The sequence below is a fragment of the Helianthus annuus genome, chromosome 8 (genome assembly GCF_002127325.2).
Source record: "Helianthus annuus cultivar XRQ/B chromosome 8, HanXRQr2.0-SUNRISE, whole genome shotgun sequence".
NCBI classification, from domain to species: domain Eukaryota; kingdom Viridiplantae; phylum Streptophyta; class Magnoliopsida; order Asterales; family Asteraceae; genus Helianthus; species Helianthus annuus.
The window spans coordinates 46,571,862-46,643,950 of record NC_035440.2 but is presented as its reverse complement, the minus strand read 5'-3'; the positions used below and the strand labels follow the sequence as shown (position 1 = coordinate 46,643,950).

Sequence of the window (72,089 nt, the reverse complement as noted above, 5' to 3'; positions counted from 1 at the left end):
AGTTTTCTAAACTGCGGGGGTGAAATACATGTTACAATGTTTATGAATACTTTATACATGGTATGGTTAGCGTAAGGAGGTTTGTTACTTAGATCATGTGAATGGGTAGGCGGAAACTTGAGGTCATTAATCCTCAGGGTAGGACCGAGGGGCAGGAGCGATAGATCTATTTGGGTGTAGCGAGCCCAGTCCCAGGCCCAGCATAACGGACCTCGGGATGACTTTGTACCCGACGCATAAATCTGCTAGGTTTGAGCCTTCCTACTTGCATTTCACACATATCAATGGCCTTGCAAACCATTGGTGATCTCTTTTTCCTTATTTGCTACATACCAGGATATTTACACAAACAAAGGTTTATTTACTCACTTACACATGAACTCGCTCAACATTATTGTTGATTTTTCAACTTACATGTATTTCAGGGAATTAAAGGATCTGGCACGGTGTGGCACGTTATCCCGCTGCACTGTTTTCAAGGTCATCCGGGTTTATGGAATGTGACTCTTTCCTGGACAAGTCACAGTCCTTAAACCATGTTTATGTTAAGTTTGTGGTTGTTAAGTTATTGTTTGTTGAACAATGTTATGGTCGTTAGGGTGTATTCCCGTTAAAACAATGTTGTTGTAATTTGGTTTTAAAACTTAAATGAATGGATGATCTTGCATGGTTTTTATTCATATAGCTTGTTATGGTTAAGCTATGGTATTAAGAAGTCACACCAAATTAACCACGCTTCCGCAAAGCCAGGGTGTGACAGCTTGGTATCAGAGCTCTGATCATAGCGAACTAGGATTCCTTCTTGAGTCTAGACTATGATCACTAGGGCTCTCACGAAAACATTTTTACTGCATACCACTTAAGTCCAGATCCAAAACGTTTTTACAAACAAATGTTGAGCACATTTTATTTATTTATTTTTAGGCTCAGTCTTGGAGGCTGAGGCTCGGTCTTGGAGGCCGAGGCTCGATCTAGGAGATCGAGGTAGATGGCTAGTAAGACTAGGAAGAGTAGGCTCAGTCTTGGAGGCTGAGGTTCGGTCTTGGAGGCCGAGGCTCGATCTAAGAGATCGAGGTAGAAGGCTAGTGAGACTAGGGAGAATAGGCTCAGTCTTGGAGGCTGAGGCTCGGTCTTGGAGGCCGAGGCTCGATCTAAGAGGTCGAGGTGGATGATAGAGCAGTCTTAGAGACTGGGAGGAATTTGGCTAGTGGGACTAGGAGTATCAGTCTAAGAGACTGGAAGGCTAGTGGGATTAGGAGAATTATTTGATTGTTTATTGTTAACTAACATGTTTATATGATTATATGATCGATTGTTATACGTATATGTGTTTGTGTTACAAACGTCATGCTTTCATCATGTACTAGAAAGATGGACACTACGAATCCCATGGCCATAGTATCAGACGACATAGTTTCATCGGAGCACGAGGTGTACATTTCCGATACTACCGACACAGACGATGACGACTTTCAGCCCTTTTGCGCTGCCTGAAGTCGTAGCAGAGCCTGCTGATGGCCACCTTGTTGGGAATTTGCCACTCGCGATGATCCCTGCTCCTGTGCCCCTTGCCGCTTATCCCATTGTTGATATGCCCCCCCGACGTGGTCCCTGACGATGATAGCGATCTATTAGAGGAGGACCCATTTAAGGGCGAGGCCCTATTGCTGCTGGTATTAGCCTACTGCTTGCGGACGCTCCTGCAGGGGAAACTCATGCCCATTCCCCTGTCCCAGACTCATTTGAGTTCTGACATCCGCATTTTCGCATATACAGGGAGTGCAGCACCATTTACACAACGCCGACCCTGATACGGCATCATCGGCTGCACCGATTCCCGCACACAGCTTTGAGTTTGAACACAGTGTTGAGGGTGATCCTGTTCTTCCATCTGGTTTTGATCCAGACCATGACCTTGAGTTCACACACTTAGACCAGCCCTGGGAGGATCCTGTAACCCCCTGTGACGGTTGATCCAGCTGATTTTGAGATGGAGTTTGTTGATCCGGAGCCAGCCGTGGCCCCTGAGCCAGGCGTTGCTCCTAACACCGCATTGGAGCATGACCCTGTTCATGCCGATGCACCTGCTGTTGCTCCTTGATTGATCATCTGCTCGGACGAGAGAAAATTTGGGGTAACTGTGCAAGACAATTTATTACTACGGGGGCCCACGTAATAACGACTTGTAGTGCACAGAAATCCTGGTGGACTCTGCGGGTCAAGCTAATGAAAACCAATGTAGCAGGAAATAACTCGAGCACGAATGACCAAGGCGATGAAGCCTCGAGTTCATCCTATTTCAAGCAACAAGCCAAATTGGCAAGCCTATGTGAAGGCTCAGAAAATTTATTTCCCCACCCATACATTGAGTATATTTACGTGTAAAATTGGGTGATTACATGATGGCTTATGGTGCTATGTATCTCATAGACAATTGGAATGTTGTCTAACCCACTTCATGCCATTTCGGTAGAAGAGAATGCCACCCAGGCGTGACACAAACACCGGTACGTTGCCAAGAATAGGAGCCGAGCTGCGAAAACGCATCCCACAGGCAACTACACGACCTGAAGCTCTCCGCTTTAAGCACAGTGATGGCACTACTGGAAATAACCCCCCCAACTGACCGCACCTATAAGCAGTTCCTAAACTGCAAGCCTTTGAACTTCGACGAAATAAGAAGCGCCATTGCATTTGTTCGTTGGTCCGAAAAGATTGACTCCATTCTAAGAATGACTAACTGTTCGCCCCAACAGAGTGTTACCTTTACCTCGGGGTCATTTCTAGATGGCACACTCTCATGATAGGATCTTCGGATTCAGACCCTTGGTACAGATGCTGCCTATGCACTGAGCTGGGAGGAGCTCAAGGAAATGATTGAGGAGAAATATGGTTCTAAGACTGGAATACAAAAGCTTGAGATGGAGTCCTGGAATTTGAAAATGGACGAACCAGAGATTCCTGAACATGCCCAGCGATCGCACGACTTGCCTAGGGTCGTCCCCTACTAAGTCATTGATGTTGTATGATACAGTTAGGTACCTGTAAACCTTACATTCTGGTCTTGATTTGTGGCAATGCAATCGCAGTGATCTAGTGTTTATGTTCTATGACATGGGATGTTATGTGGCTGATTTATTTATAACATGAGATGTTATGTGCTGATATTGTTGAATACATACGTACGTTTCACCTGCTATGACCTAATCTGCGTGGAACATCTTTTAGAAGATGCCACCAAGACGCGAAATGCACATGCCCACCTCAGAGGCGGAACTTCGAAAGATAATTGCTGCAGCTATTGCACAGCACGAGGCCCTACGCTCCGAACCTAGTAGAGGCACCCCAGAAAATAACGGTTGTTCCTACTGGCACTTCCTCAATTACAAGCCTCCGAAGTTCGACGGCACTGGGGGTGCCATAGCTTTTGCGAAATGGATTGAAAGTATGGAATCCATCTTCCGAATGAGTGGTTGTACGCCAGAACAACAAGTCCCATACGTTACTGAGTTGTTTCAAGATGGAGCTCGATTATGGTGGAATCTTCAGGTTCGAATAATGGGCCTAACTACAGCATACGCATTAACTTGGGATGAGTTGAAAGGAATAATGCGTAAGAAGTATTGCACCCAAACAGAAACATAGAGGTTGGAAGGTGAATTCCAGAGCCTGATAATGGAAGGCCCGAGAATGTTGGAATTCATGCAAAGACTTCATGGTTTGGCACGAGTCGTTCCGTACTTGGTAGAACGAGAATTGAGGAAATTAGGACATTTCATTTGGGAACTGGCACCTCAAGTCCTGAGCTTAATGACAGCATCCACACCACCAACATCTATGGCTGCAAGTAAGAGGGGCTTGGCACTTGTTACGGAAGTCATTAGACTAGAAAAACTTGCAAACCCTGGCAAGGAGACTCACATCGAGTCATTCGGAGGTAACAAACGGAAGTTCTCGAACTTCAAAGCAAGGCACCCATGTGGTGGTTAAGAAAGGAGAAGCAAGCATGCCAGCTCAGGTTACAGCTGGTAGTGGGAAGAAAGGAAAAGGATACATGGGCACCCAGCCCAAGTGTAATACCTGCCAGCGCCACCATTCTGGCCGTTGTGGTTTGAAAGTTTATGAAGCTTGTGGAAAGACTGGTCACTTGAAGGATTCTTGTTGGGCCATAGCTGGCCAAAGAGGCCAGGGAGGATTCGGAAACAGAAACACCAACCGGGGCGGAAATGGAAATCGCCCACAAGGGAATAATGGAGGTGATGGAAATCGAGTTAACAATGCGAATCAAGCGGGCGCTGTAAATCGTAACCAGAGGAACAATCAAGTTGGAAATGGTGGTGGAAATGGGCAAAGGCCCGGATGCTTCAACGGTGGTGATCTTGGGCATTACAAGAGGAATTGCCCAAAGTTGAACCAAGCCCGCGGAAGGGTTTTCAACATGGAAGCAAGGGAAGCACGCCAGGACCCCAATGTCGTTACTGGTACGTTCCCTGTAAACCAACGCTATGCATCCGTTTTATTTGATACTGGAGCCGATTATAGCTTCGTGTCATTAGAATTTAAGAATATGCTTGGTTTAGCCGCTAGTAAATTAGATATTCCGTACTCAATCGAATTGGCTAATGGAAAGTTGGTAGAAGCCAATGAAGTTATCAGAGGTTGTGTGATCGAATTGGGAGAGCGTGAGTTTGCTCTGGATCTATTACCAGTCCAGTTGGGAAGCTTCGACGTGGTGGTAGGAATGGATTGGTTATCAGGCAATAAGGCAGAAATAGTTTGCCACGAAAAGGTCGTTCGTATCCCAACCGAAGATGGTGAGACCATTGTGGTTCACAGAGAGAAGCGTGATACGCCGTTAAGAATTAGCAGCTGCCTCAAAGCGCGAAAATGTTTACAGAAGGGATGTGCTGCCTTTCTGGCACACACTGTGGATAAGAAAGCCGAGGAACCGAAGATCGAAGACATCCCTGTCGTGAGGGAATATCCAGAAGTCTTCCCAGAGGACTTACCTGGACTGCCGCTGTGACACCTGTGTCACTTCAACCATCAAGCAAATACCAAACCAATGAAATATTGTATTTCATACTTGGGATTTTGTGTAAACATGTGTATCATTCGCACATATCAATTCTTGTTCGATTTCGGGCTTTAAATCGCTTTCTGGAAGGTTATACGCGATTTGATTCGTAAATATAACCAGTTTAACGCAACAAACACTCCGGAATAGTGACATAGGCTTAACATATCTTAAATAACCCTTACATAACTTAGAAATAAGTTTTGGATGGTTTGGTATGCCGAAATCAAGTTTATTCGCTTATAGGGACTAAATTCGACAAACTGCGAAAGTATGTCAATTTGTACTGTAACAGACCTTCGGGAACTTGATCATAAGTTAAATATGCCTTAAATATCCTTTACATAGCTTAGAAATATGCTTTGAGGTGTTTGGTGCGCAAAAATAAACTTTATGCTCATTCAGGGACTAAAAGCGTCAAAAAGTGCATAAGTTTGCATTTTCGCGCATAACTTACGTTCTGAATACATCCGGAGATCCAAAAATTTATGTAAGCATTAAAATATTTTATTTTGGTGTTTGGCATGATAAAAATCCATTCGTCGCTAAATTTGGATCGTTTTTGCGTCCGTTACGACTTCCGTCGTAATTACCCGAACAACGCAATCGTACGGCCAAACGAACCGACATCCGGCATATTTTTGAGCACATTTCAAGTTCCCTATACTTTAACTTCATTTTAGAGCTTTAAAATGAGGTTAACGGGGCTTAAACGTGCCAAAATGCATCAAAAACCAAGTTTGGAGGTGCAGGGGCCTGTTCTGCCAATTGCTGAAACTTGCTGCCAGCACACAAGGTCCTTACGGACCGTATGGAGGTGCTTAATGTCCGTAAGCCCTCTCCAGCACAGCAGACTTCATTTTTAATAACCCAGCTGTTCCCCATTGTTTTGCACATGGTTTTGGCCATTCTATGGGCTGGTTTGAAGGCTCCCATGGTATTCAAATCAGTGGGTATGATGTGTAGGGCTTGGATCGAAGCATGGGTTTCAAGAAACGATCCTAACGGTTCTAGAAATCCTATAAATACCCCCCACCCTTCACTTGCAAAACCCACACTTGATTTTCTGAGATTTCTCTAAGTTGATGTGCTAGCCACTTCATACCTGAGAATACTTGGGAAATCAAAGCTTGCGGGGACCTTTTGTAAGTATTCTTTCGTTCTTTTCATTCGTTTCTATCGCTAAAGTCAAACTGCGTTTGACTTTCTGCTTTGACCAGTTTATGGTCAACGCGAAGTTCGTTTGAACTTCATAACGTGAGCGTAATCACGATGGTTATAGTTCCTAGTAACTATACCTACTGATTACCACGTTACCTAGGCTCAGTGACGAGTCGTAGCTTCGGTCAAAATGCGTTTCTCGCGTATTTTGTAACCAAGCTACCTTTAGGTATCAAAACCGTTTGTTTTGATACCAAACCTGTTTTCTAACTTTGTTAAACGTGTTTCGACATGTTTAGCTCATCACTTTTAGTTTAGTGCTTGTGTAAAGTCGTAAGTCAAGCGGACTAAACACCCGCTTAGACTTTCGAACCCGACCCATTTGGTCGATCTTTAGGATCCGACCAAACATTTTAGGTGACCATAGTTGTATAGGGAATAACCTTCCGAGGTTATACCTTATGGTCACGACGTTTAAGTAGTTGTATGATAAGTAGTTCTTATGCCTTAGGTAAATTACCAAAATGCCCTTTTTGCGCCAAAATTCATTTTAAGCCTATGTAACGTAATTTTTGACATCTAAACTGATTTAACAACAATATTAAACATGTTAAGGCATATCTTGCTTGTCATAGGACTAGTTAGGCGTTCCGAATGCGTTTTACGTAAACGACGCGTTAAAGTGGCACAAGCTACCTAAGCGGGTCGTAATGGGTCAAAAGCACTTAGGATAGGTTTCGTTTTAGTACGTAGGCTTTGATTAACCATATTACATAAGTTCCCATACTTATTTGGTTTACGAACCCTCGTACTACCCGATCCTCCGATAGGTCCGTTTATTAATGTAGATACCTATATAGGTGCCGTTTGATTCCGTGATCTTCTAGCATTGCTTGGTGGTTATCCTAAGACTTCTAAGCAATCTCAAGTGAGTACATAGACCCCTCTTTTACTGTTTTTCAAATATTTTGGGGTGAAACACATGTGCCTACTTGTTACTTTCAGGATTTCATGCTTTTATATCATATACTTGCTATGTTCATTAGTACACTATTAGTACATGATTTCATTATGTTTTTGCTATGTATACCCATTGTGTGCATACTTAGTACATCGTTTTACATAACATTTCATGCTATGTATGTTCATCATACTTAGTACATTTTACATCACATGCTATGTATGCCCATTGTGTGCATACTTAGTACATCGTTTTACATAACATTTCATGCTATGTATGTTCATCATACTTAGTACATCGTTTTACAAGACATCTTTTACTTGGTATCATGCTATGTATGTCCATCCGTCGCATACTTGGTACATTGTTTGTGTGTTCTTACCTATGGTTTGGTTGTTACATATTTCACTTGCCATACATGACATTTTGTTTACACAATACTTGATTGACATTTGACAACGGTTTAGACATGGGCAATTTACATTGGTGGTTTATGTGGGTAAGTGATTTGAGTAACGAGACGTGTGTAATGTGATACAAGCATGGTGGATACGCCGCTGGTACTTCCTATATATAAGTGCTTGTATTATATTACATGGCGTAGCGTTATTTAAATCATTCATTTGGATTTATACATTTTTACACAAATAACATATTTTTCACAAGACATTGTTTTACAAAACAGTTTGTTTTATACAAACTCATTTTTACTTGGTTATTCATTTAACCTTACATCATTCTTTTAACTATACATATCTATCATCGATTTTCAAACGTTTTATAAAAGCGAACACTTAAACTGGATTCATGACAAGTTTTTGGTTAAACATTTTCTTAAACCTAAGTCATAGATCCTATTTTTCATAAAACCTATGTACTCGCTGGCATTTTTATGCTGACGTATTTTCACATGTGTTTCAGGTACAATAGTTGATGATATTTGATGATGATATTGATGCATGCTCACATAGGATTGGACGAGACCTTAGTGACATTAAAAGATGCAAGACTAGTTAATTTTTGTTATGTTTCTTTATTGTTAAGACATTGTAACTCATTTAATTCAATAAAACGAAATTTGTTTAATCCATGGTTGGGAAACAATGATTCTGTTACAACACTCCCCGACGTTTCCGCCACGTTTTGTTGTTTTACGTGGTCGGGGTGTGACAGAAAAGTTGGTATCAGAGCCAATGGTTATAGAGAATTAGGCTATTAGTAACGCTTTGACCTAGACTATAACCTTCCTAGGACCCTAACGCGAGTTTACTTGCGTTTAGTCATAAAACAATACCGTCACTTATCCTTAGGTGACAACCACAACAAGAACATAAATTTGATCTGCCTTGAAAACTAATCATCTGTTCTAGGATGATTCATTATAAGGTTTTGAACCCTTCCAGTTTGACTCATATTTGGCTGAAGTGCCTTTTGAGTTTTCAAACTCGTCAAAGTTTGGGTCTAAATAATGTGAACACGTGCAAACTGGAAGAGTGGGTGCCTGTACCCTGAGTTTTCTGTCTAAGGCTAGAGTGTTCGTACAAATCCGCAGTATCGGACCAGTCACTCTTACCTGGGAACTCTTGGGGTGAGTGTCCACTTATAGGCGAGCATGTCTTCGCGATACATTATGGGGACCTATTTACTTTGATTCAGCCTTTGTGTGTCGTTTGTTTGCTTCGTGGATCAAACAAATGACCATCACCCATGCTTTTGGTCGGTAATTTCCTATTCTTACCCAATGCCATTTCACTTGTTTCTCTCTCTTATTTCCCTTTTAGAATGCCTCCACGACGCGAGAATCAAATACCTATTGAAGATCTGGCAGCTGTCATTATGCAGCAAATGACTGCTGCAATCCCGAACATCGTTGCTCAATGCAACCAAGCTCTCAACAACAATAATGCCCCTTGCAACTTCAAGACGTTCAACTCAGCTAAGCCATCAAAGTTTTCTGGGTCTCAAGGAGCGACTGCACTTCTGCAATGGTTCGAGAGTCTGGAGAGCACCTTCAGACATGTTCAATGCCCGAACGAGCGAAAGGTAGATTTCGCGTCTAGTGTCTTCGAAAAGCGGGCTCTAACATGGTGGAATGGTGTAATGAGAGATAGGGGTGCCGATGTGGCACTAGCTCAAACATGGGAAGAGCTTCGAGCTCTGATGATGAAGGAATTCTATCCTCGTCACGAGATCAGGGCCTTAGAAAGGGAATTCGACGATCTTAAGCAAGACAGCGGTGAACATCGAGCCTACACCGATCGATATGAGGAGCTGAGTCTGTTGTGTCCTTCCATAGTTACGCCTTTGGATAAGGCGATCGAAAAATACATTGATGGCCTCCCTGACTCAGTTCAGGACATTGTTACTGGTAGTAACCCCACTACGGTTAGGCAGGCCATTGAGCTATCTACAACTTTGACTGAATCTCAGATCAGGAAACGTAAGCTTTTCCGAAAGGGTGACAAGAAACCGGTCGAGGAATCGAAACCAATTGAGGAATCAAAGACCATGGATGAACAGACTGGATCCCCTAAGAAGTCAAGGAAGCGAAAGGCTTCTCAGAACTTCGCCATGGTTACTCACAATGATCAAACCGTCCTCAACCAACCAGCTCAACCCCCTGCTAGGAAGCCCTACAACGGAACTGCACCCTTGTGCAACCAATGTAGCTTACATCATCATGCTGGTGTGAAGTGCCGCACATGCCAAGTTTGTGGACTCATAGGCCATACAGCAAGGGTTTGCCCAGTTGCAGGTGCACCAAATCAAGCTAACAACAATCCTGCTCAAGCTCGCTTTCCACCAGGTTCTTGCTACAATTGTGGCGAGATGGGTCATTTCCGAAGAAATTGCCCAAAGCTTGCTAATGCGAATCCAGCGCAAGGATGAGCATCTGACCGATTGGAAGACAACACTGTTTAGAAATAATCAAGCGTTATGTATTATCTTCTTTTGTTGTCAAAGATCTATGAAACAGTTGTTATCATTGTTATAAATAAATCTTTTTATTTTACATTGCAATGTGCATATGTGATGGCATGTATAAACAATGTATCCCCTTCAATACCGACAATCAAGGAGCCGTATTCCTTGAAAAACAGACTACCCCCAAAATCCTTCCATTTTATGATCTATTGCGTTTTCTTAAAAACGAAATCGAATCTTTGGTAGATCATTCTATCTTTATAGATAGATTCTTGAAAGTGATTAAAGTGCCAAATGAAATCCGCGGATTGGATTCCTGGTGTGCTTTAAGTATCCGCGTCCAAAGATAACAAATTAAAAGTCAAACTAAACAACTATGTGATTATGTGTTACTTTTGATGCTTTTGTGATCCAATTTTGTTATCCAAATCCTCATAGAATCTTCCATATCTCACATGAGGGATTCATAGTAGGATATCCAAAGGTACTACCTTAAATCCTTAACGGGCTTCTACGTAATAGTTAAGACCCATGGATTATACAATACTATTCCATAATGAGACCCCCTGAGTGGTCTAGTTAAACAGATTGATCCAAAAATCTGATTAGGAATATCATGTAATGATATAGCTGAAAAGACTCCTTGGTGGTCAAATTAAAGTGATCATTTGTCGATCTAATTAAAAAGGACCCTATGGTAGTCTAGCCACACTCATTACAGGTTTGATTTTCTTCCCCTACACATTATGATATGTACTGTGCAGACTGTGCAAGGAATTACGTAATTATGGACGCGTACATAATTATGGAATTTAGTGCACAGAAACCACAGCGAGTTTTGTCATAAGTCTAGAGTGAACCATGTTCATTTCCAATTCTGACGAAGCACCCGTTGAAGAAAAATGAACTAGCTATTCATTTTTCACTTCTGAAAGAATATCCGTTGATGGAAATGAATATCCGTTTGATTATCCTTCATTTCCATTTCTGAAGAAGCAACCGTTGGAAATGACTCCGTTTGTTCATTTTCGTTTCTGAAGAATATCCGTTGAAGGAAATGAATATCCGTTTGATTATCCTTCATTTCCATTTCTGAAGAAGCAACCATTGGAAATGACTCCGTTTGTTCATTTTCGTTTCTGAAGAATATCCGTTGAAGGAAATGAATATCCGTTTGATTATCCCTTCATTTCCGTTTCTGAAGAAGCAACCGTTGGAAATGACTCCGTTTGTTCTTTTTCGTTTCTGAAGAATATCCGTTGAAGGAAATGAATATCCGTTTAATTATCCTTTCATTTCTGTTTCTGAGGAAGCATCTGTTAAAAATGACTCCATCCATTCATTTTCGTTTCTGAAGAATGTCCGTTAAGGAAATGATAGGATTATCCCTTGCATATCTCTGGTGGTTATTTGACACAAAGTCACGGACAGACTCCTACGAATAAATTTCGGGACGAAATTTCCTAAAGTAGGGGAGACTGTGACACCTGTGTCACTTCAACCATCAAGCAAATACCAAACCAATGAAATATTGTATTTCATACTTGGGATTTTGTGTAAACATGTGTATCATTCGCACATATCAATTCTTGTTCGATTTCGGGCTTTAAATCGCTTTCTGAAAGGTTATACGCGATCTGATTCGTAAATATAACCAGTTTAACGCAACAAACACTCTGGAATAGTGACATAGGCTTAACATATCTTAAATAACCCTTACATGACTTAGAAATAAGAAATAAGTTTTGGATGGTTTGGTATGCCGAAATCAAGTTTATTCGCTTATAGGGACTAAATTCGACAAACTGCGAAAGTATGTCAATTTGTACTGTAACAGACTTTCCGGAACTTGATCATAAGTTAAATATGCCCTAAATATCCTTTACATAGCTTAGAAATAGGCTTTGAGGTGTTTGGTGCGCAAAAATAAACTTTATGCTCATTCAGGGACTAAAAGCGTCAAAAAGTGCATAAGTTTGCATTTTCGCGCATAACTTACGTTCTGAATACATCCGGACATCCAAAAATTTATGTAAGCATTAAAATATTTTATTTTGGTGTTTGGCATGAGAAAAATCCATTCGTCGCTAAATTTGGATCGTTTTTGCGTCCGTTACGACTTCCGTCGTAATTACCCGAACAACGCAATCGTACGGCCAAACGAACCGACATCCGGCATATTTTTGAGCACATTTCAAGTTCCCTATACTTTAACTTCATTTTAGAGCTTTAAAATGGGGTTAACGGGGCTTAAACGTGCCAAAATGCATCAAAAACCAAGTTTGGAGGTGCAGGGGCCTGTTCTGCCAATTGCTGAAACTTGCTGCCAGCACACAAGGTCCTTACGGACCGTATGGAGGTGCTTACGGTCCGTAAGCCCTCTCCAGCATAGCAGACTTCATTTTTAATAACCCAGCTGTTCCCCATTGTTTTGCACATGGTTTTGGCCATTCTATGGGCTGGTTTGAAGGCTCCCATGGTATTCAAATCAGTGGGTATGATGTGTAGGGCTTGGATCGAAGCACGGGTTTCAAGAAACGATCCTAACGGTTCTAGAAATCCTATAAATACCCCCCACCCTTCACTTGCAAAACCAACACTTGATTTTCTGAGAATTCTCTAAGTTGATGTGCTAGCCACTTCATACCTGAGAATACTTGGGAAATCAAAGCTTGCGGGGACCTTTTGTAAGTATTCTTTCGTTCTTTTCATTCGTTTCTATCGTTAAAGTCAAACTGCGTTTGACTTTCTGCTTTGACCAGTTTATGGTCAACGCGAAGTTCGTATGAACTTCATAACGTGAGCGTAATCACGATGGTTATAGTTCCTAGTAACTATACCTACTGATTACCACGTTACCTAGGCTCAGTGACGAGTCGTAGCTTCGGTCAAAATGCGTTTCTCGCGTATTTTGTAACCAAGCTACCTTTAGGTATCAAAACCGTTTGTTTTGATACCAAACCTGTTTTCTAACTTTGTTAAACGTGTTTCGACATGTTTAGCTCGTCACTTTTAGTTTAGTGCTTGTGTAAAGTCGTAAGTGAAGCGGACTAAACACCCGCTTAGACTTTCGAACCCGACCCATTTGGTCGATCTTTAGGATCCGACCAAACATTTTAGGTGACCATAGTTGTATAGGGAATAACCTTCCGAGGTTATACCTTATGGTCACGACGTTTAAGTAGTTGTATGATAAGTAGTTCTTATGCCTTAGGTAAATTACCAAAATGCCCTTTTTGCGCCAAAATTCATTTTAAGCCTATGTAACGTAATTTTTGACATCTAAACTGATTTAACAACAATATTAAACATGTTAAGGCATATCTTGCTTGTCATAGGACTAGTTAGGCGTTCCGAATGCGTTTTACGCAAACGACGCGTTAAAGTGGCATAAGCTACCTAAGCGGGTCGTAATGGGTCAAAAACACTTAGGATAGGTTTCGTTTTAGTACGTAGGCTTTGATTAACCATATTACATAAGTTCCCATACTTATTTGGTTTACGAACCCTCGTACTACCCGATCCTCCGATAGGTCCGTTTATTAATGTAGATACCTATATAGGTGCCGTTTGATTCCGTGATCTTCTAGCATTGCTTGGTGGTTATCCTACGACTTCTAAGCAATCTCAAGTGAGTACATAGACCCCTCTTTTACTGTTTTTCAAATATTTTGGGGTGAAACACATGTGCCTACTTGTTACTTTCATGATTTCATGCTTTTATATCATATACTTGCTATGTTCATTAGTACACTATTAGTACATGATTTCATTATGTTTTTGCTATGTATGCCCATTGTGTGCATACTTAGTACATCGTTTTACATAACATTTCATGCTATGTATGTTCATCATACTTAGTACATTTTACATCACATGCTATGTATGCCCATTGTGTGCATACTTAGTACATCGTTTTACATAACATTTCATGCTATGTATGTTCATCATACTTAGTACATCGCTTTACAAGACATCTTTTACTTGGTATCATGCTATGTATGTCCATCCGTCGCATACTTAGTACATTGTTTGTGCATTCTTACCTATGGTTTGGTTGTTACATATTTCACTTGCCATACATGACATTTTGTTTACACAATACTTGATTGACATTTGACAACGGTTTAGACATGGGCAATTTACATTGGTGGTTTATGTGGGTAAGTGATTTGAGTAACGAGACGTGTGTAATGTGATACAAGCATGGTGGATACGCCGCTGGTACTTCCTATATATAAGTGCTTGTATTATATTACATGGCGTAGCGTTATTTAAATCATTCATTTGGATTTATACATTTTTACACAAATAACATATTTTTTCACAAGACATTGTTTTACAAAACAGTTTGTTTTATACAAACTCATTTTTACTTGGTTATTCATTTAACCTTACATCATTCTTTTAACTATACATATCTATCATTGATTTTCAAACGTTTTATAAAAGCAAACACTTAAACTGGATTCATGACAAGTTTTTGGTTAAACATTTTCTTAAACCTAAGTCATGGATCCTATTTTTCATAAAACCTATGTACTCGCCGGCATTTTTATGCTGACATATTTTCACATGTGTTTCAGGTACAATAGTTGATGATATTTGATGATGATATTGATGCATGCTCACATAGGATTGGACGAGACCTTAGTGACATTAAAAGATGCAAGACTAGTTAATTTTTGTTATGTTTCTTTATTGTTAAGACATTGTAACTCATTTAATTCAATAAAACGAAATTTGTTTAATCCATGGTTGGGAAACAATGATTCTGTTACAACACTCCCCGACGTTTCCGCCACGTTTTGTTGTTTTACGTGGTCGGGGTGTGACAGCCGCCTCAGAGGCAAGTAGAATTTCGCATCGATCTAGTTCCAGGCGCCGCGCCTGTGGCTAAGGCACCTTATAGACTTGCTCCGTCTGAGATGCAAGAACTGTCGACACAACTTCAGGAGTTGTTAGACAAGGGATTTATCCGACCAAGCTTCTCGCCTTGGGGAGCTCCGGTCCTGTTTGTCAAAAAGAAGGACGGTAGTTTTCGTATGTGTATCGACTACCGGGAGTTGAACAAGCTGACGGTCAAGAATAGATACCCCCTGCCAAGGATTGATGATCTGTTTGACCAACTGTAAGGCTCAAGCTTTTACTCTAAGATTGATCTTCGATCTGGATACCATTAGTTAAGGATACAAGAGGAGAGTATCCCGAAGACAGCCTTCAGAACTCGATATGGACACTACGAGTTCCTGGTTATGCCGTTTGGGTTGACAAACGCACCTGCAGTGTTCATGGATTTGATGAATAGAGTTTGCAAGCCGTATTTGGATAAGTTCGTGATAGTGTTCATCGATGATATTTTGATTTATTCAAAGACGAAGGCCGAGCACGAACAGCATTTAAGAGCCATTCTGGAATTGCTAAAGAAGGAACAGCTATATGCCAAGTTCTCTAAGTGCGAGTTTTGGCTACGAGAAGTCCAGTTCCTTGGACACGTGGTGAATGGAGATGGAATCCATGTTGATCCCACAAAGATCGAAGCGATCAAGAATTGGGAAACGCCAAAGACGCCAACCGAGATTCGGCAATTCTTGGGTTTGGCTGGCTATTATCGAAGGTTCATTGAGAACTTTTCCAAGATCGCTCAACCATTGACGCTCCTCACGCAGAAAAATAAGAAGTTTGATTGGGGAATCAAACAGGAAGAAGCGTTCCAGATATTGAAGGATAAGCTCTGCAATGCGCCAATCTTAGCCCTACCGGAAGGCACGGAAGATTTTGTGGTATACTGTGACGCCTCACGTCAAGGATTGGGTTGCGTGTTGATGCAACGCCAAAAGGTTATTGCTTACGCGTCACGCCAGCTAGAAGTAGATGAAAAGAACTATACCACACATGACTTGGAGCTTGGCGCAGTAATTTTTGCTTTAAAGATCTGGAGACACTACCTTTATGGTACGAAGTGTACAATATTTACAGATCACAAGAGCCTCCAGCACATATTCAACCAAAAGGAGTTGAATATGAGACAAAGACGATGGGTTGAGCTGTTAAATGACTACGACTGCGAGATAAAGTATCATCCAGGGGAGGGCGAATGTGGTCGCCGATGCCCTAAGTCGAAAGGAGAGGATCAAGCCCATAAGGGTTAGGGCTTTAGAGATGATTATTCAGACCGATCTTTCCTTGCGCATTCGTGCCGCGCAGAAAGAAGCTCTCAAGGAAAGAAACCTTGAAGAAGAATATCTCCGTGGGATGGAGAAGTTATTGGTACCAAACAGGGAAGGAACGTTATGTTTCGAGAAAAGGATTTGGGTTCCTTTGTTTGGAGGTTTAAGAAAGGTTATTTTCGATGAAGCTCACAAGTCGCGGTACTCTATCCACCCAGGAGCGGATAAGATGTACCAAGATCTTAAGGATTATTATTGGTGGCCTAGGATGAAGGGCGATGTGGCCGTCTATGTGAGCAAATGTTTAACTTGCGCTAAGGTCAAAGCGGAATACCAGAAGCCTTCAGGACTTCTGCAACAACCAGAAATTCCCAAGTGGAAGTGGGAACAAATCTCCATTGATTTTATTACGAAGTTGCCAAGAACGCCAAAAGGCCATGACACTATTTGGGTAATAGTGGATCGATTAACGAAGTCAGCGCACTTCTTACCTATCAGAGAGAAAGATAATACGAGCAAGTTGGCCGAAATTTACGTGAGAGAGATTGTTACACGCCATGGAGTACCTCTCTCCATCATCTCTGATAGAGACGGAAGGTTCGTGTCAAGGATCTGGCAATCCTTCCAAGAAGCTTTTGGTTCGCAATTGAATATGAGCACCGCGTTTCACCCGCAGACCGACGGTCAAAGTGAGCGGACGATACAGACTTTGGAAGACATGCTGAGAGCATGTGTGAAGGATTTGGGCGGTAGCTGGGATAAGCATTTGCCTTTGGTTGAATTTTCATACAACAACAGCTACCACGCCAGTATTGGTGCCGCGCCATTCGAAGCTCTTTATGGCCGCAAGTGCAGATCACCGCTTTGTTGGTCTGACGCAGGTGATAGACAGTTGGTTGGTCCTGATGTGGTCCAGGAAACCACTGATAAGATTGCACAGATCCGAGATCGCATCAGTGCGGCTCGTGACCGTCAGAAAGCCTACGCGGATCGAAAAAGGAAGCCTCTGGAATTTGAGGTAGGAGATATGGTTTTGTTGAAGGTATCACCCTGGAAGGGTGTGGCACGCTTCGGGAAGCGTGGGAAGTTGAATCCGCGGTATATTGGTCCGTTCAGAATTCTGGAAAGAATTGGGTCCATAGCATACAAGTTGGATCTACCTGCCGAACTGAATGGAGTTCACGATACGTTCCACGTATCAAATTTGAGGAAGAGTCCAACGCAAGATACCGTTGTCATTCCTACCGACGAAATTCATGTTGACGACACGCTCCACTTCGTTGAAGAACCCGTTGAGGTTACGGATTGGAAAGTGAACAAGACCTGCCGGAGCAGTGTCAAGCTCGTCAAGGTTCGTTGGAATGCCAGACATGGTCCTGAATACACCTGGGAACGTGAGGACCGGATGAAAGAGAAATACCCCCACTTATTTCCCAAGAACCCTGCAACTAGAAGCAGAACTTAAAATTTCGGGACGAAATTTTTCTAACCGGGGGGGGGGGGGGGGAATGTGACAACCCTCACTAAACCAGGTATCCGTACGGTTTAATTTATAATTAATTGCTGCGTAATTACTGTGCTTACTTGAAATAACTGATGAACTGCTACTTGATTTCTGATACTTTTATATTCCTGCATCATACTTTACATACCGTCACTACATTATTTACATGCTGAACTCTAGTGACAAACATGATGCACAAAAGCACAGTAGCACTATGAACGGATAACCTATTGAACATGCTAATAAAGCCAGCATCAGGCAGATATTGCCTCTAAGGCCTGTATGAGCCAGAAATATTTCACTACACCCATAGTGTGTGTAGGGATACAAGGGTTGTAGAACTGCGTCTCTAGGGATAAGTTACAATGACTGGATGTGCCTAGGACATACACTAAGCACAAAACTCAGCACTTTAATAAACAATTCAGCTTCTAGCTAACTAATAAAGTGCCAAAACATGAGAAAAATATTACTAGACACTTTCCAAAGTGTCGGGAATAAGTTGTGTCACTAAAAAGGGTATTAACGACACTTAAAAGCTTTGTTAAGCGCTTTAACGGATTACTATCCAACCGAACAACCGGACTATACCCGGAACATGAAAATATTGTCATTAACATTATTTGTCTTTTTCTGAGCCAGTTAGGGTCCCCGAATACCCTAACACCCGCTTTAAAACACAACGCGCAACTAACCGAGTTAATCCCTAAACTTAACTAAGTTAACCTAACTAATAACCTAACTAATAGTTAGAAATGGACTAGAACCCCCCCCCCCCCCCCTCTCTAACCGTCCCTAACTAAGGGGGGACACACTTGGTACAAAGTTGATTATTTTAATATAATGTGTTTAATATCTTTAAGACATGGGAACCATTGGTTTATAATCCAACTTTTGTCTATAAATAACTTGTGATCACACAAGAGATCATTTGTCACAACAACACAAGAACACACACCTCTCTCTCCCTCTACAAACTTTCGGCCGAGCACCCCCTTGCCCATCCACCCATTTTCGAGTTTCCATCTTCACATTCCAAGTATATGCAAGCATCAAGGATCACGTACAAGGAGTCTTGGTGCACTCGGAGCTCGAAGGACCTCATTCTCTAGCTTTTATCCACCCTATTTGCGCTTAGATTCTTCCCTAGCCTCGAGCTAGTGGTATGATGCTTAAATCCCTTTCTTGAACTATTTTGAAGTGGTTAATATGATGTATAACGATTAAAACCCGAGATCTTACAAGATGATGCTTTAAAAGTTTACTAAAAGCACATAAAAGATGGTTAAAAGCTTATAAGTTGTGTAAATGCTGTAGTATTTATTTTGTGTTGTAACGCCCTGCTTTTTCATACTTTCCATAATTAGAAAGCTCGCCTTGTAATGCTATTTTTGGAAATCTTGTATTATTGTAGTCGTCTTTTCGTTGTAAAATCCGAGACTTGGATCATAAATAAAATTCGTATTTCTTTAAATTCGCCATCTACATATTCATACATGTTCATACGTTGGAATTCATTGTACATCGAATCCTTATTTGTAATTCATACTTATACGATACTTATTCACGATGCATGTCCATGCTTGTCCTCAAATTGTTACATAAAAACCCCTAATAATATGCTTATTTGTACAACGGTTAGTCATCTAATATGTGACATATACTTGTCACTTACAAACATGTTACATACTTGTACATTACACTTTTTACCTAGTTAAATCATGTTTTATTTCATATTTCACCTTGTTACAAGTTAGGGGAAACATTGTTGCATATTATTACACAACTTAATTAACAAAATTACTCATTATAATGTTTTAAAAGAATAAAAAAATAAAGAAATATGGCAGCCCCAATTCAGCAAAATTCAGCCCCATATAGTTGGGCTTTGTGGGCTAGTTTCAAGGTGTAACCCCTTCTAAACACTTCCAAAGCCCAACCCATTGAAACCCTAATCTTTCCCCCTATAAATACCACTTATAACCAGCCTCCCTCTCACTTTTGCAACACTAAAAACTCTCAAAACATCCTCCAAACCGTAGCTGAAAGCAAGGGTTCGAGCAGATTGACACCCCTTCACGAAAATGAGCATAACTCACTCATTTCTTAACGAAATCACTTGATTCTTTTTCCTACTTACTTGGATAATCATGGGGTTCGATTCCTAGACTTCTCCTTGGAGAAATAAGACCTAGAAATGCCCCGAAATCGTCCATAAACTTTCTGTTTGTTTTTATGTTCATCAAAAACTTGTTTAAACCTATGTAACTTGTGTTCAACACATCTCATACCTATGTCCTAATGCTTACAACTTATCCCATGGTTGGTTAAGCTTAAAAACAAGGTTGAGACATTTAAAATCAGAGGATTAAACCTCATAAACTTGGTGTTTTGTTTACGGTTTCAACCCACAAATCATGTCAAACATAGCCTTTGATACATGAGTGATTATGGAACGACTTGGGTTGTCCTACATACAATCCTCACATGATTTGATGATTTCTCTATAGTTAGGTTGTTTATGTTATTGTGCAAATCCTAGTTCGTGACCCTCCTTGGTTGTTGTTACACCAAGTGAAGTGGTGAACATTCAAGGGGTTCCTAAATGGAAGCATGTCCTTCCTACCCCATACATGACATCTATGATAATACGAGGTGCCTAAATGAAGATCCTAATCTTCTACCTCCTACTTGAATTATTGGACTAAATAATATGTAGTACCTAACCTAAGTATATATATACACTCATTCGAACCTTTGATGTTGAACTTGTGTTTATATGTTAAAGTAGTAGAACATCACCTAAGACCTAAACCTTGTTGTGATTCTTATGGGTGTTCAACTCATGAAAACATTATCATAACCCTTGTGGTTACCAAGTGTCATACAAGGGTTAAGTGTTGAAGATGATTATTTTCACATGCTATTCTCATATCTTACTTTTATGTTGTTTTAAATACCGAATCTCGACTCTAAGCATACTAGAACTTTAACCCTACACATTCAACTTTCTAACCCCATCAACTTCGTCATATTGGATAATCGGAAAGCATATGCAAATTCGTGAGTATACTCGCAACCCCCTTTTTTATGTTTACCACTTTTTGGGGTGTAACATGTTTTACTATTAAACTACACTTAAACTTATTCTTTATGCAATGCACAAAACAATCCTTATACATGAATACTATGTTATGATACTTGATGCTTACGTGGACCATACTTATGTGATATGTTTTAGTCATTAGCTCTCACGAGCCTCCCTTCGACATGTATAGCGCTATAGGAGTAACGCACCGCCCCCCTTAAACTTGGGTCATGTTGAATTAATTAAACTTACTTGCGTAAACAGAGGTTGGCTAGAAATATTGCATGCCACGATAGGTTGATCTCGTATAGACTAAGTTGCCATGTGGATTCGTTTTAAACTTTTATACTTATACTTATACTTATGCTTAAACTTGTATACTCGCCTTTGCTTTTGCATTGAACTTTATTTTAAACATGTTACAGGTTGAGGATGATGATGCTATGAAATGAAGTAGCGTTGATGCCTAGATGCACATATAGATGTTTAGGTTTAATCGTTGTACCAATTTTGATTATGTTGTATTCTAATTCCTTTGAACTTGACGTTATTTGATTTCTTTGTAACGTTGACAAATGAATTATGAAATGAAATCGGTTTATTAAATATTGTCACAAATAGCGTTATGATGTCTCTAGCAATCTTCACACTTCGTCTCATCCCGATGTTTCCGCCATTGGTTGGGGTGTGACAGATTGGTATCAGAGCCATAACTATAGGGAATTAGGAAAAGTAGGAATGCTTTAACCTAGTATATAGTTCTAGAGCCTTATTCGTACGTTTTACTAAAAAACTACTTGCATGCTATCTTATTTGCTTTTATTTATTCTCTTGATCTTGTAAGCATATGTGTCACTTATGCGTTAACACTTAACATGCTATACTTATTTTTGTTATGTGTTAATACCTGTTTCATCGTCTTATCCTTTATGTGTGTTCTTGACATACTTTTTATGCATTAATATTCGTTTCATCATTTCACTTTTATTTTGATATTCTTGACATGTTATACTTGTTTGTTTAATCTTTAATATACACTTTTCCTCACGCGTTTTACTCGACTATTCTAAATCCGACAACACACATATTGCACAAACGAGACGAGTCCACCAAAATAGGCGTGAAACCCACAATTTGGTGAATGACTCTCAATCCTTCTACCTTTCTTTTTACACGGAATTCACCACCAAGTTAGGAGTGAAATCCTCACCTTGATGGAGAAATTCGAATTTCAAATTGTAGTGGACCCTCGTCAACACGTCGAAATTAAATTTTGACCCGACGAGTACCAACCACACTTAGGATACGAAATCGTCAAGTTAGGGGTGAAACCCGCACCTTGTCGACTAGTTCCACTCCTTGGCATTTTTTTTTTTTCATAAATCCCGCCAAGTCTCGAAATTTCGATTGATTTGGGACATGTAGTAACCGGAAGGGTAAATACCGTTAACCGACTTGTCGGCGAGAGTATTTTACCTATTAGGCCAAAGCATGCTCCTCAAATTCAAAAGACTTTTCGACCACTTTGGTTAGTCAAAGTTCCGTTTTGGAACACTCCAAACTTTGGTCAAACATGTGTTTCTATTGTTCATTTTATACGATGCAATCTTTCAACCTCGAGTTTACCTTTGATTTCTCTTTTCACACGCACAACATATCGAACCTTTTCGATACATTTATATATGCATGATTTTCATATAATTTAAATTCATATTCCTTGTAACAACTAGTGGAGAGGTATCATCGAGATTGGAGTGATTTCCTTACCTTGACGATTAACTCCACTCCCCTATTCTTAAAAACGACCTCACCAACGAGTTAGGGGTGATTCCCTTACCTAGGTGATCGTTACCAAAACGTCTCTTCAAAATATCTTATTATGCAAACTCGATCATATTTTATACCCAAATTGTTTATCATTATTCAAAATACCCACTCATACCAATTTCAAAATACATTGATTTGTCAAAACGTACTCAATTCATATATACGAGATTCTTAATCATGTCTTAAAACATTTTATTACGCAAACTTAAAAACCTTACGAAATGCTACCTATCAATTTAATCGGCCCAATGAAACTCTTGCCCATGAACTTCGTATTCGACTTAATCACTAAAACTTGCTCACATTATATCGTCATACTAGAGACTTCCATTCTTAATTGAAACCAAACCAACCTTTCTCAATTACCTATAGGATCTTATAGATATTATGAGATCGTTTTACCAAAGAATATTTCCAACATCAACGAACCATTTGTCAAAACCCTTTAAAATGAACACTAAGACCTTTGATAAATCCCTTTTCCAAGGATCAACGTATTCACAAAAACTCCAAAATTCCTTGTTTTGATGAAACGAACTTACCTTTTTCTACACCTATTTTTCAAAACATGTGGGCAAGAAGACTCCATGGGGACCGACCATCTTCGGATTTCGTAAACTCTTTTAAAACAAAGGTAGCATTTCCATTCATTACAAAATACGATATGCATGACCAATAAGTACTTTATATCCTCTTACATATGCAAACTATATTCTACCTTTCAAACCAAGCTCAATCTAAATTTGATTCAATAAACTCAACGTTTCGTTTAAACAACTATACATGCATATCATCGTACACATTTTGGTCGATACCTCGCGATAACATCATTTATATCATTCGTATTTACGTACTCGACCTTTTGAATGTTTATTACACTTAGATCCGTGATGTCCCAACGAACACTATATACGCAATATTTATTTTTCATGCCTACACCTATGTTCATACGTTTTATGCTTGTACTCATACACATACTACTTATACGTTTTACGCTTCTGCTTGTACACATACTACTTACACATTTTATGTTTATGCTCATACATACATGCGTATTCATACTTAAACTTATGCTCATACTTTCATCCTTACTCATGATTCATACATTCGTACCTATACGCGAGCGTAACCTGAGGGATTCGCTTGCGTGGGTCCCACACATACTTAAACATGGACTTGCTTATATACTATATTCTTGTACGTACACATTCTAAACTTTTTTATGTATACCCCGATGCATACACAACTAGTACAAGCTATGCGGATCATGCGACGATCAAAATAATCACGGGTGCACACGGGATTATAGTGATAGGCGTATGAGAACCATAGAGTGTGCTACTGCGTATGGTAATACACGGAACGTAACATGACACCGAAGACGAAACGGATGTAACATGGTCAAAACATGGTGGATACGCCGCTGGTACTTCCTATATATAAGTGTTTTCACCATGTTACCAAAATTTCGTAAAACGTGCCATGGGAAATTCAGTGTTTTACAGACCTCTTGGACCTAATACAAGCTTTAAGCAACTCACAAACACATTATGTCCGATTATCCATGACGAGACTTCATACTTAACATGCTACTTTCATCTATCTAATGCCCATATCATTCGTATACTTGCGTTCATTTAGTGTCAACTGTTCGCACCATGCTCCTATTTCCTTCCTTTCATACGAACCTCGTTCACAATCAAGCTCGTTTAAGCATTCAAATCCTAACTTATCTTATTACCCTTAGAACTTTCTAATTATTAGCCATTACAAATCGTTTTACCTATACCTGTTTACCCCTGCTTATGCCTCAAACCCATTTCGGCTCGACAAATCATTTTACAAATTTATCTTTATCTTCCCAAAATCTCGTACTTTTCAAAACGTTTCAAAATCTCAAGTCTCGAACTGTTACCAAAACTCTTTAAATCTACCTCTTAAATAAATTTCGGGACGAAATTTCCTAAAGGAGGGGAGACTGTAACGCCCTGCTTTTTCATACTTTCCATAATTAGAAAGCTCGCCTTGTAATGCTATTTTTGGAAATCTTGTATTATTGTAGTCGTCTTTTCGTTGTAAAATCCGAGACTTGGATCATAAATAAAATTCGTATTTCTTTAAATTCGCCATCTACATATTCATACATGTTCATACGTTGGAATTCATTGTACATCGAATCCTTATTTGTAATTCATACTTATACGATACTTATTCACGATGCATGTCCATGCTTGTCCTCAAATTGTTACCTAAAAACCCCTAATAATATGCTTATTTATACAACGGTTAATCATCTAATATGTGACATATACTTGTCACTTACAAACATGTTACATACTTGTACATTACACTTTTTACCTAGTTAAATCATGTTTTATTTCATATTTCACCTTGTTACAAGTTAGGGGAAACATTGTTGCATATTATTACACAACTTAATTAACAAAATTACTCATTATAATGTTTTAAAAGAATAAAAAAATAAAGAAATATGGCAGCCCCAATTCAGCAAAATTCAGCCCCATATAGTTGGGCTTTGTGGGCTAGTTTCAAGGTGTAACCCCTTCTAAACACTTCCAAAGCCCAACCCATTGAAACCCTAATCCTTCCCCCTATAAATACCACTTATAACCAGCCTCCCTACCACTTTTGCAACACTAAAAACTCTCAAAACATCCTCCAAACCGTAGCTGAAAGCAAGGGTTCGAGCAGAATGACACCCCTTCACGAAAATGAGCATAACTCACTCATTTCTTAACGAAATCACTTGATTCTTTTTCCTACTTACTTGGATAATCATGGGGTTCGATTCCTAGACTTCTCCTTGGAGAAATAAGACCTGGAAATGCCCCGAAATCGTCCATAAACTTTCTGTTTGTTTTTATGTTCATCAAAAACTTGTTTAAACCTATGTAACTTGTGTTCAACACATCTCATACCTATGTCCTAATGCTTACAACTTATCCCATGGTTGGTTAAGCTTAAAAACAAGGTTGAGACATTTAAAATCAGAGGATTAAACCTCATAAACTTGGTGTTTTGTTTAGGGTTTCAACCCACAAATCATGTCAAACATAGCCTTTGATACATGAGTGATTATGGAACGACTTGGGTTGTCCTACATACAATCCTCACATGATTTGATGATTTCTCTATAGTTAGATTGTTTATGTTATTGTGCAAATCCTAGTTCGTGACCCTCCTTGGTTGTTGTTACACCAATTGAAGTGGTGAACATTCAAGGGGTTCCTAAATGGAAGCATGTCCTTCCTACCCCATACATGACATCTATGATAATACGAGGTGCCTAAATGAAGATCCTAATCTTCTACCTCCTACTTGAATTATTGGACTAAATAATATGTAGTACCTAACCTAAGTATATATATACACTCATTCGAACCTTTGATGTTGAACTTGTGTTTATATGTTAAAGTAGTAGAACATCACCTAAGACCTAAACCTTGTTGTGATTCTTATGGGTGTTCAACTCATGAAAACATTATCATAACCCTTGTGGTTACCAAGTGTCATACAAGGGTTAAGTGTTGAAGATGATTATTTTCACATGCTATTCTCATATCTTACTTTTATGTTGCTTTAAATACCGAATCTCGACTCTAAGCATACTAGAACTTTAACCCTACACATTCAACTTTCTAACCCCATCAACTTCGTCATATTGGATAATCGGAAAGCATATGCAAATTCGTGAGTATACTCGCAACCCCCTTTTTTATGTTTACCACTTTTTGGGGTGTAACATGTTTTACTATTAAACTACACTTAAACTTATTCTTTATGCAATGCACAAAACAATCCTTATACATGAATACTATGTTATGATACTTGATGCTTACGTGGACCATACTTATGTGATATGTTTTAGTCATTAGCTCTCACGAGCCTCCCTTCGACATGTATAGCGCTATAGGACTAACGCACCGCCCCCCTTAAACTTGGGTCATGTTGAATTAATTAAACTTACTTGCGTAAACAGAGGTTGGCTAGAAATATTGCATGCCACGATAGGTTGATCTCGTATAAACTAAGTTGCCATGTGGATTCGTTTTAAACTTTTATACTTATACTTATACTTATGCTTAAACTTGTATACTCGCCTTTGCTTTTGCATTGAACTTTATTTTAAACATGTTACAGGTTGAGGATGATGATGCTATGAAATGAAGTAGCGTTGATGCCTAGATACACATATAGACGTTTAGGTTTAATCGTTGTACCAATTTTGATTATGTTGTATTCTAATTCCTTTGAACTTGACGTTATTTGATTTCTTTGTAACGTTGACAAATGAATTATGAAATGAAATTGGTTTATTAAATATTGTCACAAATAGCGTTATGATGTCTCTAGCAATCTTCACACTTCGTCTCATCCCGATGTTTCCGCCATTGGTTGGGGTGTGACATGTGTGGTTATTTGGACCCGATCTATGTTGTGGTAGCTCGGATCATCATTTAACCCGGTTTGGTTATGATCATGGATCATGACATAAGGATGTTTTGAATGAAACAAGGGTTAAAGGGTGAAACTCTACCACACACGAATCATGAACTTGTGTAAAAGCGTTTTACTTGTGAAACAATATTTAAAACTAGCAGATCTACGTATCTGCAAGCGGTATTTTCAAAGAACCACGTATCAAAGAAATCATGTTTTCTAAAAACGGATCTTACACTTACAAGTATGATTTTTAGAACACACAAGTGTGTAAGCACTTGTGTAACACAAAAGTTTCGACAAAATAACAATTTTTGTAAAAGATGCCGAGAAGTTGTGAAGACGGAAATTCTTTAAAAGTAAGGTTTTTACGAAGCCGGACTAACTTATATAAAGATCCGCTAAAAGTAATGATATTTATTTCGTATTTTGAGTAAATCACAAGTTCATGAAATTTAGGCGATTTACATACTTGTTAACTAGTTTGTTGTGTTGAAAATTGTTTTGATCGAATAAAGAAGTTGTTGAATTGATTTGTAAAAGAAAATGATACGCTTGAAAGCGTGGCCACCTCCAGTTACAAAGGAAACTCTGGCGAAATTTTCCTAAAAACCTAACACTTAGAAATATTTTCACTATAAGTGTTAGAAATACTTTTTGACATGTTTTCGAAATATAAGTTTCGCCACGACTTTATTTACAAAATATCGGAGGTGGGATTTTCAAAAATTAAACGTGATAAATATATATTTAGTAAATATATTTTTCACGACATTATTTGTCATTATTTTGTGAAGTATATAATATTATTTTTAGGGTAAAAATAATATTATCAAACGTTAACGGATCCAAAATAATACGAACGCTTTCACGATAATCATATAAGTTACACCGGTAATTACTATTACCACTCGATCGTTAAAACATAACTTACGCAATTTACGGAAATATTTATGAACGTAGATATTTGACAAAGTATTATTTTGGGAGAATTTTGTGAAGTAAAAATATAATATTTTTGAGAAAAATATTTATATTTTGGAATTAGAAATAAATATATATTAAGTAAGACTTAATAATATATTTCGAGCACACATGTATTAAATCCCCCATCCTTGGGAAGGAAAATAATTACCAAGTATGCACGGAATGTAAACACGAAATAGTTGTCTAACTATTTCCCAAAAACCTAAACCATAAAGCTAAGGCACGGCCGTCCGTCTAATAGAGTTAGTACATGTAGGTCGTTGCACAGCTGCTTGGCTTGGAGTATACTTGGTAGAGACGCACCGACTGTGAGTTCATGTCCCCCTTTTCTCTTAACTGTTTTCAGTTTTCTAAACTGCGGGGGTGAAATACATGTTACAATGTTTATGAATACTTTATACATGGTATGGTTAGCGTAAGGAGGTTTGTTACTTAGATCATGTGAATGGGTAGGCGGAAACTTGAGGTCATTAATCCTCAAGGTAGGACCGAGGGGCAGGAGCGATAGATCTATTTGGGTGTAGCGAGCCCAGTCCCAGGCCCAGCATAACGGACCTCGGGATGACTTTGTACCCGACGCATAAATCTGCTAGGTTTGAGCCTTCTTACTTGCATTTCACACATATCAATGGCCTTGCAAACCATTGGTGATCTCTTTTTCCTTATTTGCTACATACCAGGATATTTACACAAACAAAGGTTTATTTACTCACTTACACATGAACTCACTCAACAATATTGTTGATTTTTCAACTTACATGTATTTCAGGGAATTAAAGGATCTGGCACGGTATGGCACGTTATCCCGCTGCACTGTTTTCAAGGTCATTCGGGTTTATGGAATGTGACTCTTTCCTGGACAAGTCACAGTCCTTAAACCATGTTTATGTTAAGTTTGTGGTTGTTAAGTTATTGTTTGTTGAACAATGTTATGGTCGTTAGGGTGTATTCCCGTTAAAACAATGTTGTTGTAATTTGGTTTTAAAACTTAAATGAATGGATGATCTTGCATGGTTTTTATTCATATAGCTTGTTATGGTTAAGCTATGGTATTAAGAAGTCACACCAAATTAACCACGCTTCCGCAAAGCCAGGGTGTGACACTCTTTGTCAGTTGTGGTTGATTTATGGGAGGAGGTTATGAAACGAATATATGTTTATGCGAATTCACAACATCCTTGCTTTATTCTATTTAATCTATTAGAACGATCCTTGTTTTGTCACGTACATGCGTTTAATTCCCAACATCCTTATTGTATCAGACTATCTCACCTCCTTTTCTCTCTCTGACAACCTAGACCCAAACCACCGCAATCCACCACGTTCTGCGAAAAAAAAACATCATCTGTTCATCATTGTTCTTGAAGATGAAGAGGAAGATGAAGAAACGAGGGTTTATTCTCTTTAATCTATTAGAACGATCCTTGACTTGAATTTGTGGATTTCGGTTGGGTCAGAAAAACTTAACAAGAGAAGCAACTAAAAAGATACAATTGATTACTCGGTCGAATAACGGGTCCGTTAAAGTTGAGCTTCCTGATGCAATTTTCACAGTGGTACCAATGTCCTACTACTACAATCCTTCCAACGCCTGATTCCGATACAACCCTTGATGTTGAAACCGACTTTACCTCATGAAAATGAAATAAAGAAATTTTTTTAGAGAAGCGTTGGGATTAACGGTTTATGAGTGAAAGAGTTAACATTCTGATTCAGATTCAGGAAGTAGATGTTTAGTAGTGTTTGAGAAACTAACAAGGTAAACCTGAATTTTCCAAATTTTAGACACTTACTTGAACCGTTAGTAATGCTAGATGTCATTTTGGCTGAACCACAACCTATTACAGCACTGTATGAACCTGTGTTTTGAAAATAGGCTTTGTTCTTCGTTTATTGGATCGTTCTAATAGATTAAGAGGTTTTTACCATTTTTTACCATGTGTATGGGGGCGTATACCGTTTATACGGCCGTATACGATTGGTAAAAAATATTTTTACCGATCGTATACTATGTATACGGTGATTGTATACGGGCCGTATATTGTTATACGGCCTGTATACTATGGGTAGAAAATGGTAAAATTGGTTTATTCTCTTTAATCTATTAGAACGATCATTGTCTTGAGAACCTGATTCTGATTTAAACAATGGAATTTGTGGATCAACATAAATAACTGAAAAGAACTCGCCATTCTCTTGCATCTGTATACGTTGATTGTGGATTTAACTTGCAAGAATTGTGTCCGTCGCATGGACTCAGACTCATACTACTAGCAGAACCCGACACGTCTTCTGTGATGATTCGAAACATTCACGAACCACAATGGTAAAAATTGGTTTATTCTCTTTAATCTATTAGAACGATCCTTGTAATCATCAATCGGCTTTGAACGACTGTACAACACTCGTAATCCTCAACCGACTTTGAAACCAGACGGAATCTACGAAGAAATTGTTGGAATATGTGGATTTCGGGAGAATAGTTTTTAGTAGATACCTTTGGCTGCTTTCATTTGAATAATGAAGATGAAGATGAAGAAACGAGGGTTTATTCTCTTTAATTTATTAGAACGATCCTGATTCTGATTTAAACAATGAAATTTGTGGATCAACAGAAATAACTCGCCATTCTCTTGCACCTGTATACGTTGATTGTGGATTTAACTTGCAAGAATTGGGTCCGTCACATGATAGAAGATACATATCGTCCGTTCAAGTTGAGCTTCCTGATGCAATTTGTTGGAATTTGTGGATTTCGGTTGGATCAGATCTCGGAAGTACTGAACAACAGAAATAACAGCTTCGGTTTCATCAACCGGTTTTTTTACAAATCATCTGTTTCCTGAATCTGAATCTGAAAGTTAACTAGACCCCTCAAGTTGTCATTCATAACAACTAAGTGTCTGGAGAAGAGTATGTTGATATAGGAGAGTTGATGCAATTTTACAAGCATTTTATCGTGTGTTGTAATTTTAATGAAGCAATGAAGATTGAATATGCAAACCGCATCCTTCTGCTGTGATGATTCGAAACATTCCGAAAAACTAGCAGAACCCCACACGTCTTCTGTGATGATTCGAAACATTCCGAATAACTAGCAGAACCCTACACGTCTTCATAACTAATTGTCCATCACTTAAGACCTTGAAAAGATTTGTTGAAATCGAAGAAAAGAGTAACTAGCAGAAGACGTGTCGGGTTCTTCCAACAAATTGTGTATGTGCTTGTGCTTTAGAAACCGGTCGGGTTCTTCCAAAGTTGTTGATCTTTGAGTGGTGATTTACTCCCGAACAAACCATGCCCACCTTGACCAAATAGATAAGCGTATCACTCGATCTACTTACATTCGAATAACGCTGAGAATCCACAACGCTTATAGCCAGGTTCTTTCCTTCAATCTTGGCAAAATCAATGCCTGTTTGTTTTATTATCACGAAAGTACTGAACAACCGAGATAACAACTCCGGTATTTATCACCAACTCAACTTTAGTAGTGTTTGTTTGAGAACCTGATTCAGATACACAACGGTCTCTTTGCTTCGTCCACTAGAACTATTTGTGTATGCATTCTTTTGGTAGTTAACAACACTAATTAGAAAAAAATCTGAAAAAAAATTAATCATATCGATTGCTATAACAGGATGGATGTGATACATACAAATAGATAAGCTGTCACAGTTGTCAAGACTGTTTGTCTGAGGGTGATAAACAACGCTGATACAAACGCATGTGTTTCGAAATAGGCTTTGTTCTTGGTTTAATGAAGTTACACGTAATATCTAGTTATATTCAGATTTAAACAATGCCCGCCTAAACTGAGATAACGGACATCCATCAAACTCAAAAAGAAAACTTGTGTTTCCCATAGTCACAAAAGATTGCGGTTTGTATTTCGCATAGCCACCGACACGTCTTCATTTTACGGAGAATGTTCTAGAAATTGAAGGAAAAGGAAAAGATTTCTTGAAATCGAATTTAACAACTATGACAGCTTATTAAAAGTAGCAGTCACCTCCAATCATTTCCCTGGTCAAATCACACACTATAAAGTTTAAAGTTATCGTGTGTTGTAGTTTGGAAAGATGACCGAATAGAGATCTGAATAACGAACCGTGGAGAACTTGTTTGTGTCGGGTTCTTCTGCTAGTTACTCGATCAACGGACTAATCGGTAACGTTACTCTACTTGTGCTCCGATTTAAGCGGCGTGTTCCGATCAACGTTGTTTAAAGGTGATGAAGAGTTTAGAAACCCTGAAATGATGGTGTTTTTACGGGAAAAAAACACTATACTTTAAAAACATCCATATATACGGTCCGTATACAGTTATAAGGCCCGTATACATTTGGTAACATCAAAAAAACCTCCCAAATAAATTCATTGAGCCGTATAGTTTTTATAAATCGTATACACATGTATACGGCTCGTATAACTATATACGGGCCGTATATAGTAAAATAAAAAAAAACATTCTCTGCGCATTTTCCTATTCAAAAACATTCTATAAGGGCCGTATATTTTGTATACGGCCCGTATACACTAGGGATGTGAAAATAAGATATAGGGGGTGTGGGAACAAGGGGGGGCTTTTTTTTAGCTTAACAAGTCGATAAGACCGTGGGGTATGGTGGGGCTTGGGTTGGGGCATTAGTTGACACGTGGAATGGGAGCCCCCCACCGCCTAGTGACGTGTCCGCGGGGTATGGCGGGGCGTGGGTTGGGTGCACCGCGTGGCAGATTATTAAAAAAAATTACAAAAAATTTATAAAATTCACACAACATTTATAAAAAAAACTACAATTTCATTAAAATTTTAAAAATTACATAATCCTAAAAATTACATAATACCTAAAAATTACAAAATAACAAACCTAGAGCGTTAGATAAATTTCAAAAAGGGCGATCTTGTCGAACACCTTTCGCTCCTTGCCTAGAAATTCAATATTCGCCACCGCCACCCCATCCTCGTTGCTTAAATCGCCGCTTGGAACGGCTTCGTAGTAAGCCTTGAAACGATCGAGCTTGGGCCGTAGCTCGCGCCATTTATGTTGGCACGCGTTGATGTTGTGGCGGTCGTGACGGACGTTATGTTTGTAGGTTGCGAATGCTTCCGGCCAATATCGTGTTTGGCCAGGTTGACGAGCCTTCATAGCGTCAACGACGCTTGTAACGAGAGCCAATTCTTCCTCGTGGGTCCAAGATGCCATCTTCTTCGGGTTGGGTGGATAGCGGTGGATAGTGACCGGTTTGGAAGTGGGGTAGCCGGTGGATAGCGACGGTTTGGAAGTGGGGCAGCCGGTGGATAGCGACGGTTTGGAAGTGGGGCAGCCGGTGGATAGCGACGGTTTGGTAGTGGGGCAGCCGGTGGATAGCGACGAGTTTGGGATGGGGTAGCCGGTGGGGTTGGGGGTTATTTATAGCGGACCCAGGTGACGGTTTGGGGTAGCCAAACGGTTTGAATTTTAAAATTCAAACTTTCATATGGTCAAAATGGCCCGCTATCACATGGCGGGGTCAGCGAATAGGAGCAAGCCAACTAGCATGTCACCCTCGCCCCACGCCCGACTTGAAACCCAAGCCCCAAGGGCCATGCCCTAACCCAAACCCATCCGAAGTGGTGGCTTAGGCGTTTTCCCCCAACCCATGCCCCAACCCAAGCCCCATATTCTAAGGTGACAAGCTCGTTTCTCATGGGATAATTTAACTGTGTGCTTTTTATGAAAAATCAAACATAAACTATAAGCATGTAGCTTTTTCAAATATAAACAATAAAGAAATGTATTAGAATAAAATTGTTAGAGATACACAATAAAGGAAATAGAATTTTAAATAATGAATGTTTATATGTACTCATCAAATCTCAAAGAAAAGAACTGTCTGGTAGAACAGGTTAAATGTCCGGTACACCCGGTTGAACCGCACTATACACCTTGTCAAACCTTTTTTGAGCAAAATCCGGTACGGTATAAAAATCGAATTTTAAAACATTGCGTGTAATTTAAAATCTCTTGGGCTTACCATGTGCTAGTTCTAGTCTGGGCTGGGATTCACTAGATCAGCTGCCCCCAAATCTACGTCTGGGCCTTTACTAGATCCAGCCCATCTAACATCCAGCCCAATCCTTATGACCAAGCTCATTGTCCAATGTCCAGTTACCCTTCCCATTCTTTGTTTAACTCGGGTAAATCTTGTTTTAGAAAATTAATTAATTAGTTTTAACAGATTATTGGTTCAGCTATTAGAAAATTACTTAATTAGTTGTAACAGGTTTATGGTTCAGCTAGTTAGTTAAATAATTTTTTTTTTTTTTTACCATAATATAGCCTAATAATTTAATATACTTGATAAATTGTCTAAAGCACAAAGCTAAAAGTTTGATTGAAATATAGTCATTAGATACCATAAACGTGTTTACAAAGATGTTATCAATTATGGGAAAATCTCTATTATTCCCTTATAAAGCATTTTTTTTGGATGACACTGTAGTTTCATCAACTTTTTAAGAGTCCTATTACAACTTTCGAAACATACGATACAAATGTTCTATGCAATAGTTTCGAATTTTTTCTCATTTAATAAACTTTTCTCCTAAATAATACATTATTTAATGCACATGAGATTATTTAATTCACTACATTAACTATTTATTCTTATTTATAATACCTTAAATGAAGATCTAATTTTACATTTACTAACTAAATACTATTTAACCATCACTAGTGCTCCAGTGGTGGCCACGGGTATTTAAATTCCATCTATGGTGTGCCCGGGTGAGTTTTCCTCTCCAGGTCTCAAGTTCGAGTCTGGATGATATGGGTTTCTCATTGAGAGGTTTAAATTGGGGATCTATTATGCGAGGGGGCTCTCTAGCGTGAACCCGGTTAAGACAACGTATGCTAGACCTCCCAACATTTACAAATAATTCACACCTTTCAAAAAAAAAAAAAAAAAAAACTAAATACTATTTAAATTAAGCATTATTTTATATAAATATTGAAGTACATAATTGCTAGATATTTAAATAATAATAATAATACGAAGAATAAGAACAATCAATCAATTTCTTACAGGTGGTGTTAGATTACACTTTCCAAAAGAGCCTCGGTGACACTCGTCATATTGCGCGGACCAACCCACTCGTTTTCATAGTTTTCAATCGATGTAAGATGTGTCGATATCCCTTTGAGCATATTACAACTATTTTTTTTTGGTTCTCCTTTCGTTGCTATAGCAAGTGCCGGTATGATAACGAACAATTCTGATACCACCCGCGTAGCATGGAAAAATCCCATTAGTATTTTATATAATAGTAATAGTAATTGGGTCCAGGGGAGGAGCTTAGAGGAGGCCGGACCGGGCCTCGGCCCGTGCGGTTTTTTCGCATAGTAGTGTTATATTTCAGGTTTTTGAGATTTTTTTAAATGTGTATTGGTTCGGCCTAAGCTGATTTTATTTCCAAAAAACATCGGCACATGCTGAGTTTTAGGTCAAGATCCGTCACTGATTGGGTCGTGCCACTTCTCCATCCTTGGTCGTAGGGCAATGTTGTGCTTGTGACAATTGTCAACTTTTTTGGTCATTGATTTGGATGTGAAGATGATAGGTGACAATTGTCAACTTTGGTCTTACTTTCTTCCAAAAGGGCAAATCACGTTTAGTAGAAAATGGTAAGTGATATAATTTAGTATAACTTTGATTACATCAATTGTATCAAAGTTTTCAGATATTACTTATGTCACTTTCACGTTAATATTTCATACAATTTTGTCTTGCCCATTAGACGATGTTTGTCAAGGCTTCGTGTCATGTCAATTGGGTAACACCTGCCTGCTTCTGAGAAAGTCACAGGTAGTTTCATAATAAAATGTTTCTATCTTGTTTTCGGTGATGTGAAGATGATTAGTGGCGAAGCTTGAGATTTCCCACCGGGGGTCGAAAACGTATATACCCATAAATTTGTATAAAACCGGGGGGTAAAAAAACGTATATACCCAAAAATTTTTATACAAAAACTACATACTCTCCACTACTGAGAGAAAAGTTAGGGGGGTCGGCCGCCAGTGGCGGATTCTGGATTTTTTCTACCGGGTTCCTTTTGGTAGATTTTCACTAATTCTCACTATTTTCCCCTAAATCGTATAAGGTTTCCACTAATTTTTTTCATTTTTTTCCAAACCAAGGGGTTCCTGGGAACCCCCAAAAACCCCCTAGATCCGCCACCGTCGGCCACCCCCTCCCGCCTCCAACTAAGCTACGCCAATGAAGATGATAGTTCACAATTAACTTTATTTGTTGATGACGCAGAGAAATTCGTAAGGCATAAAATGAAAACTGACTGAGCTTAACTATTCGATAAATTAACCCAAACAAGTTCATTGCTCCAGAAATGATGTAACCTGTATGTGTTAATCAGTTAATGTCTTGATCAAGTTTCAATTTTATCAATCTTGGTCCACAAATGTATGAAGAACTAATAAAACTAATAAAAATCTGATGAGATGGTTGACTACTCGACTTATCAGACATTAGACACCTTAACAACCACCTAACATTGGTCCTGGATTAGTTTATTGAATTCACACTGAATCTCCATTTAATTTGGTGGAAAGTGTCTGGAAAGTTCATTGTGTCATCCATACAACTTAAAATAGAGCAGGATATTGTTTATTATTTAAGACAATCGTAGAAGGCATTTAACCAAACATAACTTAAAGCCTTACCTTAATCCTTCCATATATATTGTTTCATATATTACCACAGCTTTTAAGTGATAATTCACACAATCATCATACACTCCTTTGATTTGTTTCATATAATGCCACAGCTTTTAAGCTCTGCATAATTCACACAATCTTCATAAACCCCTTTGATTTGATTTGTTTTAAATAACCATTTCCTTTCCTTTACTTGGAGGGAGCATAATTATGGGGGACACATATTTCCATCTTCTGCATAATCTGGACTCTTATATCTGCACCAGCATTACACAAACTCTTAAAGATTTCTTGACGGCATCATTGTACCAGGCATACATACAAAACAAGTACAGTAAACCTATGATGTTAATTGGGATTTATATTGCAATAGCTTCTCTTTTCTGCATCCTACCAATGGTGGCTGATCTATTACAAGGTTTCAAAACCAAAAAACTATGGTTTCCATGTAAATACTTTACTCTCAATGCTGCTTCCCTCACTGTCATAGCTGTTGCAATGAAGCTGCCTATGGATTTTAGCAATTCAATGCCACATGTTGTGGACCAGGCTGCAAGGCTCGGAAGCATGGCATTTATGTGCACAATGATGGCTAATTTATTGCCTTCTTTAGCAACCATGGACAGTAAGGAGCTTCTCACAAACATCATAGCTTTGGCTATTCTAGTAATCACCTTGGCTGTGAATGTTTCCATTCAAATAGTAACCGGTGTGGTTTCCCATGATGATGGTGAGTATTCCAGTATTCTAACTTTTTACAACTTGTTGATAGCAATCTTTTATGTGGCTATGCTACTCGCATTGTTGATGATACACACATGTTCAGCTTTAATGATTCTAAAGTCAAAAGAAATATTAGATCACAAATACAAAGCAGGGCATGAAACTGCTTTGAAGGATCTAGAGTTGCAACAACCAACGGTTGAGAAACTAAAGCTGCATGTCAGCAACCACTGGATCATGGCAGAAACTGGCAGCCCCCAATTTATGATAGTTTGCTCTGCTACAACCTCTGCTTCTGGGGTAATATGTGTTTCAAGCACTCTCCTACATGGTATTATTATGATGTACACAACACAACATATGATGGACTACGGGTCAGAATATAAAGGGTCAGTTTTAGTGATTCTTATAACACAGTTTATCGGAGTAATATTGGGTACGGTCGCTCCTGTTTCGAGATGTTTTGCACTCCTAAGCTTTAAAGTGTCTATAAAACAGATATGGAAACATATCAAGGTATTTAAAGTAGAGAGTTACTATACTCAGAGGTTAACTGATTGGAAACAGAGTAGCGTACCAGTTAAAGTCAGTAGCCGCAGATGCAAGATAGTCATTCAAGAACTAAAAGTCCTGAGTTTGAGCTGTTGTAAAGGATTCCAGAAGATGGTAGTGGTAGCATGCAATATGACAGCGCTGATCCCAGTTTTCACTGTAATTGGTGTCTTATGTTGTCTTCAATGCTGGAAAAGGTTAAAGGTCACGTTAAGCGCCTTCAATAATGTTTTGGTAGAGAGACCTGCTCAACTACAACACAATAAAGATCTTAGCCAGTATGTTCTACAACTTCAAGATGATATGGAGCTTGCTGAAAGAACATTGACAAGCATTTCAAAATCTGGGAACCATTTGATCCAAAAGGCTGAAAAGCAACAACCTAACAGTCTTATGAAACTTCTAGAAGAATACAGTGGCTTTGAAGGAGTTGGAAAGTATGACGTGCAACAAGGCCTGCCTTTACCTGAACAAAAGTATGTGGACTGCTGGAGCTTGCCAATAGTGACCTTGACAGCCATTGCCATATCTCTTCCTAATATCCAGAAACACATGGTTGATAGGTTGTTAAGGAGTGTGAGTGAAGGTCTTACATACGTCAAACATGTGGAAGAAACCCTCAATGCTACCGACGAATATGTAAGTAGCCAAAAGGTGGCTAGAACGTTGTGGCTAGAAGTTGAATTTTATCACAAATGGCTAGGATACAAGTTGTCGAACTCTGCTCAACAAGTTAATACAACAAAAGGGATTGTTCAATGGTTCAGTGATACGGCTAAAAACATGCTTACTGAGGTGGAGAGTAAGAATATGAAAGGCTCAGATGATAATTCAGTCTACATGTCGGCTTCTGCCAACTCAATGTACCGTCTCACCCAAACGATCCTAGTTTCCTACCATGCCAACATAGACCAGGTTAGCCAAGAGGAACTGCTTGTGCAGTTATCATCAATGATCTCTCACATATTGGCTGCTTGTCTCACCAACTTACCCCAAGTCATCGCAATGAAATGCCACACCAGTGTCATAGAGAAAAGGGAGGCAAGTGTACAAACTGCAGCCCTACTTCTTGGTGAGACTATGCAGATAATCAATAGCCTTCAAGATCGCGAGCTCCCAAGCTTGAATCTTGATGAGTTGCCATTTATTGACAAGTGGCGTGATTGTCTTTTGCATCCGTCTCCTTAAAAACAGTTATTTCTTACAAAAAAAGAAAAGCAAATCTTGTACTTAAAGTAATAAGGTGTGTTCATAAAGATTTGTCATACATTCTTTTCGTTTGACTGAAGATAGTCATCTGTTACTTGATCCTCTTTACCTGTTTTAAATTTCAACGGGTCAACATTAAAATTACACAAGTTTTTTTTTTCTTTTGGTCATATGATTAGATAATACGGAGAAAAATACGTGGATAGGATTGTATTTCAAACGGAAATATCTTATTGTCTCCTTTCATCTTAGATTTAACATAGTTAAAATTCAATACAAAGATGGAACTGTGGAATTACCTTTGCTTTAGGCCCCAGAAATCTTTCGATTCCCAAATTACATGTTAATGTTAAAATGTGAAACTATTACCTATATGCAACCAAAACCACACCTAACTTTGACTCACTACAGTTAGGCTTTTTGGATCCAAAATAACTAGTATCCCACATAGACAGTATATGAATTTTACTCCAATCCTCTAGTATAATATAAAGAAAAAATAAAAATTACTTAATCAATCCACCTATTTATTAACATAAACACTTTTGTACACATTAAATGAGATGTTTCAAGAAATAAAATATATGTTTAAATACGTAATTGTATTTTTCCTGAAAATATGTAATATACTTTAATATAACTTTGACTACGTCAATTGTATCAAAGTTTTCAGATATTACTTATGTCACTCTTACATTAATCTTTCATATAATTTTGTCTTGGTCGTTGGATTGTGTCGTGTCAATTGGGTAACACCTGCCTGCTTCTGAGAAAGTCACAGGTAGTTTCTAAACCACAAGTTTCATCTTTTTGATGAAGCTAAGAAAATTGTAACGCGTAAAATGAAAACAGATCGAGCTTAGCTTGTCGATAAACACAAACAAGTTCATAGCTCCAGAAATGATGCAACTTTTTATTTGTTGATGTCTTCAAGTATCAGTTTTATCAATATTGGTCCACAGATGTATGAAGAACTAATCAATTTAGGGTCTACATATTCACACACCCAACTCCCTATTTCCACACCCTTCAAGACGCCTCGTATAGGCCTATACGAGGCGTCTAGGGTTACTTTATCCAACCAACCACTGAACCTCGTACAACGTCACATCAGTCACATCAGACGGGGCATCTAGGCCGGTATGAGGGAGCAATACGAAGGTACTAAGACGCCTCGTATAGCCCTATACGAGGCGTCTTAAAGACTGATGTGACTATGTGTCTGGCATGTGACATAAAGCAATATGGGGCGTCTAGAGCTATACGAGGCGTCTATGTTTCATATAAAGAGCAAGTTACAGTGCATTGTTGGTCCACCCGAGCATTCCTTCTGTTTCTTCTACTATCTCTTCGAAACAAACTTTTGTTGTTTGCATTCGTGTTCTTATCATTGTGAATTGTTGAAATGTCATCATACTGGGACGACAACTATGTCTTTGGGCAGTATTCTAGCGACGCCTGGGTGCCCAAAAGCGTTCCGGCAACAGTTATTAGCTTAACTGTTTTAATTACTTGTTGTTTTAGTTAATTATTTACTAATGATGATACCATTTTTTTGAAGGAGTCTGGCGTTCCCGATTCTAACCAGCAAGAGGAGGTTGTGTTTAGTATACAAGGAAAACAAAATAGACCATTTCTAGATTTGAACATGCATCCCCCTGTTGATGAAACATCCCTGTAGATGACTCATATCATGCTGGTCAACCAAGTTATCCGGTGCAACAAGGGCATCCGGATTATGGATACGGGTGTGAATATTCTTACGTGCAACAACATTATCCTGATGGATACGTAGGAGACGGTGGTCATCAGCAATTCATTTCCCCGGGCGGTCCTTACGTTCAACAAAACAATCCGGACGTTGGAGGATATGGTGGATATGGTGGTGAGGCACCCCCCATCCCGGATAATCCGTACTTAAAAAAACAGGTATCAATTTTATTTTGTTATGTTAGGTAGAATTATTATTATTATTATTATTATTATTATTACTATTATTATTATTATTATTATTATTATTATTATTATTATTATTAAAATTTGTATTATTATTATTATTATTATTATTATTATTATTGTTATTAATATTGTTATTATTGTCGATCTTACAGGTTTTCAACTCTTTAGATGAACTAAAGAAACGGATACAAGAAATAGCAAACGCGGATGGTTTCGTTATTGTCACCCGTCGATCAAAGAAAATCGGGGGAAGGACCGGGAGGGTATGGCTTGAATGTGACCGTGGTGGTGAGCACCGCATTACAACAACACTTAGAAAAGCCGGAAGCAAAAAAAACCGGTTGCCCGTTTTACCTGCTGGTTGTGCCAGACCACCCGTATGAAACCTGGGAGATAAAAGAGGGAAAAATTGAACATAACCACGAACTTTGTAAGGACATGTCGGCCCACGCGTTTGTGCGAAAGGTTTACTCCAAGTGAAAAGAAACTGATCTAGCAGCTGACAGCTCAAAACATGGAGCCGCGCAAAATTTTTCAAACGATAAGGAAATAGGACCCCGACAGGTTTCATGTTCAGAAAGACGTTCAAAACGTTGTGGCGAAGATTAGAGCCGAACAAAGAGACGGATTGACTCCCATGCAGTCACTAGAAAACGTGCTGATAAACAACGAATTTATTTACGAGACACGGGAGGAACCCGGAACAGAGGTCGTAACAGAGATCTTCTTTCTTCATCGGTACTCGAGAGACATATGGCGTGCATTCCCCCACGCCTTGCTGATCGATTCGACGTACAAGACAAACATATACAATATGCCATTTGTCCAGATTGTTGGTATGACGCCTACTAACCATTCGTTTTGTATCACGCATGCCGTTGTATGTAAAGAACAGAGTGATAACTTTTTGTGGGTGCTTGAGAGGATCAAGTCAATGTTGGATGAATGTATGGAGCCACGTGTGATTGTAACGGGTAGAGACCTGGCCCTTATGGGCGCGTGTGCTAAAGTAATTCCAGACGCCTCCAGGCTTCTTTGCAGGTTTCACATACAACAGAATATTATGAAGCACTGCAAGAGTGCCTTCACAGAAGAAGACTGGGAAAAATTTTTGGCATTCTGGGGGTCATTGTGTGAGTCTCCATCCATACCCATCTACAAGTACCACTTGCGCAACCTGTAAAAGCAACTTGTGGAGTGCAAACGTTCAAGTAAGTTTTTTAATAACATATGACTCACCTATGTACATTTTAATAAATTATTTTTATTTTTTAGGGGTCTTCAATTACGTGTATGATAACCGGCTAAAAGACTATAAGTAGATGTTCGTCTTTGCGTGGACTGATAAGAGGCACAACTTTGGTAATCGTACCACAAACAGAGTTGAGAGCCAACACGCCAACTTAAAGAGATACGTCCATGATAGGAGCTCGCTGGACCGTATAGTTGGTTTTGTCTGGGATATAGTTGAGACATAGTACGGTGAAATAAGGAAGAGTTTTCGAGACAACACCGAAAAAATAATGAACCACCACAGACACCCGCTGTTTCAACACCTACTTGGAAGAGTATCCCATACAGCCCTAGACTTGTTGAGTGGAGATGTAACATTTGTGCTTGTAATCGTTGTGAACAGTTCAGTTATCAATAAAACAATGTTATTTGATCCCAATGTTTGTTTGGTTGTGTTTTACATTTTTCATATTTTGACTTTTGTTTAATTTCAAACTCTACATCGTTTTCTGGAGAATTATACGCTAACTGGTGCTTAAACGTACTCAGTTTAACGCGACAAATACTCCGAAACATCAACATATACTCAACATACCTTAAATAACCTTTACATAACTTAGAAATAAGTTTTGAAGGCTTTGGTGTAGCAAAAACAAGTTAATTCGCTTACAGGGACTAAACTTGACAAACTGCGAAAGTATGCCAATTTGAACTGTAACGAACATTCCAGAACATGTCCATAAGTTAAACATACCATAAATATCCTTTACATAGCTTAGAAATAGGCTTTGAGGGGTTTGGTATGCTAAAACAAACTTTTGGATCATTCAGGGGCTAAAAGTGTCAAAAAGTGCACAAGTTTGCACTTTTGTGCATAACTTACGTTCTGAATACATCCGGACATCCAAAAATTTATGTAAGCATCCTAATATTATTCCTTAGTGTTTGGCATGAGAAAAATCCATTCGTCGCGTCATTTGGATCATTTTTCGCGCTTATGCGCATTCCGTCGTAATTAAGCGAACATCGCGATCGTACGGCCAAACGAACCAACATCCGGCATATTTCTGAGCATGTTTCATGTCCACAATGTTTAGGCATCATTTTAGGGCCTTAAAGTTGGCTTTACGGGCCTTAGAAGTGTCGGAAATGGCTTAAACACGCAACAGGGACCAAAACTGCCAAAACTGAAACTTGTTGTCTGACCAGCACCTCTAGGCGGCCCGCATTAGTTTGGCCTGCACATGGAGGCGGGCCGCATGGGACTAACAGACCAGATTCAATGTTTGAATCCACTTGCAGTTGGCCTTTCGTTCGTTCAAGGGGTAATGCCCTTTCACCCAATCAAGAGCCAAGGACCATTTTCAGTAACCACAATATTTTGACAAGTGGACGCTTAGGATCGTGGCACGAAAATCAAGAAACGATCCTAACGGCTCTACTTTTCCTATAAATACCCCCCTTTTTGCTAAAAAGTCATACAATCTGATCAAAATGCTCTAAGTTGATGCCATTGCTTCATACATGAGCTCTTTGATCTAGATTAGCATTCGGGGACCCTCCGTAAGTATTCTTTCGTTCTTTTATTCGCTTTTCGAGTCCGAAAGTCAACATTTTGTTGACTTTCTGCATTGACCAGCCTATGGTCAACAAGAAGTTCGTGGAACTTCATAACGTGAGCGTGATCACGATGGTTATAGTCCGTAGTGACTATACCTATTGATTACCACGTTATCTAGGCTCAGTGACGAGTCGTAGTTTCGGCCAGAATGCGCATTCTTGCGTATTTTGTAACCAAACTACTCGTGAGCATCAAAGCCGTTTGTTTTGATGCCAAACCTATTTTCTAAACTTAGTTAAGCATGTTCTAACATGCTTAGCTCGTCACTTTTAGTTTAGTGCTTATATAGGGTCGTAAGGTAAGCGATCTAAACCATCACTTATACTTTCGAACCCGACCCATTTGGTCGATCATTAGGATCCGACCAAACACATTAGGTGACCATAGCTATAACCTTCCGAGGTTATACCTTGTGGTCACGATGTTAGGCGTTCCGAACGCGTTCTACGCGAACAACGCGTTAGGGTAGCATAAGCTACCTAAACGGGTCGTGATGGGCCGTAAGCACTTAGGTTAAGTTTCATTTTAGTATGTAGGCTTTGTTAAACCATATTACACGAGTCTCCATACTCATTTGGTTTACGAACCCGCATACTATCCGTTCCTCCGATTTTAGGTCCGGTATATTAACATAGCTACCTATTAGGTGCCGTTTGATATTCCGTAATCTAGCATTGTTTTTTTATTACACAAGAACTCCAAAGCAATTTCAGGTGAGTACATTGAACCCCTCTTTTACTGTTTTCCAAACTGTTTTGGGGTGAAACACATGTGCCTATCTGTTACATTCATGCTTTCCATGTTTTCACATCATATGCCTGCTATGTTGTTAGTACATTATAGTACACGATTTCATTACATTTCATGCTATGTATGCCCATTGTGTGCGTACTTAGTACAATTATTTACATTACATTCCTGTTGCATATGTTTACTCAGCATAGGGACACATTGATTTACATGAATATTTCTGTTGCATGTGTTTACTCAGCATATGGACACATTGATTTACATGAACATTTCTGTTGCATATGTTTACTCAGCATATGGACACATTGATTTACATGAACATTTCTGCTTCATATGTTTACTTAGCATACTTAGTACAGTTGTTTACATCACATGCCTTCATTTTGTTATGACATTTGGTTTGTTTAACATGGGACAATACATTCATTAACATTGATCACGCCGTTCGTTAGTAGGTAGTGGTACCATAGGAATTGACAACTCTCGTTCCTGAAATCCTGGGTTTGATAGGATTGTAAGGAATGACCGAATTCGATATACATAACTTGAATGTATGCATATTTCACAATTCCGCATAAATGTTAATCATGCATTTTTTCACAGAACATAACGTTGATTTAAACCACGTTTTACTTCAACGACTTGTTTTGTGCATTTTACATATGGTTTAAGTTGATACATTTCGCTTACCGTACATGACACATTTTGGGATACACATTACATGATTTACATTGAACATAAACACGTTGACATTAACATACACATTTGGTGGTTTACATTGAACATAGACATTTGACATGGTTTACACAATAACACTTGACAATTGAGTTATACAAGAACAATCTTACATGGTGGATGGTTTGGGTAAATGGTTTGAGTAACATGGAGTATGTAATATGATGCAAACATGGTGGATACGCCGCTGGTACTTCCTATATATAAATGTTTGTATAATATTACATATCTTAGCGTTATCTAAATCATTTCAGTTTAGACATATAACATTTATACAAATAACATACTTTTCATAAAACATTGTCTTACAAAACAACTTATCTTATTCAACTCATTTTACTAAGTTATTCATTTAACCTTACATTTATCTATACATATCATCTGATATTATCGTTTTTCAAATGGTTTACAAAGCGAGACAAATTACAAGGTTCATGACTGACTGTTATTAAACATTTCTTTAAAACTCAAGTCATGAATCCCACTTTCACAAAACCTATGTATCTCACAGGCATTTTTATGCTGACGTACCTACTTTCACATGTGTTTTCAGGAGCTGTTCCATAAGATGTTGATCACGATACTAGGGCGGACCTGTGCCTTAGAGACTAAAAATGAAGATAGAACTAGTATAACTATGTTTTAAATTCTGTACTTCCTTTTAAGACAATGTAACACCCGTGTTTGATAAATAAAATGTGACTTTAATTTCCATGGTTGTATAACAATTAATTATGTCCACAACACTCCCCGACGTTTTCCGTCGCGGTTGCATGTTATACGCGGTCGGGGTGTGACAGAAGAGTTGGTATCAAAGCCAATGGTTATAGGGAATTAGGTTATTAGTAATGCTTTGACCTAGACTATAACTTTCTAGGACCCTAACACAAGTTATCTTGTGTTTAGAGTTTAAAACATGCACATCACCTATCCTTAGGTGATAACCACAACGAGAACTTCGGTTCCGAATCCGCTTTGAAAATTAATCATCTGTTCGAGGATGATTGATTACTAGGTTTTGAACCCTCTGTTATATGGTTTTGAACCTCTTTGGGTTTCAAAAATCCCGTCAAAGTTTTGGGTTAATAGTGTGAACACGTGCGAACTGGAAGAGTGAATGACTGTACCCTGGGTTTTCTGTCTAAGGCTAGAGTGTTCGTACAAATCCACATAATCGGACCAGTCACTCTTACCTGGGAACTCTTGAGGTGAGTGTTCACTTATAGGCGAGCATGTCTTCGCGATACACTAATTCTGACCCATTTACTTTGACTAGACATTTCATGTCGCTTGTTTGCTTTGCGATGCATAACCGCCATCTTTGCTTTTGTTGATTTTGCTTCATCTCATTCTCTTCATCCAATCATCTCACTCGTTTCATTTCATGTTTTTCTCTTCTAGAATGCCTCCTCGACGCGACAACTAAATAGCTACTGCCGAGCTGGCAGAAATTATTGCGCAGCAGATGGCTGCTCAATTCCCAAATCTCTTTGCTCAATGGAACCAGGCCAACAACAACAACAATGGTACATGCAAATACAAGGATTTTAACTCGGCTAAGCCACTCAAGTTTAGTGGTTCTGAGGGAGCAACTGGGCTTCTTCAGTGGTTCGAGAGCATCGAGAACACTTTCCGTCATGTGCAGTGTCCTGACAATCGCAAGGTCGAGTTTTCTTTGAGTGTGTTTCAGAAGAGGGCTCTTACGTGGTGGAACGGGGTTATGAGAGATCAAGGTGCAGAAGTTGCTCTAGCTCAGACATGGGCTGAACTGAGAGCTCTTATGATGGGGGAGTTTTGTCCTCGTCATGAACAACGAGCGTTGGAGAAAGAATTTGATGTTTTGAAGCAAGATAGTGGCGAGCACAGGGCTTATACTGATAGGTTTGAGGAGTTGAGTCTGCTTTGCCCGACTATGGTTACCCCACTCGATAAGGCTATCGAAAGGTACATCGACGGCCTGCCTGACTCGGTACAAGACATCCTTACTGGTAGCAACCCTACCACACTCCGTCAGGCGATCGAGTTATCAGCGACGTTGACTGAGTCGCAGATTCGAAAGAATAAATTACACAGGAAGGGTGACAAGGGCAAGAAGCAGTCGGCTGACAAGGAAGATAGCAAGAAAGGTCAAAACAAGAATGGAAAGGATTCTGGTTCATCAAAAAGGTCAAGGAAGCGTAAGGCTTCCCAAAACTATGCTGTCACTGCCCAAGCTAACCAGGCAGCTCCCAACCAGTCTCCAGCAAAGAAGCCCTATTCAGGAAGTGCACCTTTGTGCAATCGATGCAACAGTCACCATCAGCCGCAATATCAGTGCCGTTTCTGTACTAACTGTGGGAAGTCGGGTCATCTTGCCGATGTTTGTCGGTTTGCTCAGAATCGCGCAGTTCAGAACCCTGCTCAACAAGTTGCTCAGCAACAGGGTCAGGCTGCACGACCAAACTACCCACCAGGTGCTTGTTATAACTGTGGGGATCTGACCCACTACAGAAATCGGTGTCCAAGACTAGCCAATCAGAACCAGCATGCAAACCAGAATCAGGCTCAGGCTCGAGGTCGAGTCTTCAACATGAATGCACAAGAGGCACAAGCAGACAACAAAGTGGTGAACGATACGTTCTTTATTAATAATCAGCCTGCATCTGTTCTTTTTGATTCGGGTGCCGACAAGAGTTTTGTGTCATTGTCTTTTGAGCCAATGCTTCGCGTGTCTAGAACGAAACTAGGTAAACCTTTGACAGTAGAGGTTGCCAGTGGTGAACCCATTGTTCTTAATTCGGTTCTACGCAACTGCCAGTTGAACCTTAACGACCATATTTTTCCTATTGACCTCACGCCAATGCAACTTGGAAGCTTCGACGTTATTGTGGGAATGGATTGGTTATCTAAGCATCGCGCAGAGATAGTTTGTTCTGAGAAGATTGTTCGTGTGCCGCTGTCGACAGGCGAGATCCTACAGGTTCATGGTGAGAAACCTGCCGGTGGTCTCAGACTTATGTCTTGTTTTAAAGCACGGAAGTATCTTCGGAAGAACTATGTGGCTTTCTTAGCACATGTTACAGCAGATAAAGGAAAGGGTAAGACTATTTCAGATATTCCTGTCGTTCGGGATTATTCTGAAGTTTTCCCTGAAGAGTTACCTGGTCTACCTCCAGCACGCCAAGTCGAGTTCCGTATTGATCTCGTACCTGGTGCAAATCCCATTGCCAGAGCTCCATACCGTCTTGCACCGTCTGAGATGCAAGAATTATCTAAACAGCTTCAGGAGCTCTCCGACAAAGGTTTTATCCGTCCTAGCTTTTCACCTTGGGGTGCTCCCGTTCTTTTTGTAAAGAAGAAGGATGGATCTTTTAGGATGTGTATCGATTATCGTGAGCTTAACAAGCTCACCATCAAGAATCGATATCCCCTACCTCGCATTGATGATCTCTTTGATCAATTGCAAGGCGCTTCTTACTTTTCAAAGATTGATCTGCGATCTGGATATCATCAACTCCGGGTGCATGAAGAAGATATTCCAAAAACAGCATTCCGCACTCGTTATGGGCATTATGAGTTCACAGTCATGCCATTCGGTTTGACTAGTGCTCCTGCTGTTTTCATGGACTTAATGAATAGGGTCTGCAAACCTTACTTGGATAAGTTCATCATCATTTTTATTGATGACATCTTGATATATTCTAAGACGCGAGACGACCATGAGCAACATCTCCGTCTTACTTTGGAACTCCTAAAGAAAGAGTAACTTTTCGCAAATTCTCCAAGTGTGAATTCTGGCTTAAAGAAGTTCAATTCTTAGGACATATTGTCAACGAACAAGCTATTCACGTAGATCCCTCCAAGATCAGTGCGATTAGGGATTGGGATACACCTACTACTCCTACTGAAGTTCGTTCTTTTCTTGGTTTAGCGGGTTATTATCGCCGCTTCATTGAGAACTTCTCAAAGATTGCAGTTCCTCTAACTGCTCTAACTCAGAAGAACAAGCCATTTGATTGGGGATTCAAACAAGAGGAAGCGTTTCTGACTTTGAAACAAAAGCTTTGCGACGCGCCTGTCCTAACATTGCCTGAGGGCAATGATGATTTCGTCGTTTATTGCGACGCATCTAAATTAGGCCTTGGCTGCGTCCTGATGCAAAGAAACAAAGTCATAGCATACGCATCAAGGCAGTTGAGGATACATGAGAAGAACTACACCACCCATGATCTTGAGTTGGGTGCAGTTATCTTCGCTCTTAAGATCTGGAGACACTATTTGTACGGTACAAAATGTGTGGTTTTCACGGACCACAAAAGTCTTCAACATATCTTTAATCAAAAGGAACTCAACATGAGGCAAAGACGTTGTGTTGAACTTCTAAACGACTACGACTGCGAGATTCGCTACCATCCTGGTAAGGCGAATGTCGTAGCCGATGCATTGAGTCGCAAGGAACGTACTAAGCTTCATTGTGTTCGTGTCCAATCTGTTATCCAAGCTCAAACCGATATCCAAGCCCGTATTTCTCAGGCTCAACAATCTTGTGTTTCACAAGGTTTGATGGATAAGGAATTTCCTTATCACATAACACCTGCTCTTGTACTGAAGGACAATGGATCGTATTACTTCATGGACCGTTTCTGGGTCCCAAGCCAAGATAATCTTCGTACCTTGCTTATGGATGAAGCCCATAAATCTCGTTATTCTATTCATCCTGGCTCAAATAAGATGTATAAAGATCTTCGTATCCAGTATTGGTGGCCTGGTATGAAGAAAGACATTGCCTTATATGTATCAAAATGCCTTACCTGTCTTAAGGTTAAGGCTGAACATCAGCGTCCTTCGGGTTTATTGTAGCAACCAGAGATCCCAGTTTGGAAATGGGAAAACATTACTATGGATCTCATTACTAAACTCCCGCGCACAAAGAAAGGTCACGATGCCATCTGGGTAGTTGTTGATCGTCTTACTAAATCAGCGCATTTCTTGCCAATTCGTGAGGATTTTCGGCTGACAAACTTGCTCAAATCTACGTAGATGAAATCGTAGCTCGACATGGTGTTCCTTTGAACATCATTTCTGACAGAGACGCTCGTTTCACTTCTCATTTTTGGAGAACCATGCAATCTGCTATGGGGTCCCAACTTAATCTGAGCACAGCTTATCATCCGCAAACGGATGGTCAATCTGAAAGAACAATCCAGACACTGGAGGATATGCTTAGAGCTTGTGTGATAGATTTTGGTGGTAGTTGGGATTCACATCTTCCATTGATTGAATTCTCCTACAACAACAGTTATCACTCCAGCATCAACATGGCTCCTTTCGAGGCTCTCTATGGTCGAAAATGTCGTTCACCAGTCTGCTGGAATGAGATTGGTGAGGCTCAACTTACTGGACCTACCCTCATTTTAGAGACAACAGATAAGGTTAAGAAAGTACGTGATAGCCTTCAGACAGCTAGAAGCCGTCAGAAGAGTTACGCGGACCTAAAACGCAAACCCTTGGATTTTCAAGTCGGTGATCGTGTATTACTTAAGGTCTCACCTTGGAAAGGTGTGATCAGATTTGGAAAGAAAGGAAAACTTGCTCCTAGATACGTTGGACCATTCAAGATCGTTGAAAGAATCGGTAAGGTAGCCTACAGACTTGAGTTACCTCCTGAACTTGGAAATGTTCATCCAACCTTTCACGTGTCCAATCTCAAGAGGTGTTTAGCTGATGAGAACCTCCACATACCGCTTGACGAAATTCGTGTTGATAAAACTCTGAAATTTGTTGAGAAACCAGTGGAAATCATGGAACGTGAAGTCAAGTGACTTAAACGCAAGCGCCTTCCTTTGGTCAAGGTTCGCTGGGAATCCAAACGTGGCCCGAGTTTACTTGGGAACGTGAAGATCAAATGAAGGCAAAATATCCGCATCTTTTTCTACGAGTTTCCTCTAAATAAATTTCGGGACGAAATTTCCACAAGTAGGGGAGACTGTAACATTTGTGCTTGTAATCGTTGTGAACAGTTCAGTTATCAATAAAACAATGTTATTTGATCCCAATGTTTGTTTGGTTGTTTTTTACATTTTTCTTATTTTGAATTTTGTTTAATTTCAAACTCTACATCGTTTTCTGGAGAATTATACGCTAACTGGTGCTTAAACGTACTCAGTTTAACGCGACAAATACTCCGGAACATCAACATATACTCAACATACCTTAAATAACCTTTACATAACTTAGAAATAAGTTTTGAAGGCTTTGGTGTAGCAAAAACAAGTTAATTCGCTTATAGGGACTAAACTTGACAAACTGCGAAAGTATGCCAATTTGAACTGTAACGAACATTCCGGAACATGTCCATAAGTTAAACATACCATAAATATCATTTACATAGCTTAGAAATAGGCTTTGAGGGGTTTGGTATGCTAAAACAAACTTTTGGATCATTCAGGGGCTAAAAGTGTCAAAAAGTGCACAAGTTTGCACTTTTGTGCATAACTTACGTTCTGAATACATCCGGACATCCAAAAATTTATGTAAGCATCCTAATATTATTCCTTAGTGTTTGGCATGAGAAAAATCCATTCGTCGCGTCATTTGGATCATTTTTCGCGCTTATGCGCATTCCGTCGTAATTAAGCGAACATCGCGATCGTACGGCCAAACGAACCAACATCCGGCATATTTCTGAGCATGTTTCATGTCCACAATGTTTAGGCATCATTTTAGGGCCTTAAAGTTGGCTTTACGGGCCTTAGAAGTGTCGGAAATGGCTTAAACACGCAACAGGGACCAAAACTGCCAAAACTGAAACTTGTTGTCTGACCAACACCTCCAGGCGGCCTGCATTAGTTTGGCCTGCACATGGAGGCGGGCCGCATGGGACTAACAGACCAGATTCAATGTTTGAATCCACTTGCAGTTGGCCTTTCGTTCGTTCAATGGGCAATGCCCTTTCACCCAATCAAGAGCCAAGGGCCATTTTCAGTAACCACAACATTTTGACAAGTGGACGCTTAGGATCGTGGCACGAAAATCAAGAAACGATCCTAACGGCTCTACTTTTCCTATAAATACCCCCCCCCTTTTGCTAAAAACTCACACAATCTGATCAAAATTCTCTAAGTTGATGCCATTGCTTCATACCTGAGCTCTTTGATCTAGATTAGCATTCGGGGACCCTCCGTAAGTATTCTTTCGTTCTTTTATTCGCTTTTCGAGTCCGAAAGTCAACGTTTTGTTGACTTTCTGCATTGACCAGCCTATGGTCAACAAGAAGTTCGTGGAACTTTATAACGTGAGCGTGATCACGATGGTTATAGTCCGTAGTGACTATACCTACTGATTACCACGTTATCTAGGCTCAGTGACGAGTCGTAGTTTTGGCTAGAATGCGCATTCTTGCGTATTTTGTAACCAAACTACTCGTGAGCATCAAAGCCCTTTGTTTTGATGCCAAACATGTTTTCTAAACTTTGTTAAGCATGTTCTAACATGCTTAGCTCGTCACTTTTAGTTTAGTGCTTATATAGGGTCGTATGGTAAGCGATCTAAACCATCGCTTATACTTTCGAACCCGACCCATTTGGTCGATCATTAGGATCCGACAAAACACATTAGGTGACCATAGCTATAACCTTCCGAGGTTATACCTTGTGGTCGCGATGTTAGGCGTTCCGAACGCGTTCTACGCGAACGACGCGTTAGGGTAGCATAAGCTACCTAAACGGGTCGTGATGGGCCGTAAGCACTTAGGTTAAGTTTCATTTTAGTATGTAGGCTTTGTTAAACCATATTACACGAGTCTCCATACTCGTTTGGTTTACGAACCCGCATACTATCCGTTCCTCCGATTTTAGGTCCGGTATATTAACATAGCTACCTATTAGGTGCCGTTTGGTATTCCGTGATCTAGCATTGTTTGTTTATTACACAAGAACTCCAAAGCAATCTCAGGTGAGTACATTGAACCCCTCTTTTACTGTTTTCCAAACTGTTTTGGGGTGAAACACATGTGCCTATCTGTTACATTCATGCTTTCCATGTTTTCACATCATATGCCTGCTATGTTGTTAGTACATTATAGTACACGATTTCATTACATTTAATGCTATGTATGCCCATTGTGTGCGTACTTAGTACATTGATTTACATTACATTCCTGTTGCATATGTTTACTCAGCATATGGACACATTGATTTACATGAACATTTCTGTTGCATATGTTTACTCAGCATATGGACACATTGATTTACATGAACATTTCTGTTGCATATGTTTACTCAGCATATGGACACATTGATTTACATGAACATTTCTGCTTCGTATGTTTACTTAGCATACTTAGTACAATTATTTACATCACATGCCTTCATTTTGTGATGACATTTGGTTTGTTTAACATGGGACAATACATTCATTAACATTGATCACGCCGTTCGTTAGTAGGTAGTGGTACCATAGGAATTGACAACTCCCGTTCCTGAAATCCTGGGTTTGATAGGATTGTAAGGAATGACCGAATTTCGATATACATAACTTAGATAAACCTTTAATTTGTTTAAGGGTTTATCGCCACAGTCTCAAGGCTTGGATGTATGCATATTTCACAATACCGCATAAATGTTAATATCAATAGAGCATGCATTTTTTCACAGAACATAACATTGATTTAAACCACGTTTTACTTCAACGACTTGTTTTGTGCATTTTACATATGGTTTAAGTTGATACATTTCGCTTACCGTACATGACACATTTTGGGATACACATTACATGATTTACATTGAACATAAACACGTTGACATTGACATACACATTTGGTGGTTTACATTGAACATAGACATTTGACATGGTTTACACAATAGCACTTGACAATTGAGTTATACAAGAACAATCTTACATGGTGGATGGTTTGGGTAAATAGTTTGAGTAACGTGGAGTATGTAATATGATGCAAACATGGTGGATACGCCGCTGGTACTTCCTATATATAAATGTTTGTATAATATTACATATCTTAGCGTTATCTAAATCATTTCAGTTTAGACATATAACATTTATACAAATAACATACTTTTCATAAAACATTGTCTTACAAAACAACTTATCTTATTCAACTCATTTTACTAAGTTATTCATTTAACCTTACGTTTATCTATACATATCATCTGATATTATCGTTTTTCAAATGGTTTACAAAGCGAGACAAATTACAAGGTTCATGACTGACTGTTATTAAACATTTCTTTAAAACTCAAGTCATGAATCCCACTTTCACAAAACCTATGTATCTCACAGGCATTTTTATGCTGACGTACCTACTTTCACATGTGTTTTTAGGAGCTGTTCCATAAGATGTTGATCACGATACTAGGGCGGACCTGTGCCTTAGAGACTAAAAATGAAGATAGAACTAGTATAACTATGTTTTAAATTCTGTACTTCCTTTTATGACAATGTAACACCCGTGTTTGATAAATAAAATGTGACTTTAATTTCCATGGTTGTATAACAATTAATTCTGTCCACAACACTCCCCGACGTTTTCCGCCGCGGTTGCATGTTATACGCGGGCGGGGTGTGACAAGAGAGGCACTTAGGAAGCTAGATGTCTTGGAGCGCTATCATTCATCATGTGGTTGCCAGATGTGGTACAGTTGTGGGTTGCCGTGTGCTTGTAGGCTAGAAAAGTACCTACAAGCAGGTAATAATTGTTAAACGTACAACACTTATGTGATATATTTCCGTTAATCATGTGACTTAAACAATGTTGTTTTAAACCGTGCAGCGCGTCCGATTCAACTCGAAGACATAGACGTCTTCTGACGGAAGCTTAACTTCCAAAGTTGTAAATTGATAGAAATGACGTTGACGTGGTCGAAGAGCTAAATATTGTTAGACAACAATTAGAGTCGCACCCCCCAGCTAAGAAAAAAAGCCTGATGTCAAAGATTAAAACGGTGTAGGCTCCACAGAAATCTACCAAGAAACCACCGGTTGTCCAACAAAATACCCGTGGCCGACCAACAACAAAGTAGGTACAACAAAATTTTGGACGAGACCTCTCGTATAGATGAAGAATTGAGGAGAAGCTCCTTCGGTGATGCAAACACATGCTTTGAAGGTTCTTGACAAAGTAAATACGATAACCCTCGCCACAGCTCGTACGTTCCGTCACAGGCCTCTCAACAGTCGGTTATAAGGTCTCAAAAACCCAAAGCGAGCCTAAGCCGTTCAAATAGTTCTAAGAAGAAAGGAACACGAGATGATAATGATTTTCCTTTAATAATTGGGGACGAGAACGTGGGAATCATCAAACAGTTTAAGTCTGCTATTCCGCCAGTGTTTCACCCGCACATCTCGTGCATACGAGATGTGAGGCCGGGCGGTCATTGTGGGTTTCGGTCTGTGGCTGTGAGCTTAGGTATGGATCAGAGTTCATGGGGGCTCATTCGAAGGGACCTTGTCCAAGAAATGGATCAGAACAAATCGATCTTATTCCCAATATCTGAAGAATGGGATGAAGGATATTTTTACACGCATTGTTAGGGCCCAATTTGGGATTTAGTGTCCGGTTGTCCCCCGGATCACTGGATGGACTTCCCCTTAGTAGGGCTTCTTATTGCACAAACGTACAGTATCGGGGTGCACCTGTTAAGCATGGGTGCGAGTTCCACTTTCTTCCCGATGTTAAGTCCTCCGGCTAATCAACAACCACTATTCATAACGCTTGCACATGTTAACGAGAACCACTTCATACATGTTAAGCTGGAAGGGGATTATCTAATGCCACCAACACACGGGCTATGGTTGAACCGCCGAAGACCCCATACGGAACAATGGGAAGATATGTACTTGCCACGTCTAGAATCGTACGCATCGATAATGAATCCGCCACCAAGATCAAACCTAGTCTTAATTACATCGACAGTGATACGGAAGAATGATTTTTGTAATTAATAGGATTTTTTGTATCGATAATTATTCTTATTGTAATTAATAAGATTTTTTGTATTAATTTCTATATATTTTTTTTATAATTACAGTTGCACAAAACAATTTAATAAGATTTTTTTAAAAATTTCTATCATTTTTTTTATAATTAGAATTGATTAAAACAATTTAATAAGATTTTTGTTCATATTTTTATCATTTTTTTATAATTACAAAAAATACAGATATACGCCTCGTATAGACCTAGACGGGTCGTTTATGGATTGTCAAAAGACCATTTTACCCCTGATGCCCCGTACAGGCCTAGACTGGTAGTCTATTTTGAGCAGCATATTTGTTTTGAATTTTGAAAAGTGGACGCCTCATATTGACCTAGACGGGTCGTCTATGTTGGGCGGCAACATTTTTTTTTAAACTTGAATTTTCAAAAGTTTTTATTGAATTACCATTAACCCCTGAGATTCCCCCAGTATAGGCCTCAAGCAGGGGCACAAAGGTAATTTTAAAAAGTGGTCGCCATGTATAGACCTAGACGGGTCATATATGATGGGCAGCAACTTTTTGGGGGTTTTTTTAATAATTAAAAAGGTTTTAGTAAATTACCATTTTACCCCTTTATTGCCCCCAGTATAGGCCACATTCAGGGGTAAAATGGTAATTAACCATTTCAGAAATATCTTTTTTGGAATGGTTAATTACCATTTTACCCCTGAATAAGACCTATACTGGGGCAAAACAGGGGTAAAATGGTAATTATAAAAAAAGCATAGACGGGTCGTCTAGGTCTATACGAGGCGTCTATGCCACGTAGTATAACAGGGGGAGACCTAGACGCCCCTGCATAACACCCAAACCAAATACAAAAACACACATACGCTACATATACGGATATACGTGATTGGATCGTATTCGGACCATATTTTCGACGATTGAAGCATCCCTGGTACGTATTCAACTCGTAGTTTTGTATTCTTCATTCGTTTTTGCCTTGATTCTTAGGATTGCCCTGATTCTTAGATTTAGGTGGGTTGGGTGTTGTTGCTTGATGTTGAAGATGAAACAGATAGAACAGGACGCCGCGTCTAGGGCTATACGAGGCATAGACGGGGCACAAATTTTTTTGCATTTATTATTATTATTATTATTATTATTATTATTATTATTATTATTGCTGTTTTTATTATTATTATTGTTATTATTATTATTATTATTATTATTTTATATATTATTATTATTAGTATTATTATTTTATTTATTATTATTATTATTATTATTATTATTATTTTACTATTATTATTGTTATTATTAATATTATTATTGTTATTATTATTATTGTTATTATTATTATTATTGTTGTTATTATGATTATTATAATTATAATTATTATTGTAATTATTATTATTACTTATTATTATTATTATTATTATTATTATTATTATTATTATTATTATTATTATTATTATTATTATTATACGGTATTTATTTGCAGATTGATTATGGAGGACGATGAGATTCAGATGGAGATTAATGGGGCACCGCCGGGGGATCAGCCGGTGTTGCGGGGTCCGCGACGGTGCCGACGGAGGCGGCCACCGCCTTCGGATCCGCTGCAGGGTCACCCGTATCTAGAGTTTCTCGACGGCACCCCCGCCTCCCGTCATTGCCAGAAGCTTAGGAGGATGCACATTGGAGCGCATGCAACGATCGATTGGGATGCGATAGATGAGATTAGTGAGACGCCTAGAGTGCGTCAGTTTATACATGTCAATTCGCCGTGGCATCGTCTTTTTGAGTTGGCGCACCCGCTGAGTTACAGGGAGCTGCTGGTCGAGTTCCTATCGTCATTCACATTTCACCCTCCTGGGGCCGCAGCCGCCTGCCAGCCAGATGCTCTTTCCTCTCTGCCTGAGGTTTCTTTCAGGCTTGCTGGCGTTTGGCGTTCGATAACGCTAGCACAGTTTGCGGTCATTGTGGTTTATACAGGCAGGAGGAGATCAAGACTGACATTTATATAGGGGGGTTAGGAGTGGTTGATAGACCCACTCTTTTAGGTTTTTGGTAGGTGGTTGCAGGGGAAAATACTTCGGAGCACGACAAGTCGAAGGGGAGGGTTTCATATATTTGTGACCCATTGTACAGGTACGTACGTTTATTACAGTAATTATTGTGATTATGTGTATTGTTTTTTAATTTCTGTTTCTGTATTTCGCTAACATTATCTGCAGGTATATGCACCATATGCTCGCTTCTTCTATTACAGGGCGCGGCTACAACCGTGAGTAGTGTACGACCACAGATCTTTTTTTCTTTTATTGTTTGTTGTACAAGAGGCCGTGCGCAATAGCACACGGTCTAGCCCAGTACTACGCCTCCGCCCATCACCGGCAGGAGCGGGGATTTTTGTATGGCGGCGCGTACGTGACCATCATTGCCCGTTCATTGGGCCTCATACCGGAGTAGGACCCACATTTACGGACGCCGCCCGTCATGCCGACGCGGATGGGTTTTTAGTCGCTGTGGGGGATAGGACTGATTAAGAGGTTCGTCGTTGGCCCACGGTTTAAAAACCGCACAGGGGGCATATGGATAGAGGTCCCCCTACCAGAGCAGTTCGAGTTAGTCTATCCTCTGGCAGATCCTGCTGCAGTGCTGCTGCCGGACCCTCCGGTGAATTTAGACGGTCCAGCGATACCACAGCCACCACCACCTCCCGGGGCACCTCAGTTTCCACGTCACGTTATTCCAGGTCATTCCCGGGAGCTGCAGTACATCCGGAGATACGAGCCGAGCTTGACATGCTCAACGATTTGATAGGTTGATTGGTTCGGGCCGAGTAGGATAGACGAGAGAGAGAGAGAGAGAGAGAGAGAGAGAGAGAGAGAGAGAGAGAGAGAGAGAGAGAGAGAGAGAGAGAGAGAGAGAGAGGGGTTACCCCCGATACCGCTCCCACCACCTCGAGCACCACATCAACAGCAACAACCGCAGCAGTCAGATCCATATTCGGAGCCTGATGCATAGACCAGTTGTAGTTTTTATTTTTGTTATGGATGTACAAACTTATCTTATATATTTTTGTTATGAATGTACAAAAGTTATCTTATATATGTCATATTTACGTTTGTTTTCAGTTATTTGGTTACTTAATGATTGTTGTCTTAAATTGATATAATACGGAAACAATATATGTTTTGAATATAATACTGTGACAACTCGAATTTCCAAGATTTCCATTTCGCATTTATTGCACGTTCATGTATTGTTTAGCTGTTTATTTGCACAATTGATTGCTATAGAATTGTATACGTTTTGATACAATGAAGTGTATTGTGTGATTGTGCATGACTATGTGTTAATTGTGATAAACTTGTCAAATGTATAAACTTGGTGGTGAAACTGTGAAATTAATTGAGATTGTGCACTCTTGTAAAATAGAATAATGGAGGGTGTAAAGAGTTATTAGTGAAACCTAAATCATACTTAACCCTAATCTCATTTCACTAATCATTTTCACAAACCAAAACACGTACTATACTCTCTAATCTCCTAGCAATCATCACCATCATCATTGGCAAGGGCTATTCATCACTTTCGATTCCACATTTCTCTAGAATCATTCAAGGTAATTGTTTATAGATTATTGTAATACTTGTAAACCTAATTGATTATTTGATTGCATAAATTCTTGATTCTTGTAATATGTGCAAACCCTAGTTTTCATATGATAGTTCGGTGATTGATTGATGTTTGATTATTGTGAAATGGGTGTGGTTGATGTGGAATCATTGTTTGATGATTAAGATGTAAGATACGTAGAATGGTCGATTGATAATTGAACAGTTCGCTGTGAAAATGTATGAATTAGGGTTTTGAGTCGTATGAAAACGTAACTGATACAATCGTGATTTATTTTAGTCTGAGCTTTGTGAATGTGTCCGAGCTTTATAAAATGCTTGTTATGTCCGATGTTTAACTTTGTAAAAGGACCGAGTTTAGTGATGAATCATCAAGGTCCGACCTTTATGCATGCTACAAGATGTCCGAGTTTCATCATGGCAGCCCTAGTCCGAGTTTTAATGGGCTTACCTTGTCCGAGTTTAATGAATAAAAGGTGGCCCGAGTTTAATGATGTATGCAAAGTCCGAGTTTTGTAGCCAACACACATGTCCGAGTTTAACTCAAGACACTTACCCGACCTTGCAAGTCACAAGGGGGTCCGAGTTTAAGGGAGACTTATGTCCGAGTTTTACTTAATGACCAAGGGTCCGAGTTTTAACCCTTGGTGGTCCGAGTTTCCTTGCTCTTTATGTTGTCCGAGTTTTGTGAAGCCTTCCCATGGTCTGACCTTTAACCCTCACTTTGTGTTGGCCGAGTTTTGAACCCACACCCCTTATCCGAGTTTAAACCCCCCCTTAGGTCCGAGTTTTATATTACCTTACAAGTGGTCCGACTTTTAAACAGGGGAAACCCCCCCCCCCCCCCACACTTGTCTGATGTTGTGTAACTGTCTGATGCTGTGTAATTGTCTGATGATGTGTAACTGCCTGATGTTGTGTAATGATCAAATTGAAACAAGTAGCTGCATGATATATTATGCTAATTCTGTTAAGCTGTGTATGACACTTTGATTTCCTGACTTCGTTAAACATGTGAAGTTATTTACACTGTTAAATGTATAAAGCGTGTTAACAGTGGCCACTAGATTAATATACACGTAGGATTAAACCGTGAAATCAGGGACGCTACGCATGAATTACGTGAATAGGATTGACTGCTTACATGATGTATGATTCTATGTGAATGATTGTATGATATTGAATGCAACGGTATGATCCTGCATGTGTGAACATTTTATGTAATATTATCGTGTACACAATAAACACACAAAGCACCGTTGCTTGAATATCGAGGATTGTAAACCCTAATTGAATGAATCATATGCAATATATCCTAGGTCGTGTGTAACGGACTTAGAGATTAATAAACCCTAGAAGCAATAACATACCGAGCAAACCAAGGTGAGTTCACACAGCCAAGGCATGGGGTTCCCAGGGTGGGAATGGGGTTGGATTACTTTATTGTACGTACTCAGTTGATAGAACCTAACGATAAGGATACGACTAGACTAGTAACACTTATTGAACTGATCTTCGCACACCTGCCAAGGGTTGGCCGCGATATTATGACTGACTTCGCACACCTGCCTTTGGAAGGCCGCGAACTGTAATTTACTAATCTTCGCACACCTTCCTGGTAGGCCGCGATACAGGTAAACCTAGTCTAGAATACACGGGATGAACATCCCCTAATATCTTCGCATACCTGCCTGGGAGGCCGTGATGGAAACTAATACGATACATGACATAACGAACGAACATACTACTACTCACACAGTACTATTACTGAAGTTAACTGTGAACTCGCTCAACTAGTTGTTGATCCTCTGTTACATGCCTTGCAGGTCGTTAGATACTTATGGAGCTTGCACAGGGAGGAGCAGGTCGTTGTGGAGCATGGATCGTGGATGTTTTGCTAAACTTGATGACACTTAAACTTATTACATACTTGGGTTTCGTGATTATGCTTCCGCTACTTAAGAACTATGATTATGTTTTGTTCACCTATCGTATTGAATGATTGGTTTACATTTATTATACTTGATATTAATTATATGTTCAATATGATTGGTGGCTTGATCCTGGTCAGTCACGCTCCCAAGCGGTGATACTCCGCAGGTGGATTTTGGGGGTGTGACAGATTGGTATCAGAGCCATTGGTTATAGAGAACTTGGTTTTAATATGGGAAAACGTTTTTATTAAAACCAGACTATAACCAGAACAGTGCTCTCAACGATCCACAACGACGCTTCGCTCCACGTGCAAGACTCGACATACTAGGTAATAAGGTTTATGTTTATTGCCTACATGCTAGAATTGCATAGAACTTTGCTCGAAGTATGCTTACATTATTTTTGCTCATTACTTGTTATTGCTTAAGAACATCTATGTGCTTACACTCTTCTGTCATCGCTCTATTCGCGAACCTCTCTAACTCATGTTGCATTTGCTATGAAGATCATGTCGAGACAAATTAACATGACTCAAGCCCAGCTAGAGGCTCTCGTTCAAGCTCAAGTTGCTGCGGCACTTGCAGCTGCTCAAGCAGGTAGTATACCCTGCAGTATAGACACACACTAGGATCTTTAGATCCTACATTAACTCTCGTATTTAACTTTGTCCTATTCGTACACAATAGGTCAACACGCGCAGCAGCCTGTCTGCACTTTCAAGAACTTCATGGACTGTCGTCCAAGCTCATTCAGTGGCACCGAGGGGGCAGTGGGACTCCTCCATTGGTTTGAGAAGCTAGAATCTGTGTTCGAAATGTGTGAATGCCCTGAGGCTCACAGGGTCAAGTACGCCACTGGCACTTTGGAAGGAATCGCGTTGACTTGGTGGAACGCGCAAGTACAGATCCTAGGGTTGGCAGCTGCTAACGTCACCCCTTGGAATGATTTCAAGGAATTGATCAAAAGGGAATATTGCACTCGTGAAGACATTCACAAGCTGGAAGATGAACTGTATCACTTGAAAATGACTGGGTCAGAAATCGAGGCTTATACCAAGAGGTCGAACGAGTTGGCTGTGTTGTGTCCAACTATGGTGGACCCTCCATACAAGCGCATTGAGTTGTATCTCAAGGGTTTGGTGCCAGAAATCCAGAGCCACGTAACATCGGCCAATCTTGACAACATCCAGGCTATTCAACGCCTCGCTCATCGCATCATAGATCAGGCAGTGGATCAGAACAGACTGCCAAAACGTGTCAAGGCTACCACCGCTGCTGTCACCACTTCTGCTACTCCCAGTGACAACAAGAGGAAATGGGAGGGGGATTCCAGCAAGGGATCGGTTTCTGTTCAGTCTCAGCAGCGCAAGACAAATGACTATCAGAATTCGAGTCAGCAATCATCTGGCAGTCAGGGGCAGGGTGGATATCAGGGAATTCACCCACTGTGTAATAAGTGCAACAGACACCACAGCGGAAGATGTCGCAGGGAACGTTGTCAAAGATGCCTCAAGATGGGTCATGAGGCTATGGATTGTAGAAGCTCACGGCCAGCAAATCAGAACCAGCAACTCCCACCGCCAGCTCCACAGAACCAGCAGCAGCAACCACAGCGTGGAAACCGGGGATGTTTCCAGTGTGGGGCAGAAGGTCATTACAAACGCGATTGTCCTCAGTTGAACCAGAATCAGAATCACGACAATAACCAGGGCAACGGGAACAACAACAACAACGGGGGAAACAACAACGACAATGGCAACGAGGCAAGAGGTCGAGTTTTCGTGTTAGGACGAGGAGACGCAATGAACGATATTTGAACTTCTAACTTATTTTGGGTTTTCATTATTATGTTTCCGATACTCAAACAAAGTTTGGTTTGAACATCAATTGTATTGGGTTTTATGAATTATTTTAACTACTATACTTTATGTTTGATATGATGGATGGTTTGATATTACTGAGCGCACCTGCCGTATTTATGGACCTTATGAACAGGGTGTGCAAACCCTATCTTGACAAGTTCGTCATTGTCTTCATCGATGACATTCTGATCTACTCCAAGAGTCAGGAGGAGCACGAGCAGCACCTACGCCTTATTTTGGAACTCCTACGGAAGGAACAGCTGTACGCTAAGTTTTCGAAATGCGACTTCTGGCTTCGTGGAGTCCGCTTTCTAGGCCACATAGTGAACAAGGATGGGATCCATGTCGATTCATCCAAGGTAGACTCGATCAGGAACTGGTCTGCACCACGTACACCAACAGAAATACGCCAATTCTTGGGTTTGGCGGGATACTACAGGCGGTTTATCAAAGACTTCTACAAGATCGCGCAGCCGCTTACTATGCTGACACAGAAAGGTGTCGTTTACAGATGGGGTAATACGCAGGAAACTGCTTTTCAGTACCTGAAAGATAGACTATGCAGCGCACCCATTCTCTCATTACCGGAGGGCACAGATGACTTCGTGGTTTATTGTGACGCATCGATACAGGGTCTTGGTTGCGTATTGATGCAACGGGGTAAGGCGCACGATTTAGAGCTGGGAGCTGTTGTTTTCGCGCTTAAGATATGGCGACACTACCTGTACGGTACCAGGTGCACGATTTACACCGATCACAGGAGTCTCGAGCATATTCTTAAGCAAAAGGATTTGAACATGCGTCAACGGAGATGGGTTGAACTACTGAACGACTACGAATGCGCCATCAAGTATCATCCAGGCAAGGCCAATGTTGTGGCTGACGCCCTCAGTCGGAAAGACACTCTACCTAGACGCGTACGAGCCTTGCAGCTTAATATTCAGTCCAGTCTTCCTGCACAGATACGAGCTGCTCAGATAGAAGCATTGAAACCCGAAAACGTCATGGCTGAAGCCTTACGCGGTTCAAGGCAACGAATGGAACAAAAGGAAGACGGCGCCTACTATGTAACGGGGCGTATTTGGGTCCCACTTTATAGCGGTTTACGAGAGCTTGTGATGGGCGAAGCACACAAGTCTCGCTACTCGGTGCATCAAGGGTCGGACAAAATGTACCACGACATCAGAACTACTTATTGGTGGCCTAGCATGAAGGCCCACATCGCCACCTATGTTGGTAAGTGCTTGACCTGTGCAAGAGTCAAGGTTGAATATCAGAAACCTGCAGGCCTACTTCAGCAACCTAAGATACCTCAATGGAAATGGGAAGAAATTTCCATGGATTTCGTTACAGGCCTACCCAGATCCCAGCGTGAGAATGATACTATATGGGTGATTGTGGATCGACTCACCAAGTCTGCGCACTGCCTGGCTATTAAGGAAACGGATAAGTTCTCCACTCTCGCAGACATCTATCTTAAAGAAGTTGTTTCGAGGCACGGGGTGCCCACCTCCATCATTTCGGATCGGGACGCATGATTCACGTCAGAGCTATGGCAAGCGATGCACAAATCTTTTGGCTCACGATTAGACATAAGCACAGCATATCATCCTCAGACGGATGGGCAGTCTGAGCGAACGATCCAGACTCTTGAAGACATGCTTCGGGCATGTGTTATTGATTTCGGCAACGGCTGGGAAAAGCACCTCCCTTTGGTGGAGTTTTCTTACAATAATAGTTATCACACCAGCATACAAGCCGCTCCATTCGAGGCATTGTACGAGCGTAAATGCCGGTCACCTCTCTGTTGGGCAGAGGTGGGGGATAGTCAGATTACGGGTCTAGAGATTGTAGTGGACGCCACAGAAAAGATTGCACAGATACGACAACGCATGGCGGCAGCACGCGACCGTCAGAAAGCCTACGCGGATAAGCGTAAGAAGCCATTGGAATTTCAGGTCGGGGACCGGGTTTTACTTAAAGTCTCACCCTGGAAGGGTGTGGTTCGTTTTGGCAAACGAGGCAAACTCAATCCACGGTATGTTGGACCATTCGAAATCACTGAAAGAATAGGCCCAGTAGCTTACAGACTGAACCTACCAGCTGAACTCGGTGCAGTTCACAATGTATTTCACGTGTCGAATCTGAAGAAGTGTCTGTCAGATGAGACCCTCATAGTTCCTTTTAAGGAACTCACTATCGACGAGCGGTTGCAGTTCGTCGAGGAACCAGTTGAAATCACGGACCGGGATGTTAAGGTCCTCAAACACAAGAGAATCCCTCTTGTTCGAGTTCGTTGGAACTCCCGACGTGGCCCAGAGTACACCTGGGAACGCGAAGACCAAATGAAAGAAAAGTACCCCCAGTTATTCGAAACCAATGCAACCACTACTGAGGCTGAAGCTACTACTGAATTTCGGGACGAAATTCCAAATCAACGGGGGGATGATGTGACACCCCAGGAAAACCAGTGAACAATACAGCTTACCTAGCTTCCTCAGTGAGTGCGTACCAAATTTCGGGACGAAATTTCTTTTAAGTTGGGGATAATGTGACAACTCGAATTTCCAAGATTTCCATTTCGCAATTATTGCACGTTCATGTATTGTTTAGCTGTTTATTTGCACAATTGATTGCTATAGAATTGTATACGTTTTGATACAATGAAGTGTATTGTGTGATTGTGCATGACTATGTGTTAATTGTGATAAACTTGTCAAATGTATAAACTTGGTGGTGAAACTGTGAAATTAATTGAGATAGTGCACTCTTGTAAAATAGAATAATGGAGGGTGTAAAGAGTTATTAGTGAAACCTAAATCATACTTAACCCTAATCTCATTTCACTAATCATTTTCACAAACCAAAACACGTACTATACTCTCTAATCTCCTAGCAATCATCACCATCATCATTGGCAAGGGCTATTCATCACTTTCGATTCCACATTTCTCTAGAATCATTCAAGGTAATTGTTTATAGATTATTGTAATACTTGTAAACCTAATTGATTATTTGATTGCATAAATTCTTGATTCTTGTAATATGTGCAAACCCTAGTTTTCATATGATAGTTCGGTGATTGATTGATGTTTGATTATTGTGAAATGGGTGTGGTTGATGTGGAATCATTGTTTGATGATTAAGATGTAAGATACGTAGAATGGTCGATTGATAATTGAACAGTTCGCTGTGAAAATGTATGAATTAGGGTTTTGAGTCGTATGAAAACGTAACTGATACAATCGTGATTTATTTTAGTCTGAGCTTTGTGAATGTGTTAGTCCGAGCTTTATAAAATGCTTGTTATGTCCGATGTTTAACTTTGTAAAAGGACCGAGTTTAGTGATGAATCATCAAGGTCCGACCTTTATGCATGCTACAAGATGTCCGAGTTTCATCATGGCAGCCCTAGTCCGAGTTTTAATGGGCTTACCTTGTCCGAGTTTAATGAATAAAAGGTGGCCCGAGTTTAATGATGTATGCAAAGTTCGAGTTTTGTAGCCAACACACATGTCCGAGTTTAACTCAAGACACTTACCCGACCTTGCAAGTCACAAGGGGGTCCGAGTTTAAGGGAGACTTATGTCCGAGTTTTACTTAATGACCAAGGGTCCGAGTTTTAACCCTTGGTGGTCCGAGTTTCCTTGCTCTTTATGTTGTCCGAGTTTTGTGAAGCCTTCCCATGGTCCGACCTTTAACCCTCACTTTGTGTTGGCCGAGTTTTGAACCCACACCCCTTATCCGAGTTTAAACCCCCCCTTAGGTCCGAGTTTTATATTACCTTACAAGTGGTCCGACTTTTAAACAGGGGAAACCCCCCCCCCCCCACACTTGTCTGATGTTGTGTAACTGTCTGATGCTGTGTAATTGTCTGATGATGTGTAACTGCCTGATGTTGTGTAATGATCAAATTGAAACAAGTAGCTGCATGATATATTATGCTAATTCTGTTAAGCTGTGTATGACACTTTGATTTCCTGACTTCGTTAAACATGTGAAGTTATTTACACTGTTAAATGTATAAAGCGTGTTAACAGTGGCCACTAGATTAATATACACGTAAGATTAAACTGTGAAATCAGGGACGCTATGCATGAATTACGTGAATAGGATTGACTGCTTACATGATGTATGATTCTATGTGAATGATTGTATGATATTGAATGCAACGGTATGATCCTGCATGTGTGAACATTTTATGTAATATTATCGTGTACACAATAAACACACAAAGCACCGTTGCTTGAATATCGAGGATTGTAAACCCTAATTGAATGAATCATGTGCAATATATCCTAGGTCGTGTGTAACGGACTTAGAGATTAATAAACCCTAGAAGCAATAACATACCGAGCAAACCAAGGTGAGTTCACACAGCCAAGGCATGGGGTTCCCAGGGTGGGAATGGGGTTGGATTACTTTATTGTACGTACTCAGTTGATAGAACCTAACGATAAGGATACGACTAGACTAGTAACACTTATTGAACTGATCTTCGCACACCTGCCAAGGGTTGGCCGCGATATTATGACTGACTTCGCACACCTGCCTTTGGAAGGCCGCGAACTGTAATTTACTAATCTTCGCACACCTGCCTGGTAGGCCGCGATACAGGTAAACCTAGTCTAGAATACACGGGATGAACATCCCCTAATCTCTTCGCATACCTGCCTGGGAGGCCGCGATGGAAACTAATACGATACATGACATAACGAACGAACATACTACTACTCACACTGTACTATTACTGAACTGTTAACTGTGAACTCGCTCAACTAGTTGTTGATCCTCTGTTACATGCCTTGCAGGTCGTTAGATACTTATGGAGCTTGCACAGGGAGGAGCAGGTCATTGTGGAGCATGGATCGTGGATGTTTTGCTAAACTTGATGACACTTAAACTTATTACATACTTGGGTTTCGTGATTATGCTTCCACTACTTAAGAACTATGATTATGTTTTGTTCACCTATCGTATTGAATGATTGGTTTACATTTATTATACTTGATATTAATTATATGTTCAATATGATTGGTGGCTTGATCCTGGTCAGTCACGCTCCCAAGCGGTGATACTCCGCAGGTGGATTTTGGGGGTGTGACAAATACGGAAACAATATTTAAACGAGATAAAATTTTAATCGGAAGAATAATATTTAAAAAAGTAAAATGTTAAAAACAATATAATATTTAATCGATAGAATATATTTAAAGAGGCGATAAACGGTAGATTTTTTTTATAGTGTAAAAAGCAAAACTTTTTTAAAAATACAAAAATTTTCACTAAAAAAAACACTTCCAAAAACTATCAAAATAACCCCACCAAAACACCCATTCTTTCAACCAAAAAAACACCCAACACCTGGACGCCTCGTATAGGCCTGTACGAGGCGTCTAGGGTTTCTTAAACTTTGTGCCTGACATTCCCTGAAGACCTCCTTGAATTCTGTGCCTAGACGCCTCGTATAGCCCTATATGAGGCGTCTAGGGCACCAATAGTGTCCAAATAGCGTCAGAGGGTGTCCGGGTAGATTTAGCCTAAATTTATTATACCTCATGAACAGATAGATGGTCGACTTATTTGACACCTTAACAACCACATAACACCAGTCGTGGAAAGTTGCTGGAAATTTCATTCGGTCAACCATTCAACTTAAAGAGTGGAATACTATTTATTATTTGAGACAATCTTAGCATGCATTTAACCAAACAGACCTTAAATAATCCTTCCATGTTGTTTCAAATATTACCACAGCTTTTAAGCCATAATTCACACAGTCTTCATACACTCCTTTGATTTGTTTCAAATAATCATTGCTCTTCCTTTCCTTCCCTTGGAGGGGCATAATGTTGGATCTGGTCTTGATAATTGACACATTAACTCAATTTGAGAATGAACTGGAGTCTAACTGCAATAGTCTTTCAAACGGATTTCGATCTTTCTTGGAGAACTTAATTTTCGACTCAGAGCTATAAAAGAACTTCAGTAAACCTATGGTGTGGATTGGGATTTATATTGCAATACCTTCTCTTTTCTGCATCCTACCAATGGTGGCTGATCTATTGCATGGTTTCAAAAACAAAAAACTATGGTTTCCATGTAAATACTTTACTCTCAATGCTGCTTCCCTCACTGTCATAGCTGTTGCAATGAAGCTACCTGTGGATCTAAACAACTCAATGGCAGGAGTTGTGGGCCAGGCTGCAAAGTTCGGAAGCATGGCATTTATGTGCACCATGATGGCTAACTTATTGCCTTCACTAGCAACCATGGACATTAAGGAACTTCGCTCAAACGTCATAGCTTTGGCTGTTCTAGTAATAATTAGGATATTAAGCTAGATAAATAGATAGATATATAGTAATAAGTTTAATGTTCCAGTTTAGTTATTTAAGTTTATTATTATTCTTATTATTCTTATTATTATTATTATTATTATTATTATTATTATTATTATTATTATTATTATTATTATTATTATTTGTGGCGGTTATATGTCCAACCGTCATGTATATATATGTATGAATGTTCAACAGATACAGTTACCAATTCGAAATATACGAACATCATTCTTTCATTCGATAAACCCTAATATGCAATTAACAATCAATAAAGTGGTATCAGAGCCACAACGATCCATAATCGCAAATTTCCAAATCACTGCAAACACGTACCAATTTCTCTTCGACACAAATGACAACCACAAACGGCGGAATTCAAACCCAGATCCCTAAACTGTTGGGACAAAATTATTATCATTGGCACATACAAATGAAGGTTTTACTAGAATCTCAAGATCTGTGGACCAGTGTAGAAGAAGGATACAATCAGTTAGCGGCAGGGGCTTCGGAAAATGATCAGAATGCTCATAGAGAAAAAGTGAAGAAAGACAAGAAGGCCCTTCATATTATATTCCAGGCAGTGAACGAGACAATATTTGAACGAATTGCAACAAGCAAAACATCAAAAGAAGCGTGGAACATTCTTCACAAGGCTTACAGGGGAGAGCAAAGAGTCAAAACGGTAAAGTTACAAACCCTAAGATGTGAGTTTGATGCATTACAAATGAAAGATAGTGAATCTATAGAGGAATACATAAACAGAACCACTGTTATAGTGAATCAATTAAGATTAAATGAAGAAAACGTTACGGAACAACGAATCGTCGAAAAGATTCTTCGTAGTTTAACAAGAAAATATGAATCAGTTGTAGTAGCCATAGAAGAATCGAAAGATATGTCAGCCATGTCAACTTAAGAATTATTAGGGATCTTGCAATCGCATGAACTTAGGCTGAAACAATATGATGAATCTCCCGTAGAACAAGCATTTCAAATGCAAGGCACAAGTCAGAATCGATCGAGATTTTTTAGATCAGATTTCAATGGAAAAGGAAGAGGTAGGGGACGAGGAAGATTCAGCGGGCAAATCCGCTGTTACAATTGTCAAAAACTGGGTCACACGACACGTTTTTGTCAAAAGAGTAAAGAGAGTGATAAGAGCAACAATGCTCTGTTACATGAAGAAGAGTCCGAAGACGGTAATGATGAAACTCTATTTATGATATTTAATGTAGAAGAGATAACAAAAGAGGATTGCTGGTATTTAGATAGTGGTTGTAGCAATCATATGACCGGTAACAAAGGCCTAATTATTTCACTAAATGAATCGGAAAAGAAGGAAGTAAGAACCGGAGATGACAAGAGGCTGAATGTATTAGGAAGTGGTGATGTAGCCATTAAAGTACTAAATGAATTGGAAAAGAAGGAAGTAAGAACCGGAGATGACAAGAGGCTCAATGTATTAGGAAGTGGTGATGTAGCCATTAAAGTAAGAGGAATAGAGAAAAGAGTTGTAGGTCCCGTTTTCCGGTGGATCGATAACGAAAACCTATCCTTGTTTATCACAAACACGGTAACGGGTGCGGAATCCCCATGACGGTGCAAACCAAACAAAGTTAACAAGAAGAACACGCGTAACCAAAAGATTCAATATCTATTGATTAGGGATGAGTACAACCCGAAACATATACAAACAATGTTTACAGAGTTTCACTAAGCCTCACAGGTC

The 72,089-nt window shown here is 39.7% G+C and overlaps 1 protein-coding gene and 1 long non-coding RNA gene across 2 annotated transcripts; both read left to right on the top strand.

Moving 5' to 3' along the window:
* The first annotated feature begins 37,084 nt into the window (after positions 1–37,084).
* Positions 37,085–39,337, top strand: LOC110902056. The gene has a single exon (XM_022148795.1). It carries the CDS (start codon positions 37,085–37,087, stop codon positions 39,335–39,337), a length of 2,253 nt encoding a protein of 750 aa, XP_022004487.1.
* An 849-nt stretch (positions 39,338–40,186) lies between these two features.
* On the top strand, positions 40,187–42,989 carry LOC118481094. Its single transcript, XR_004864357.1, has 3 exons — positions 40,187–41,287; positions 41,470–42,528; positions 42,593–42,989. It is a non-coding gene; the product is annotated as an uncharacterized LOC118481094 (long non-coding RNA).
* The last annotated feature ends 29,100 nt before the right edge of the window (positions 42,990–72,089 follow it).

Excerpts from the sequence above, each read along its gene's own strand:
- LOC110902056 (XM_022148795.1), top strand. The coding sequence starts at position 37,085 with ATGGGGGACACATATTTCCATCTTCTGCATAATCTGGACTCTTATATC.